Genomic DNA, 71,500 nt, shown 5'->3' on the forward strand with positions numbered 1-71,500 from the left:
CCCACTCTGGGCACTCTCAGGCTCCCGAGAAGGGGCCAACCACCTCAGGAGCGGCCTGAGATGCTGGCCAGAACCTCCAGGCATTCCTGGCTATGGGAACAGACTGTGCGACACGGCCTCTGACACAGCTGGAGCAGGAGGCTGGACTCAGGCTCAGATTTGGATCCCATGGTTTGATTTATTGCATCGGGTACTTGTTCCACACATGTTTTTCCTATGCCTGGGGATACCCCAGGCTGATTGTGGTTTTCTCTTTCTTTCTTCATGTATATTTGTGTGTGTGTATAGAGAAAGAAAGGGAGGGGGGGAAGAGGGAGAGAGAGAGAAAGGAAGGAAGGGAGGGATGAGAAAGAGAGAGAGAGTTCTGATTTTTGAGACAGTTAGTTGCAGGATCAAGGTTCTTACAGGCTGCTGAATAATTAAACAAGACTCTGGGATTTCACAAAGGTTTATTCCTTCCATGCAGGCACACATATGGCCAGCTTCAACCTCCATAGCCTGCAGCTGAGCCCCTACTATGTGCCAGGCACTTAATCCTTCGAAACCTCACAACTCCATACAGTAGGAGAGACTGCCCTTGTTTTAAGGACAAGGGAACCAAAGCTTAGAGGGATTACATGATTTGCCTCAGGGAGGCAAGTGGTTAGCAAGTGATGGAGTCTGGATCCAGATCCCAGCGTTTAATTCTAGCATTTGTTGCTGCCACACAAGCCCCTGTGCCCTCCCATCTTTAGTGAGAGCCTCCTTTGTACCAGGCACCAGGCTTTAGCAATGACTAACATGTGGTCTTCACCTTCTTAGAGCTGTGTTCATTTTTGTGTGGTGTCATTTGCCTTGTGGTCAGCTTTGCTAAAACTGATCAAACTCCAAGCTGTCTTCCAGGCCCACTCTTATGTTTTCTGTTGATTCTCTGACTTGAGCTTAGAGATCATATCAGCTGTTCCATGATCTCTTGTTTAGTGGAAGAAGAAACCAAGGTCCTGGGGGGTCAAGCAGCAAGCCCAAGGTCACCTAGCTAGTGGATAACTGAGCTGCAACTTGAATCCTTATCTCTTGTCTCTCAACTCAAGCTCTTTTCATCCTCCTGGGCTGCCATCATGCTACAAGCTGTCTTTCTCCGTGGAAACTTTTGGAACCACATCTCGTCATTTCAGCTGGAAGTAGCTTGGATGTAGGGAGCGGTCCTCCTCATTTCAGGCTGTGTTTGTATCTTTGTGATGCTCTCTTGCTTCCGGGGTGGAAACAGCTCACCAGGCCAAGAACCAGGAAATGCAGGTTCAGCTCATGAACCTCTTCCCTGATGCTGGCTTTCAGGTATCTTGTGTCCTCGTCCAAGCCACTCCTGGCACGGACACAGGGACAAACGTGGAAGGGGAGTTAGAAGTCACCCACCTTACAGGTGAGACACTGAGGCCAGAAGGGATAGAAGTGACTAAGCCAAGCATAGGCAGCAGGGTGTAGCTACAGTTTTGAGGGTCCTCCTGCCTTTTCCTGTGTGTCAGAAAGCAGAAGAAAGAGAACATGGATCCTCATGAAATAGGGAGGCAGATGCCAGCTCATTCGAGGAAGCGCATCCGCTAATGCTCAGTGTTGTCTGAATTGGGAGAAGATTGCCTTGAGAGTAGTGAGCTCCTGTGGTAGGAGTCAGCGAAATAGAGGCTGCCTGAGCTCCCCAAGGGCGGGTGGGGCAAAGATCAGATTGAAGGGGCTCAATGGCTTCCGTGCCTATCCCAAAGAGCCCATGACCTCAGGATCTAAGACTCCTGGCTTCCCATCTGGGAGAGTGGGAGAGCAGGAAAGGAGGAGGGTGGTGGGGCAGGGGAGTGGCTTTCACTGATAGAAAAGACCCAAAGAGCTCTTATTATTGGCCATCAGCCAAAGGTTTTGTAGGGTGTTGCCTGAAATGTAGGTCTGGGCCCCCAGAGGGGCTGTCTAACTAGATGAAAGGCCACAGCACTTAGAGGATGGTACGGAACCTCCTTCTGGGGAAACGAGCCCAGGAAATGGGTGGGGATTGTCCCAGACACTCAGCTGGAATTGATGGGGCAGATGAAAGCTCAGGAAATGGCCCATCACTCAGTTCTGGGCGGCAACTTGGACATCTTCATGGACCAAGGGCTGTAGACCTCCTCATCCTGGGGACCTTGGAGGGTGGGACCCAGGGAGGTCTCTTTTAGTATGCAAAGCAGATCTGGCCCTTCCTCTCAACAGCTGTGTCTGTGGGCAAGTTGCTTGGCACTCTGAGTAGGTTTTTGCATCCTGAGTGGGTTTTTGCATCCGTGTACCAAGGATAGTGACTCCTCCCTCCTGGGCTTGTAAGTACTCCGTGAGAGCAGGTATGTGATGTTCCTAATACAAAGCAGGGGGAGGAAGTAGTTTGGATCCCACATCTTGATTCACTGAGTGGGGTAGTTACCCTTCACAGTCTCCTCCTCAGCTTGGGGCCAGCCCACACTGAATGTGGTTTCCTCTTTTTGTGTGTCTGTGTGTGTGTGTGTATGCATGCATGTGTACATGCATGTGTGTGTACCTGTGTGCACATGGCAGTTACCTGCCTTTCATTGACCCTGAGGTTCATATCCACTTTGAGGAGCCCAAAGCTCTCTCTCAGACCTGTGCCATATGCCGAGATTTTCTAGGACCCAGCCAGACACCAGTATACCTGGGCAGACCACAGGGAGTGCTGATGGGGTGCATCTCTCATACTGGTAGGGATGGGGTGGGGGTAGTGCCCCTGGAAAATCAAATAATGATGCAAATTTCAGAAAATAAAATAAAATAAAATAATTAGAATTCTATTCATTTTAATTTTATCTCCCACAGATTGTCTGAAGTGTTTGATATCTGATGTTACCTCTATACGAGAACATAGGATAGGTCTGGGTCGGACCACAGTGAACCAGCTGGTCAGTTACTTTCTTTAACTGTCTCTAGATCTTCTCAAAGAGCTCCTTCACTTCCAGATTGGCTGCTGCCCGAAAAACTTGAGAGTCACTGAGAGCCACTGCTCCAGAGAAAGATTACTCTTCAGGAGCAGGGAAACCTGGGATCCGGGTGTGGCTCTCTACTAACCCACCTTTGACCAGCAGCCTCATCTCACTGGGCCTCAGTTTCCCAGTCATGTTTGGGGTACAACCACGCCTGCCCCCATCCTACCTGACAGGGCTGATACAGGCTCAAGAGTGTGATGGGTGTGGAAGAGCTTCCTGAAATGCCAGCTCGATATGTTCCGATGGGTTTTGCATGAGTGAATTCTACAATGGCAGGGCACACACTCCGTGCAAGTCTTATGCTAGGCTTGCGGACCCAGAGATAAGCGGGACCTAACCTTTGTCTCCAGGAGCTCGCAGTCTGTTCTTTTTTCTGGAAGCTGACTTCCATTCTGTGTGGCTTTTGTGCCCGGTCAGCATACACTGTACTCACCAGTGAAGTTCTGGTGGTGGCGTTCTCACCGCACTCTCCTCCCTTCCTCCCCTCATGCTCTCCCCTTCTCCCTGCCTGCAAGCTGCTTCTGTAGGAACATGAGTGGGACAGGCTTCCAGACACCGTCTCATCCAGATGGCAGTGGAGGCCACTGAGGCTCAGAGGAGTGAATGACTGACCAAGACCTGTTTACCTGCCTGTTTTGTTGGTTTTTAAAAACACCTTTCCAAGAGTTAATGTACACTGATTCTTAATATGTGGGACATATAATATAAAAATTTCATACTGAATAAATGATATTTATTAAGCCAAAAAAGGAAAAAGATGAGGTGTTTTGGCTATATTACTTGAAATACAAACATGCAGGTTTCATCACTGAAAAAAATAGTCTCAATTGTGTTTCTTCATGGAGAACATCAACTGAACCTGGAATTTCCTCACACCTTCTTTAGAAAGAAAACACAACAAAACAAAAACCCAGGAAGAAATTAACTAAAAGCTTTTTGGCCACTGAGACAGCAGGGACGGTACAGCAGGATGCTGAGGGGCACACTGACTAGCAGCAGGTCACACAGCCTTGGCTCACTTTTTGCAGGTCACCAACTTGCTAACTTGTGATTCTGTAAAAGGGGGAACCTGCAGCCTGCGGGAAGCCAGAGGGTATGTGCAATGCACCATGTCCTATGCATATACGCACAATACTGTATGTGCACATGTATATGTCACATGTACACAGGTACGGGGCCGCTGTTCCCAGGGCAGGATCAGGAAAGATACCTGATCCAGTGCCCAGCACAGCCATTTCTGAACCATATAGATATTATTCCATGAAAACACACAGAAGAGTCTTCTCTAACAGCTGAGACCCCTTTTTAGGATGATGATGATGGTGATTTTGTTTACCATTCACTGAGTGTCTGATACGTGACGCTGGAGACCGGGGCTGGCACTGTCAAGTGAGAGAGACAGATTATAAACATAATAAACAGTAGGATTCTGGTTCAAGATGACTGACTGGAGACATCAGACACCCACCCCCTCCAGAACGGAGAACCCACATTATGAGGAGACAATCACGCTGGGGACCCAGAGGGGCCCTGCCCTCCATGAGCCTCCAGGCTGGGAGACAGAGACAGGTCTCCCCTTCAAGGATAGTAATAATGGCAAATGTTTCCATCCCCCTTGCCCTGTGCAGGCATATGTACATGTACCTGTGGCAGTGCAGCAGCAGCAGAATTCATTTTTCTCCCAGCAATTGCAAAGCAGAGACCAGAGAAGCACAGCACTTGAGTGGCCCAGAGCAGTCCCTGTGTCGCTAAGGGACTCTGGCTGGGAGGAACAGCTGGCCTGGCCCTGGAATTTCACCGCTTGCTGAGGCTCAGCAATGGTCCTGGAGGGCCCTTCCCACACCCTCAGGAACCAGCACCTGGAGGGCGACTCCTTGTCTTCCTCAGCCTGTGCAGGCCAGAGCAGGACCGACTTGCCTGGGGCCTTCTTGCCCTTTGCTAAGGGAATACCTGGTCCTGGTCCCTGGCTTTCCTCAAAGACTCTCTCATCGAGTTCTTCCACAGAGGGCACTCACTGGAGACCTGTGGGCCTTATATGGGCTGTGGGCAAGTTTTATTTGACCAGAATTTTTTTCAATAATTTCAATAGCTGCCAGTATTGAAATGTTGGGTGTTTTCACGTTAAAAGCAAACAAACAATAAAATCCTGACCTTTCTTGGAAACTTGGGAAAGCTGACCACAGGAGGCCGGGTTCCTGCACCAGCACGTCTCTGGAGTGGTCGGTGGAAGCCTTGCTGCCCTTTAGCTGAGGGCACGTTTCCCGTGGGCCCTGCCCAGCCAGCCTCACACGTTTCATTACTTGCCTGGCCCTGTGGCATTTGTGTGTGTGACCCATGCCCAACTCTGTCTTTATTTTATAGGTGGGAAAACAGGAGCGGTTTAAAAGTTGTGAAAATTGGAGCTCTGAGAGCCTCCATCTTTTTTCTTTTCAAGCAGCTCCAGGCCCTGTTGGTCAAAAACAGCTGGACCCACAGGAGATGCTGGACCCCACCACATACCCACCATGGGATGCACCCCACCCCCTCAACCATGGCATTTTCTCAAATTAAAGATTCCAGGCAGGCTGGGGCTTATTTTCCACCCAGTGTCTAGGGCATATTTTCTCCTTCAAGTCATTACAAGTTCTACATCTCCAGCAACCCAGGGTCTTGAAGGCAAAGCCTGCTTTTCCCGACAGCCCCAGAGTGCTCAGACGCGAGGTTTCCTCTGTTCAGTTTCCATATGCCCCACTCTCGCCTTTGGTCTGGGTGCAGCTTGTCAACATTAAATAACCACCTCTTGCGGTTCTCTCATAACAATTCCTTAGATCTTGGAAGCCTGGCTGTGGAGCTCTGCATATGTATAGATCTAATTTTCACACAACAGGCTGCTTAGCAGATGGGGACCCAGACCAGCCTCCAACGTTTAGCTGAGAGCTAAGACGTGGGAAACTAGGTGGCTTTTAACCAGCCCCTATTGCTGCCAGCACTCAACCTTACAGAATTTTCATAGAGGGGAAAGAAACTCAACCCCCACCCCCAACAACAACAACAACAAAAAACGAACAACAACAGACACACACACACTCACACACACACACACACACAACCAACAAAACCACAATTTTCCTTGCTCCCCCAAACCAGATGGCAGATGGTATGGAACCAATAAAACACAGATTCAAACATTTGTTTATTTAACATTGAATGTAATATGGCTTTGTGGTCCCTTGCAAGGAAACACCAACCTTCCAACCAAAGAAATGACAGATTTCAGTCAAACCTCAGGGCAGCGTTTGGAGGAGCTACCCCTCAGGAGGCCCATGCAAAGAGGGGCCAGGGAGAATTAAACACTGGACTGGAAGCCTCTTGGCCTGGTTTCCTCTCTGGCTGAAAAGCTAGGTCTTCGGAAGTGCTGACTGACACTCCATTTCTGTTGCTTGCCTTTTGTTGATGTTCAGTTCCAAAGGCAGCCAGCCACATGAAGAATGTTTCTGCCTGCTTTCTGAAACAGCTGTGGAAGATGTGACTCTGGGCTGCCAATGCAAAAGAGCATGAGAAAAAGGCTTGAGCAGTTGAGAAAAGGCTCTTTCTTGGCGCCTTGGGTCTGTAATGTCAGAGAATGTGACTTTGCTATGCAATGTGGTTCCCCTTTTGCTTTGGCTTCCAAGACACACAGAGCTAAATTATATGTTCAGTTGAAATAACTATCTCTACTAGTTAAGATTCTTTTGGTTACAAGTGGCAGGAACCTGGCCCAAATTATTTTTTTAAAGAAGATAATTGATCAGGTCAAGTAAGTGCAGATGGCTTCAGAGATGGCTGGTTTCACCGTGGATTCAGTGTTACTAGGGCTTCCCTTTCTAGGTCTTAGACACACTGTCTCCACACGCCAGCCATGGTAGCCCCAAATCACCCCAAACTCACATCTGGGAAGATGTGAGCAGCCCCAGGAGAAGAACGAGTCTCTTCCACCAGCTCTGCCAGCAAAGTCGTGTTGGAGGAACCTGACTGGTCCTGCTTGGAGCATAGGCTCACCTTCAAACCAATCACAGTGACTGAGACTTGGTGTACTCAGCCTGGCCAAACCTGGGCCATGTGACTATCCCTATAGGTGCAAAGAGGGGCAAGACTAACTTGACCCTGAACACATGGAATATATTTCTTATAGAAAATATGAGGAGGAGGAAGGAGAACTATGCAAATAAATAAGCCTGGGATTCTGGCATAGCTTTTCCTTCTCCTGCCCTAATTCATATTTGTCTTCTAAAATGATTTTTAAACATGTATCTTTCGTGTAAGCAATTCCAAAATTATTAAAAATAAGAGTAATCCATGATGAATGAATGAATTAATGAATAAACAAGTGAAAGATTGAGTAGTCTCTAGAATGTGCTGCTTAGGGTGGTTCCTTTGTAAAATTGTACAATCATTATTCAGATTGCCAGAGCCAGAGGGAGCTGTAGAGCTCTACCTGTTCATAATACTTGGGTTATAGATGAGATCATGGAGGCCCAGAGTGGAGGTACATCACCCAAAGCCTGGTAAAAATCATCTGCACAGCCTGGAACCCAGAGCCCTGATATCAGGCCTGGGGCTCTTCCTGTCCCATATCTGTCTCTTGCCTCTCATCTTCCTAAGTCCTTCTCCCTGGGCTGGCTTCCACTTTCGGGCCCTTATTCTGGAGTCTTGCTATGAGTTGCCTGGCAAAAATTTCTTGCTAGTATATTAACTTATAAGAGTGAAACTGAATTTCCCAGGGCTGTTTGGGCCTTCTAGATCCCCCAAAATGCATCTTTAACAATGATCTCTGTATTGGTTTGTTAATTGTTAAGTAACAAATTACCACAAAGGTAGCAACTTAAAATAGCACATACAAATATCTTCTCTCAGTTTTCATGTGTTGGGTTACCAGACATAGCTTAGCTGAATCCTCTGTACAGTCTCACAAAGCTGCAATCAAAGTGTTTACTGATGCATTCTCATCAGGAGGCTCAACTGGGGAATTCCACTTCCAAGCTCACTCAAGTTGTTGGTTGAATTCATTTCATTTCCCTGTGGCTGTATGACTGAGGGCCCCAGCTTTTTGCTGGCTGTGGGCTGGAGGCTGCCTTCAAGTTAACCTCACAATTCCTTGCCACATGAGATTCCTCAACATGACTGCTTACCTCCTCAAGCTAGCAAGGAGAATCTCTCATCCAGAGAATCTCTCAACTCTGTCATCATGGAGTTTTATATAAAGCAACATAATCATGAGATTGACATCCTATTACCTTGCCATACAACGTAATCGAATCATGAGAGTGGCATCCATCACCTTTACCATATTCTGTTGGTTAAAAGCAAGTCACAGATTCTGCCAGGGGCGAGAATTATTAGGGTGAACTTAGGGTCTCCCTCCACAATCTCAGGTCTTGGTGACTCACCTGTAATGTACTCATAACTCTATAACAGGAAGCCCCTACTCCATGCCAGGCAGCACACTGGTCTTTACACATGGCTGAGTGGAAGTGATGGACCTACAGACAGATAATGGCCAGACAGTAAGGTCAAGGCTGAAGGCTGTGTGTTTGAAGGGTTTGTGCATCACAGAGGATACAGCCTCTTCTTAAACTGGGAAGGCAGGGAGTTAACACTGGCACAGGCTTGATGGGTGAATAGGAAATTGACAGGAAGACAAAAAGGGTGGCAGAGAAGGTCATGATGTGGAGGTAAAAGAGCGAGATGAGTCTGGGGAGCTGCAAGTAATCCAGTTTGATTGATGTTAAAAGCCCTTGGGTCATGGGGCAAAGCCAGATCACTGAGGGACCTAGAAGCCAGGTTTAGAAGTGTGTCTTCCTGCTGTGACCTGAGACAGCCACCGTGAGGTTATAATAGGGGAATTTGGGAAGTGGCATGATGGGCTTGGGCTCCAGGGAGTGAGAAGCTCCAAGTAGGACCCTGAGCAAGGCAGTGCCTATGGGGATGAGAACAGCCTGGCTTGTCTGTGCTAACAAGAAGTCCACTCTCCCCCTAAAATATTCCAGGGAAGGCAGACCTTCTGAGAGAAGTTTCAGGCAGCTGGGCTGTCAGAATGATGAGTTCTGCAGACCAGCAGCTGAATGAAAGAAGAAAAATGTCCCAACAAGCCCCGTTTCACTGCCCTTGACCTTGCAGTAGAGCTCTAAGTGCAAAATCTGTCATCTATTAATCTGCTAGAAGTTGACAAAAGGGACTTTGATCAGGGGTTGTTTTTTCTCCCCTTCTTAAGTTTCCTGATGACACATAATAGCCCATTTCAGCCGTAGGCCCGGAAGCACGGCCATCATTCTTTTGCTCACTTCAACCCCAGTGGCCTCCTCCCCTCTGTGGCTTTCCCCCATCCCCTGCCCTGATATTAATTGGCCTGTAAGTGGTTACATGTGTTTCTTTTTATGTGTCAGTTGGAACCCGTTATTTGAACTTCACAGCTATTTGGGAACACAGAAAGGATTCTCTGGGCCCGAGTTGGAAAATGGAACCATCTAGAACATGTCACATTTGCTTCTACCTCCTGTTTTTTTTTTTTTTTTTCTTCCTCTATGCCTTGAGGTCTTGATATCTCCCACCCTCACTCCTATTCTATCTCCACTCCTCTGAGTTAGGTCTACCCTAACTTTTTAGACCATGGACATTCACAGCCAGGAGGGACCTTAGGGAGCCTACAAACTTTTCTTCTACAATCTATAGCTTCTTGTTTTAAAGTTAGAGAAACTGAAGCCTAAGAGAGGAAAGCAATTTTTTTTTAATGAAAGTAACATCTGTTTCAGGTCTATTAGGTACAGGTTTCTTACATGTGTTCTCTCATTTTATCCTCAAAATAACTGAGTTAGGAATCACATTGCCATTTTTCAGATGATGAAATGGAGACTCCTGGAGACAAAGCAGAAAGGATGCTTGGGGCGGATTGCCTAGGATTATATTCCATCTCCAGCACTTACCAGCTGTGTGATCTTGGGCAAGTGGTTTACCTTCTCTGTGCTTCAAGTTGCTGGTCAGTAATGGGGCTAACAAAAGTGGCTACTTCAAAATGTTATTATGAGGATTAAATTAAATGATTTTTGGGTACCTAGAACAGTGTCTGGTACACAGAAAGCACTTGTTAAATGTTAGCTGCTGCTGCTCTGAGAGGCAGTGCAGTGCAGCACAGTGGTTTAGCACACTGCTTCTGGAATGAGATGTTCTTGGTTTGAATCTCAGCACACCAGTTACTAGCTATATGAACTTGGGTAAATTACTTATGTTCTCAGTGACTAGTCTCATCTACAAAATAGGAATATTCCTGATGATTGGTTCCTCAGTGAAATGGTTAGCTTCCCACATTATTACCTTGCAGTGAGTTCTGCCAACTGAAAAGCCCTTTTCAACCCTATGGAGCTTTTCATCAGATCTTTAGTGACCCATTTTAAACGTGAGTAGACTTCAAAAAATTACAAGTTACATCATCACAGAGATGAGAAGATATTGCATCTAAGAAAATAAAAATGAATGTAAAAAGAAAGAGTGGGGATCAAATGAGAATAAGACAGAGCTCTTGAAAATTAAAATTAATAGTCCAAAAAAAACCTTAAAAAATAACACATTTGATAGATGAGGAGAATGCTCAGAAAGTAAAACAAAAAGATAAACAGATTGGAAATAGGAAAGAAAGATAAGAAAATTGGAGGATCCATCAAGGATATCCAGCATCCAAAAAGTTAAACGTCCCAAAAAGAGAAAAATGGAGAAAACAAGGGGAAGAAAATATTCAAGGAAAAATACAAAAATAAAATTCCCACAACTGAAGCCATGAGCTTACTTATCGGAATCTACCACATGCTAAACACAGCAAATGACAAAAAGATCCACATCGAGGCAAATTATTAGGAAATTTCAGAATACCATAGATCAAGAAAAAATATCAAAAGCTTCCAGAAAAGAAAAACGAAAAGCAAATAAAAACAAAAACATATATAAAAGATCAGGGTACAGGATGGCGTTGGATTCCTCAACAGTGGCTCAGGAGGCTGACTGAGGCTGTAGAATTCTATACCCAGCCAAACTATTAATTGAGTGTGAGCTTCTCAGCAGCAACACTGAAAACTACAAGCAAAGAAGCAGTATCTTTAAAATTCTGAAGAAAAGTGACTTGTGAAATAGAATTTATGCCCAGCCAAATAGCAACCCACAAGAGCGCTAAAGAATTTTTTAAATGACAGTCCCCCCACATTTTCCTTGCATTCTCCTTGTCTCAGGATGCTGCTGGAGGGACTGTTCTGCTAAAATGAGGCGGTCAACCAAGAAAGAGGAAGACATAGAATCTGCAAAGCAGATGACCTGGTGGAGGAAAAACTGAAGGGATATTAGGATTGTGTGGAGAGATGCTAGGTTTGCAGCAGGGCCCAGGCACAGAGCACCATCTCTTCCTGTCAACAAGGCCCCACTGTACTGTCGCTGGTGCTGTGGATCCCCTGAAAGCAGACTGACTCTCATTCCAGCCCCATCTGTCTTCCCCAGCTACCTCACCCACTGCAGCTCCAAGGCCAGTCTCCTTGCACACCCTCCACAGGGCACATGGAGACTTCTGGAGTCCTCCATGCATCACAGGAATTGAGGAAGACTCTGGCATTCTGTCATCTGCTGTGTTGGTTTAAATGCCCCAGCCCAGTTGCCTCATCTTTTAAAAAGGATAATAATTAGCACCAATGTCACAAGGCCAATGTGAGAGTTTATATTTGCAAAGCACTTAGAATGACATCTGTCACATAGTAATGCAATATCGGTATTTGTTAAAATACATTATGTAATGATGTGAAGGTGAAATAGTAGTAGGCTAGAAATGTGTCACTTTAAACTTTAAAAGCTATGGCAAGTTCATCATCTCCCATTGGTCATGTATACCTAGACACTCCCAAATGGACCTTCCTAAAAGCACTTCAACTTGTGATGCCAGTGCAAGTCTGGCCACATTGATTCCTGCTGAACATAGGTTAGTGATTCCTCCTTGCTCTGTGGAAGAGGTCAGGGTTCTATTCTCAGGCCACTAGGATCTGCTCTGCTGTCCCCTCCAGAGTCACCTTGAACCAACCCTTCCTTCCCACTTGTCCTCCAGCTCTGGAAACTTTCTTCAGCATCCTTTCATAAACTGTGCTCCCTCTTGCTTCAAGACCTTCACCCAAGCTATTCCTTGTGTCTGCGTGGCTCCTCCTGCCACTATCTTCTCCTTCCTTTAGCCAGCTCCTGCTCACCCCTTGAATCTTGTCTGGGTTATCATTTTTTGCAAAGAAGTCTTCCCCAGACCCAAAAGAGATGATAAATCCCGTGATGCATTCTCATCCATGTTACGTTTAATTCTTACATTCAGCATGACCTGCAATTGTTTGGGTCATCCATCCATCCATCCATCCATCCAACAAATGCTTATTGAATGTCTATTGTATGCCAGGTACTTTTCTTGGCCTTAACCATATAGCAGTGAACCAAACAGACAGAACCCCCTTGCCCTGGTCTCTAGCAGTTATTTGATGTATATGTGTTACAAAGCAATCTCAAAACAGATATACCCAATTTGGGGCCCAGCTCTATCACTTCTGTTTCATAAACAATAGAATTTCTTTTCTCGTGTCCACTCTGTGCTGGGCTCCTGCAGTACAGACATAAAAGAGATAATTACCACACGTTTGTCTTTGAGAAAGTTACTTAATGCCTCTGATCCTAATTTCCTATATGAAAATTTTCTCTGCCACCTTTGAGGGGCCATGAGGATTAAATTACTGGACAGTTCTCTCTGTTCATGTAAAAGGGCTGTCGCATATGCAGTTGAACAGCAGAAGCCTCTTAAACAACCTGAGATCAACCATCAAAAACACAAGAGCAAGACTCCTAAGCAGTTCTTTGCTTACCACTATATTCCTAGTGTCTAACAGGTACCTGGAGGAAAGCAGTCTTTAATATATTATTTGTTAAGAAATAAGCCAATGAAATACTGCTACCTTCCCTAGAAAGATGATGGATTGAAGGCACAATCCTACTCCTATGAAACTCATGAAGATCTCCTCGAGCAATGGCAGGAAACAGAGCTGCTGACTAGCAGTTTCGCGGGAGGTTAAAAGAAGAGAAGCCCCACCCAGGCGGAAGGTCGCTGCGGTTTCTTTGGTGAATGATCCGTGCCCCAGCTCTCCCATTTAGACCCTAGTTAATCTGGCTACCCTTGTAACCAGGCCAGCCCTCTAGAATAACAGAGCCTGAAGTGAGGAGGTGGGAGGAACATTCATGAGTGGGTAACCCTGTGACTAATCCAGAGAAACAGTTTCAAGACTGGTGGTTCACCCCAGCCTTGTTTGTGTCTAATTTCCCCAGGGGCAAATCAGCCCCTTCATTTCACTCTGAGGTTTAGGGTTTCCCCTAGAGCTCTTGGTGAGACTCAGCCAGGATGTTTTGCATAAGTGTGGGAAGTCTTGGAGGTGGAAGTAGGAAATGGGGTGGAGAGTAAAGGTGAGACTGGATGGGGGGCACTCTGTCCATCCCCACTTCTGAAAAGCTTTGGCATAATTCAAATCAATTGTTTCTTCCCAGGCTATTTTGCAGAAGAATTAACACCAAAGGAGACAGAAGAATTGAGCCTTTTAAAACAAGTTTTTGTTTTTTTTTCCAGGAGAAAGGTGGGGAGAAAAATAAGAGCTGGAAAACACATGGCCCTAAACAGGTGAGAAGTAATAGGCCCTATCTTTTGTATCTGGGCCAGCCATAATTCTTGACAAATAGTGTGCATTTCACAAATGTTCATCAGTGAGTTGAAAGAACATGGGCTCTCAAAGCAGATCCACCTGGTTTGGGGCCTGGCTCTATCACTTCTGTTTCATAAACGGTGGCCTTTTTTTCCATGTGTCCACTCTGTGCTGGGCTCCTGCAGTACAGACACGAAGGAGGTAATTACTGCACATTTGTCTCTGAGAAAGTCACTCAAGGCCTCTGATCCTCATTTTTCCTATATGAAAATCTTCTCTGCCTCCCTTAAAGGGCCATGAGGATTACGCTGGACAGTGCTCTGTCCGTGACAAAGGGCTGTGGCATCTGCGTGCAGTTAAACAGCAGAAGCCCTCTTGAGCAACCTGCAATGGACCAGCTTGCTAGATTAATGTAGACTCTCCACACTACTCAGCTAGCACTGTGCCCATGCCTGGGATACACTAAACCCTTGAAGCTAGCAGCTCCAACTGAAGCTTCTCTCCAGTTTTCCTGGGCACATATGTTTCCATTGGTTGAGCTGTGTGTGCTTACTGAGGGCTATTTGTATTTCTTCTCAACCTGTACCTGTTACTCTGATTAAATAATGCAATCCATCATTTCATAATGCAATGAAATATGAGTGCAAAAACGTAGAGTTGTTTCTTTGCAAGCTAAAGTGAGTGCTTTGGAGAGAATCAATGCATGCTATAACGGAACAACCTCCTGGTGAATTCAGTGTAAGTGCGATAACTATAAAGGTTAGAGGAAAAAACAACAAAATAGAGTCTTTGGCATTCAGTTTTATATTCTCTTTCACTTTAAAGAAACAGAGACTACATATTGTTGGTGCTACCTCGTGGGCGTGATTTATCTGGGGAAGAATTCCAAACAGCCAACCCAGAGAATCCCCCATTTTCTATGACTGTCTTGGGAAAGTGGGTCTGACAAAGCTGAATCTCATCAGATTCAAGAGGGGGTGTTCGGTGGCTTTAATGCTTCTCCGTAAAGTGGATGGGAGAGTGTCAGGGCTAACTCAAGCCACAAAGGGTTCTGAGAACCTCAGAGCTGGGAAGGGCTTCATGTTCACTGGGCCCAGGCATCCCCTGGGGTGGGCACCTCCACCGCAGTCCCACTGCCAGGTGGCTGCCCAGGCTCCTGACTGATGCCCCAGTGACTCAACACCACTGAGACCTGGTTCGGTTTGAGTCGTATTCTGGTAAGCGTGCCTGACTCACTCTGCTCTCCCTTCTCTGTGCTCCTTGATGTACCCTCCTTTACCCCCAGGTGAAAAAGCTCCATTAACTTTGTCACAGCAGGTCCAGAAAGAAGCTAACACTGTAATATGAATTAGCTTAATATATTCTCAAGGTACCTATTTTCCCAGCAGGACAAGGCCTGCTTATCCTTTCAGATAATTCTTCATTCTTTCCTAGGGCCTTCCCATCTCTCCTAGCCCCAAGATCCAGGTCCTTCATCCAAAAGACCTACCCTAGGCCCCATTTCTGCACATTTCCGGCAAGATTCTGCCTGATCACTGCCTCAAGTTGATAGGACAAAATATTGTACCTGGGATCAATAAAAATTCTAATTCTAGCACTTTTTTTTTTTTTTTTTGAGACGGAGTTTTGCTCTTGTTGCCCAGGTTGGAGTGCGATGGCGTGATCTCGGCTCACTGCAACCTCCGCCTCCTGGGTTCAAGTGATTCTCCTGCCTCAGCCTCCCAAGTAGCTGGGATTATAGGCAGCTGCCAACATGCCTAGCTAATTTTTGTATTTTCAGTAGAGATGGGGTTTCACCATGTTGGTCAGGCTGGTCTCGAACTCCTGACCTCAGGTGATCTGCCTGCCTTGGCCTCCCAAAGTGCTGAGATTACAGACATGAGCCACTGTTCCCGGTCTAATTCTAGCACTTTCTAACTCTTAGACCTTGGCTTACATAATTAATGTTTCTAAAAGCTGTGATTTTTTTCATTTGCATAATGGAAATTGAAATAGCTCATTGTGATGGTTCTTCATTCAACATGTTTTTAAAGTCCCTACGAGGTGCTCAAGCACTCTGCTGCTGTGATACTGTGGGTACATGACTGGGAAAGCCAGAGGCCATCTGATACAGCCACAGGAATGAAGCTTTGCTGGTTGATAGATGGGATAATGCAGGGGTTGGCAAACTTTTTCTGTAAAGCGCCAGATAGTAAATATTTTAGGCTTTATTCTGCCATAGTAGTGCAAAAGCAGCCATAAACAATATATAAACAAATGGGTGTGGCTCTGTGCCAATAAAACTTCACAAAAAACAAGCAGCAGGCTTTGGCTTGTAGGAAGTAGTTTGCCTACTGCTGGGCTAAAGGTTAATGTTTGTGGATTGAGGGTCAGTTCCAGATCACTCCAAGAAGGTGGCTTCAGATGATGAACATGTGGACTTAGGCTGGCATGCTGGGAGTTCTTCAGGAGGGCCTCCAAATGCATCATTCCTCTTGCTTATGCAGAGCTGGACGGGTTAGATCTCAAGCTGGCTTAATTAACTTTCCAGGCCTTCTTCCTTAATGGCAAAGTACAAATTCAGTAGCATTCAGTGGCCCCTTATAACAGACACAGTAAGTATGACAAAGATACAACCCAGCCTACACTACTGGGATGACAGGGAAAAGTCATCCCAGCAGGGTTTAACTAGTGGTTTCCCAAACTTGAACACTCATTGAATCACTCAGGATGCTTGTTAAAAATACAGATTCCTGGACCCCTACTTTAGAATGATTATTTCAAGCTATAGAGATGACCTGGGGATTCTGGACCATTAGCATGTGGACCAGATGATTTTAAAGGAGGGAAACTCAGAGTTAGGCCCCTTTTAGCTGTGACATACAGTGGTTATCAAAAGAGTAAAGGAAGCCTGTCTGCCCTTGCTGGGCTGTGGTGGGACAGAGAATGGTGGTGGTGGGGATCGTTATCTTGTCTGCAAAGACGTGGCAGGATGTGGTTGACCTGAACTTCCTGTGAATCAAGGAACCAGAGAACAGGGGGGAGAGATTCACAGCCCGGCAGTAGGCTCAGCCCACATGCCTAGAGTGTGCTCAGTGGGTACTGGGAAATGAGAGCCTGGCCCCACCTCTTCTCCGTGACCTTGGGCAGGTCACTTCACCTCTCAGAGTGTCAGTTTCCTCATGGATACAAAGGAGATGATGATAGGTCATTTTCAAGGACACCATGAAGAATAAATAAGGTATCATTTATAAAACCTCTGTCTCCTTGATTAGTGGTAGAAAATTCTCTTTCAGTGGAATCAGTGTCCACCTCAAAACATCCAAGGGCCAAGAGTTAGGAGACCTCCTTCATGGGCGGGGTTTTACCAATGACTCAATGCTCCATCTTGGAGTAAGTGAGATCATGTTGCTGGGCCTCACTTCACTTGACTGTAGAATGGGACGTTATGCACCTGCGGTTCCCTGTTTCCTTTTCAAGGATTCTCTTGAAGGTTGGATGAGACTATGGAATGAGAAGTGTCCTGGTGCTGTCAAGGGATATGGCAAAAAAAATGTGCAAGACCATTCTTGTCAGGTGCGGGGAGAGATGTTGCTGACTTTAATAATGTACTTCTTTCCATTTGTTATTTTTACAACAAAGGAAGAAATAAAACAGGACCTCTGAAAGATTCCTTGTCATATATAGCTTTCTCCTATTGAGTTATTTTCATCTGAGTTTATCAATCAATTGAGAAACAGTCACTGGATATCAACGGTGTACCCAGCCCTGTGCTATGTGTAAGATAAGGAGGTTCAGAGGTATGCCGCTAGGTCCCTAACCATGAGAGACCCACAGTCCAGCTTAGGAGATAACAAATATGTGTTATCCAGGTATGTTAACACATGGGAAGTGAAATAGAAGTGCAGTGATGATGCTGATGATGCTGACAGTAATGATGGAAAGGATGAAGATGATGTTAATTATTCTTCATATACACCACAATTGTACAGTTTACAAAGCATGTTTAGGACGATTATCTTATCTGATATTCAAGTCTAGAAAAACCCTGATTTTACTGATGAACAAACTGAGGGTAATAACTTCTCAGAGATCAGATAGGAAGAAAGTAGCTTAGTTGGACTCCAGCTTCTTTCTTTTGGCCCCAAGAGTGCCATTATCCTCAAGACATCATAACTTTCTTCCTTTAAATTGCAACAGAACATTGCAAAATGCACATTATCGTCAGATAGTAACATGAGTAAATTAGCACATGGGAAGTGAATGTTACAAGATCTCAAAGAGCAGGCAGGTCAGGAGACTGTTGACTGCAGTGAACAGAAGAGGCTCAGTGGAGAAAGCTGTAACTGAGTTTAGCCTTGGAAGGCTGCATGGTATTTTTGAGAGGTGGAGATGGGGAGAGGGGTGACATTCTTGGCAACTGGAAATGTATAGGTAAGAAAGGAAGTGAGAAAGTTCAGGGTGTGGCAGGAAATAGCCAGACCCCAGTCTGACCACAGTGGGTTCCATATAGTGGATCTGCTGGGGAAGAGTTGGGGATGTTCTCTTCCAAAGGGCTGGAGTGGTACTCTTTACTTTAGCGTAGGTGGGATATGGCCACCATTTTCTCTTTGATATCCTTATCCCCCTCAATCCCGAGTCCATCCATAATCAAATGAAGCAGTAATCAAATCAAATAACAGTCTGTAGTCCTAGCCCAAAGACAGAGTCTGCCACTTCCGACTTTTTTCTTTAAAAAAAAAAAAAAATGTCAGAATGCTGCTGAAACAGGAACAGCATTGAGGCAACAGCAGCTCTGACTCACAAACAGCACATCAAAGCAGCAACGATAAGAAACTGGCAGTAATTGTGCGTGTGAGCAGTGTTTTCCTGATGCTCTTTGAGGCTTGGGGGCCCCTCTGGGCAGCCTGATTGTGGAAAGAAGCATGTGGTTTTCAAAAATTGGGTGACTCACCACACAGGCAGTGTTCAGAAACAAAAACAAAGTCCTGTCTGCTTTGGTTCTCAGAGCCCAGGGCTTTGGGTCACTGCACATTTCAGGACATCAGTGAGCTGAGATTCATCTATTCATTCATCCAACCATCCATACATTTGACCATCCATTTATGCATCCATCCATCCATCCATCCATCCATCCATCCATCCATCCATGCATCTGTCCGTCCACCCACCCATCCAGGCATGCATGCATGCAGGCATCCATCCATCCATCCATCCATCCATCCATCCATCCATCCATCCATCCGTCCGTCCATTCATCCATTCATCCTTCTATCTATGTATGCATCTTTCCATTCATCCATGCATCTATCCACCCATCCGTCCAACCATTCATCTATTTGTTCCACAGATACTATGAGCACATATTTGGTATAGGCCCTGTGCTAGGCACAGAAGATGTAGTGGTGACCAAGATAGACTCTGAACTCAGTCCCTACCTTCATGGGTCTTATAGTCTATTGACAGAGAGAAGTATTGACCAAATAATTACATTGGCAATTAAATCACTACTGTGAAAAGCGCTGTGAAGGGAAATACTGAGGTGTGTAATAGGAGAAAGTGACCTAGTCTGGGAAGATGGTCAATGAAAGCAGGAACTTACGCTAAAAGATAGATAAGATTGATAACTCTACAATCAGCCTTTCAGCACCACCTCCTCCACCATTAGGGATAATAAAGAGGTAAAATTCAACATTTTTCAATCTCTCTGTCTTCATACAAACACCATGAGGAGTTAATGACACAATCATGCTTTTTTTGAGTCTCAGAGACCTGGGTTCAAATCCCATATTCTGAACTTACTACTGCTGTGACTTTGAATAAATTACTTAACCTTTCTGATTCTCAGTGTCTTCCACCATAAAGTGAGGATAATTATAATGGCCTTCAAAAGATAGTTTAGAATATAGGTTGAAATAATTTCTGTCAACTTCCTAGCCTATAGTAGATCCTTAATAACTGTGGCCAGGTTCTTAATCTGCTGTCACTGGTACGCAATTGTATGCATATCTCATGTGAGTTTGTTCTCCAGGGATGATCAGAGCACCATGCCTATTGTCTGAAGTGGCCGGCTGAGTTCTAGAACATAGCCATCTTTAATGCGAGTCTGAATTAGATGATCTCTAAAGTTCCTTACTATCCCAGCTTCTAGAATCCCAAAAATTCTTCATGAAAAAAAGCAAAACCATAGGCCAGGAGTAAGATGCCATGGAATCTCTTTTGCCCCTCTGAGCCTCAGTTTCCCTGTATCTCCAATGGTAGAGTTGGAACTAAGAGTATTTGTGGTCTGACAGTCTGGGATTTTGTGATCTGCAGGAGGCAAGAGGTCCTCGGCAGAGCTGGTGCCTGATCAAATCACGACATCCATAGAGTTTTACTTCTGCCCCTGTCCTTCCCCTGCTCTTTCTGCCAGCTGGCTCCAGGTGCCAGGGCTCTCACCTGCCCAGGTTCCTTCAGACAGAGCATGAAACAGCATCAACCAACAGCTTAGTTTATTCACACTGTGATCCATGAGCCTTAATATGTTTTCCCCCTTCAGAAAAATATACCTTTGGAAAGATGAACCTGGAGAGGATAATGCTTGACTCTCCTAGGTCTATCAATAATGGAGGAACTCCAGGCCTTGTAGGAGAAATGTACGGCTTCATCTCATTTCACACTCAAGGGGGAGCTCTTTATTCTGTGTATGGTCAGGATGTCCTTGCTGGGGATGGGAGCAGATCGGGAGGGAGGGGCTTGAGGTTGGAGCGGACAGGTGTTGAAGGATATCCTTCCTTGTGAAGCTCTTTTGGATGAGAGAGAGAGCAGTGCTGGTTGAGGTTCATGTCTCTCTGTTTCATGGTCTGGCTCCCAGGGACCAGCCAGTGTGGACCAGGACCCGGGGCATCTTGTCCTACATTTCCTCTCAGCCTGAGCCCTCCACAAGAGTTCTCTGGACAAGCCTTGCTTATGAGTGCCCCTGAGAGCTTCCTTTGGTGTGGCCAATGTCCCTTCTACAACCTTATTAGAGCGATGCATGGAGCAGAGTTAAATAAACAGAAATCTCTTAAGCATTTGACTACAGACTCAACTTCCCTTGTCAAATAGCCTGGGCTTTATCATTTTGGTTATTTTGGGAGTGAGGTGGGGTGGGTAGTCTTTCTTGTTTTTAGGAAATGGTATATAGAAGGCATATACAGAAGTGGTATGCAAATTCCACATCCCCTGCCCATGCAGAGGTTAGAAATTGAGCCCATCACTACTAATATTAATTTCCTATAGCCCCAGGCTTATGAGAGATTTTTTAGGAAAATGAGAAGAGAAGCCATGGACCACAATCCCGAGGAGATACATCAGGGAGTTGGAAGAACACATTAGTTGTCCCTAAGTTTGATGGGGCCCAGCCGGGCTGTCCATTCTGCTGAAGTGGCATGGCTTTTCCTGATTTCTCTCACCTGATAATTAGTTGTGACTGGTTAAGCAGCTGGTTAGGACAACTTCAGCCTTTAGCTCTTTGAGATATCCAAGGATAATATTATTTCTAATGTTCTCCTTCTTCCTACTGGCATTAGGTGATAGTGAGGTAACTTGGTTATCTGTTGCTAGTTAGGAATCAGAGCAAGAATTTAGGAAGGAAGTATATGTGCCTTCAAAGCAGCATCAGCATCTTTTGTAGATCTTCCCAACTTGAAATCTAATAAGCTCCAAATCTCGAACTGTTTCCCATTTATAATTTTTTTTTCTCAATAGCTGGCTTTGGAGGCTGGAGTCAGGCTGGGGTTAGCTACGGAGCAGTTGGAGAGAGAAGGCTCTGAAGCAAACTAGAGGGGAAAACATGCCAGGTGGTCAGTACCAGAGTGAGGAGGGAGAGCTGCCAAGACCTGGGAGATGGCTCCAGCAGGCAGTGAGCTGAGGCAGAGCTGGAGGCAGATTGGGCACAGCCCAGAGTGTCTGAGGGGGCACCAGTACCAGGGAAGGGGATTTTTGGGCTCCGGACTCTGCCCAGCCCTCCTGCCCATATTCTTCCCTGGTGCCCCTGGGGCTTCTCCCACTTTCATTCCATTGCTGCTTGTAAGAAGACAGATGTTGATGATCTTCATGTCTCTGGGGCTGTCAGTTCCCCTGGCCTAAGCCAGCTGTTCCATTGCAGAGCCGAGGCCCCAAAGGGTCTTTTACCCGCCATTCTCGCTGATTTGTTTAAAGTGTCCTTCTTATTAATTTTTAAAACTGTTGTAAAAGTTTTGAGGCCTGGCATGGTGACTCATGCCTGTAATCCCAGCACTTTGCAAGGCCAAGGTGGGAAGATCGCTTGAAGCCAGGAGTTCGAGACCAGCTCCACCATGAGTCAGAGACCAGCCTGGCCAGGAGTCAGAGACATAGAGAGACCCCCGTCTCTACAAAAAAATGTAAGAACTTAACCAGGCGTGGTGGTGCACACCTGTAGTCCCAGCTACTTGGGAGGCTGAGGCGGAAGGATCAGTTGAACCCAGGAGTTTGAGGTTGTAGTGAGCTATGATTGCACCGCTGCACTCCAGCCTGGGTGACAAAGCAAGACTCTATCTCTCAATAAATAAACAAATAAAAGAAAAAATAAAACGAAAGTTTTAATTTATTTTTTGAGTCACATGTGTTGAACTTATTTATTCAGTGAAATTTAACCTTTCAGAGTGTACAATGCATTCAGTTTTGACAATGTGTAGTATCCTATAACCACTTATAACAGAGAACATTTACAGGATCCCCCAAAGTTCTCTCCTGTCCCTTTAGAGCCAGCCCCCTCCCCAGCTCTCTAGTTCCTGCCACCACTAATGTGATCGTTGTCACTATCATTTTGCCTTACCTAGAATATCTTGTAAATGAAATCATTCAGTATGCAGCCTTTGAGTCTGGCTTCTTTCACTTAGCATAATGCTTTTGAGGCTCATCCATGTTGCCTGGGAAAGAATAAGACATCCAGTCAATCCCACTTCAAAATCATGAAATGGCAGAGTGGTGGTGCCCTGAATTAAAGGATGCTGGTCAAATAACACCTACCTGCTATAAGAACATTCTAGACTACAATGCTATGAATGATAGAATAAAGGGTTGTTTCCAGTTTTCAAGTGTAGGGTTGGGTATGATTAACTTCTTTGTTAATCCCTTAAGATTTAGGGATAACTTCATAGAAATAGGTCTTCCCTCAATCTAATTTTTAGTCTTTTGGTTTTGTTATTTATTTATTTAGAGACAGGGTCTCACTTTGTCTCCAGGCTGGAATGTAGTGGCACAATCTCCACTCACTGCAGCCTTGAACTCCATGGCCCAAGGGATCCTCCCATCTCAGCGTCCCCAAGTAGCTGGGACTATAGGCATGCACCACCATGCCTGGCTAATTTTCGTATTTTTTGTAGAGAGGGGGATTTCACCATGTTACCCAGGTTGATCTTGAACTCCTGAGTTCAAGCAATCCTCTCAGCTTGACCTCCCAAAGTGCTGGGATTACAGGCATGACCCACCGTGCCCGGCCCTGGTTTTGTTTTAATTCAACAAGTAATACAAATTTATTTAGAATAATTAGAAAGGGAAAAATCACCAATAACTCCATTATCCCAAGATATCACCACTATTGACATTTTTGAGTTCTAGGTTTTTCTTTTTCTGTTTGTATACATGTGTTTGTATGTTTTATATACATATATATGTGTGTGTGTTTATATACGTATTTCTTTCAGCTTTTTTACTGTGGTAATATACACATAACATTCTGACCATTGTTAAGCGTACCATTCAGTGGTATTAAATACATTGATGCTGTTGTGCAGCCATCACCATCATCTATCTCCAGAACTCTTTTCATCTTGCAAAACTGAAACTCTGTATCCATTAAACATTACCTCCCCGCAGCACCTGAAAACCACCATTCTACTTTCTGTCTCTATGATTTTGACTACCCTAAGTACGTCCTATAAGTGAAATGATGTAGTATTGGTATTTTAGTGAGTGGCTTATTTCACTTAGCATTATTTCCTTGAGGTTCATCCATTTGTTGCATGTATCAGACTTTCCTTGTTTAAAGGCTGAATATTATTTCATTGTATGTATACACCACATTCTCTTTACCCATTCATCTGTTGATGGACACCTGGATTGCTTCCACCTCTTGGCTACTGTGAGTAATGCTGCTATAAACTTGTGTGTACAGATATTTCTTCAAGATCTGGCTTTCAATTCTTTTGAGTCTATACCCAGAGGGGAATTGTTGGATCATGTGGCATTTCTATTTTTAATTTTTGAAGAGGCACCATATTATTTTACACAGAGGCTGTACCATTTTGCATTCCCACCAACAGTGCACAACTGTTCCAATTTCTCCACATCCTCACCAACACTTGTTATTTTCTGTTGTGTGTTTTGTTTTTATAATAGCACTCCTAATGGGTGCGAGGTGATATCTCATTGTGGTTTTGACTTGTATTTCTGTAATGGCTAGTGATGTCGAACTAATGGCTTATTGGCTATTCATATGTCTTCTTTGGAGAAATGTCTTGTTGAGTCCTTTGCCCATTTTTGAATCAGGTTCTTTGTTTTTGTTGCTGAGTTTTAGGAATTCTCTATGTATTCTAGATATTAATCCCTTATCAGATATGTGATTTGCTTAGAGTTTCTCTCATTCCAGGGGTTGCCTTTTTACTCTGTTGATAGTGTCCTTTGATGCCCAAAAGGTTTTAATTTTTATGACGCCCAAATTAACTATTTTTTCTTTTGTAGCTTGTGCCTTTGGTGTCATATCCAAGAAAGCATTGCCAAATCTAATGTCACAAAACTTTTGCCCCATGTTTTCTTCTAAGAGCTTTATAGTTTTTGATCTGTGATATATTTTGAGTTAATTTTGTATCTAATTGGGTAAGGGGCTAACTTTTGTATATAATATGGGTAAGGGGCTAACTTTATTGTCCTGCATGTGGGTATTCAGTTTTCCCAGCACCCTTTGCTGGGAAAGGGTGAATGAAAGAACTCACATTGAATGGCTTTGGAACCCTTGTTGAAAATCATTTGTGAGGATTTATCCCCAGGTTCTCTATTCTAATTCATTGGTCGGTGTGTTTGTGTTTATGCCAGTAACACACTGTTTTGATTACTGTAGCTTTGTAGTAAGTTTAGAAATCAGGAAGTGTGGGTCCTTCAACTTTGTTTTTTTGAAATATTGTTTTTATGCCAGTAACACACTGTTTTGATTGCTGCAGTTTTGTAGTAAATTGTGAAATCAGGAAAGGCGAGTTCTTCAACTTCGTTCTTCTTTTCCAAGATTGTTTTGGCTTTTCAGATTCCATATGAATGTTGAGGTAGATCTTTCTATTTCTGCAAAAAATGTTGGGATTTTAATAATGTATTAGTTCGTTTAGGCTACTGTAACAAAATATAGACTGGGTAGCTTATAAACCACAGAGATTTATTTCCCACAGTTCTGGAGGCTGGGAAGTCCAAGATCATATTCAGTGTCTGATGAGGGCTCACTTTTTGGTTCATAGGTGGCACCTTCTCCCTGTGTTCTCACATGATGGATGGGACAAAGCAGCTGTCTGGAGCCTGCTTTTTAAGGGTACTACTGCCAGTCATGAGGGCTCAGCCTAATCATGACCTAATCACCTTCAAAGTTTCCACCTCCTAATATTATCACATTGGTGATTAGGTTTCAATGTATGAAGTTTGGTGAGACACAAACATTCAGACCATAGTAGATAGGTATTGCATTGAATCTGTAGATCAGTTTGGAGTATTGATGTCTTAACAATACTGTCTTACAATCTTACAATGATATGTCATACATATCACAAATATGATATGTCTTTCCATTTATTTATGTCATCTTTAATTTCCTTCAGCAATGTTTTATAGTTTTCTTTGTACAAGTCTTTCACCTGCTTGGTTAATTCCTAAGTATTTTATTCTTTTTGATGCTATTGTAAATGGAATTGTTTTCTTAATTTCCTTTTCAGATTGTTCATTGTTATTATATAGAAATGCACCTGATTTGTGTGTGTTGACTGTATCCTGCTACTTTGCTAAATTAATTTATTTGTTTTGAAAAGGGTTTTTGGGTGCAATATTTAGGGTTTTCTATATATAAGATCTGCAAACAGATCATTTTACTTCTTTTCCAATTTGGATGCCTTTTATTCCTTTTTCTTGCCTAATACTCTGGCTAGGACTTCCAACACTATGTTAAATAGAAGTGGTGTGAGTGGGCATACTTACCTTGTTCCTTATCCTAGAGGAAAAGCTTTCACCATTGAGTATGTTTGCTATGGATTTTTCATATAGGGCTTTGATTATTTTGAGGTAGTTTACCTCTGTTTCTAGTTTTCAGAGTGTTTTATCATAAAAGGGTGTTGAATTTTGTCAAATGCTTTCTCTGCATCAATTGAGATAATCACGTGTTTTTCCTTGTCATTCTGTTAATGTGGTGTTTTACAGCAATTGATATCTATATGTGGACCATCCTTGCATTACAAGAATGAATCCCACTTGGTCATAATATAAAATCCATATTAGCTACCAAATTTAGTTTGCTAGTATTTTGTTGATGAGTTTTTAAATCAATGCTCATAAGAAATATTGGTCTTATGAACATTTACTTAAAATATATAGTTTTCTTTTCTTGCAGTAACTTTGGCTTTTGTATCAGGGTAATGCTGACCTCATAGGCAGAGAGGAACTGTCCCTTCCTCTTCCATTTTTCAAAAAACTTTGAGAATAATTGGTGTTATGTCTTCTTTCAATGTTTGGCAGAAATCACTAGTGAAGCCATCAAGTCCAAGGATTTTTTTTTTGTTGAATTCTATTATAATTTTTATTACTGGCTCAATCTCCTTAATAGTTATAAGTCTATTGAGATTTTCTATTTCTTTGTGCTCCAATATTGGTAGGTTTTGTATTTGTAAGAATTTGTCAATTTCACCTAGGTTATCTGATTTGTTTGTGTATAATTGTTCATAAAAATCTCTTATAATCTCCTTTAATTCTGTAGAATCAGTAGTAATGTTCCCACTTATGTTTCTGATTTTAATAACTGAATCCCTTTCTCTCTTTTTTTAGTCAATTTAACTAAAGATTTATCAATTTTGTTGATATTATAAAGAACCAACTTTTGGTTTTGTTTATTTTCTCTATTGTTTTTCTACTTTATTTACCTCTGTTCTGATTTCTATTTTCTTCCTTCTGCTAGTTTTGGGTTTAGTTTGTTCTTTTTCTAGTTTCTTAAGTTAAATGGGGGAGGGGCATCCACCATTGCTGAGGCTTGAGTAGGTAAACAAAGTGGCTGGGAAGCTCTAACTGGGTGGAGCCCACCACAGCTCAATGAGGCCCGCCTGCCTCTGTAGACTCCACCTCTGGGGGCAGGGCGTAGCTGAACAAAAGGCAGCGGAAACTTCTGCAGACTTAAGCTGTCCCTGTCTGACAGCTCTGAAGAGAGCAGTGGTTCTCCCAGCACGGTGTTTGAGCTCTAAGAACGGACAGACTGCCTCCTCAAGTGGGTCACTGACCCCCACGTAGCCTAACTGGGAGACACCTCCCAGTAGGGGCCAACTGACACCTCATAGAGCCAGGTGCCCCTATGAGATGAAGCTTCCAGAGGAAGGATTGGGCAGCAATATTTACTGTTCTGCAATATCTGCTGTTCTGCAGCCTCTGCTGGTGATACCCAGGCAAACAGGGTCTGGAGTGGACCTCCAGCAAACTCCAACAGACCTGCAGCTGAGGGACCTGACTGTTAGAACGAAAACTAACAAACAGAAAGGAATAGCATCAACATCAACAAAAAGGACATCTACACCAAAACCCCATCTGTAGGTCACCATCAGAGGCCAAAGGTAGATAAAACCACAACAATGGGGAGAAACCAGAGCAGAAAAGCTGAAAATTCTAAAATGCAGAGCACCTCTTCTCCTCTAAAGGATTGCAGCTCCTCGCCAGCAACAGTACAAAGCTGGATGGAGAATGATTTTGAGGAGTTGACAGAAGTACGTATCAGAAGGTCAGTAATAACAAACTTCTCCGAGCTAAAGGAGGATGTTCAAACCCATCGCAAGGAAACTAAAAACCTTGAAAAAAGATTAGATGAATGGCTAACTAGAATAAACAGTGTAGAGAAGACCATAAAGGAGCTGATGGAGCTGAAAACCATGGCACAAGAACTACGTGACGCATGCACAAGCTTCAGTAGCTGATTCAATCAAGTGGAAGAAAGGGTATCAGTGATTGAAGATCAAATTAATGAAATGAAGTGAGAAGAGAAGTTTAGAGAAAAAAGAGTAAAAAGAAATGAACAAAGCCTCCAAGAATATGGGACTATGTGAAAATACCAAATCTACATTTGATTGGTGTATCTGAAAGTGATGGGGAGAAGGGAACCAAACTGGAAAACACTCTTCAGGATATTATCCAGGAGAACTTCCCCAACCTAGCAAGGCAGGCCAACATTCAAATTCAGGAAATACAGAGAACACCACAAAGATACTCCTTGAGAAGAGCAACCCCAAGATACATAATTGTCAGGTTTACCAAGGTTGAAATGAAGGAAAAAATGTTAAGGGCAGCCAAAGAGAAAGGTTGGGTTAACCGCAAAGGGAAGCCCATCAGACTAACAGTGGAGCTCTTGGCAGAAACTCTACAAGCCAGAAAAGAGTGAGGGCCAATATTCAACATTCTTAAAGAAGAGAATTTTCAACCCAGAATTTCATATCCAGCCAAACTAAGCTTTGTAAGTGAAGGAGAAATAAAATCCTTTACAGACAAGCAAATGCTGAGAGATTTTGTCACCACCAAGCCTCCCTTACAAGAGCTCCTGAAGGAAGCACTAAACATGGAAAGGAACAACCAGTACCAGCCACTGCAAAAACATGCCAAATTGTAAAGACTGTCGATGTAGGAAGAAACTGCATCAACTAATGGGTAAAATAACCAGCTAACATCATAATGACAGGATCAAATTCACACATAACAATATTAACCTTAAATGTAAGTGGACTAAATGCCCCAATTAAAAGACACAGACTGGCAAATGAGATAAAGAGTCAAGACCCATCAGTGTGCTGTATTCAGGAGACCCATCTCATGTGCAGAAACACACATAGGCTCAAAATTAAGAGATGGAGGAAGATCTGCTACGCAAATGGAAAGCAAAATAAATAAATAAATAAATAAAAATAAAAATAAAAAAATAAAAAAAGCAGGGGTTGCAATCCTGGTCTCTGATAAAACAGACTTTAAACCAGCAAAGATCAAAAGAGACAAAGACGGCCACTACATAATGGTAAAGGGATCAATTCAACAAGAAGAGCTAACTATCCTAAATATATATGCACCCAATACAGGAGCACCCAGATTCATAAAGCAAGCCCTTAGAGACCTACAATGAGACTTAGACTCCCACACAATAATAATGGGAGATTTTAACACCCCACTGTCAATATTAGACAGATCAATGAGACAGAAGGTTAACAAGGGTATCCAGGACTTGAACTCAGCTCTGCACCAAGCAGACCTAATAGACATCTGTAGAACTCTCCACCCCAAATCAACAGAATATACACTCTTCTCAGCACCACATCACACTTATTCCAAAATTGACCACATAGTTGGAAGTAAAGCACTCCTCAGCAAACGTAAAAGAACCGAAATCACAACAAACTGTCTCTCAGACCACAGTGCAATCAAAGTAGAACTCACGATTAAGAAACTCACGCAAAACCGCACAACTACATGGAAACTGAACAACCTGCTCCTGAATGACTACTGGGTAAAACGAAATGAAGGCAGAAATAAAGATCTTCTTTGAAACCAATGAGAGCAAAGACACAACATACCAGAATCTCTGGGACACATTTAAAGCAGTGTGTAGAGGCAAATTTATAGCACTAAATGCCCACAAGAGAAAGCAGGAAAGATCTAAAATTGATACCCTAACATCACAATGAAAAGAACTAGAGAATCAAGAGCAAACAAATTCAAAACCTAGCAGAAGGCAAGAAGTAACTAAGATCAGAACAGAACTGTAGGAGATAGAGACACAAAAAACCCTTAAAAAAATCAATGAATCTAGGAGCTGGTTTTTTGAAAAGATCAACAAAATAGATAATCTGCTAGCAAGACTAATAAAGAAGAAAAGAGGGAAGAATAAAATAGACGCAATAAAAATTGATAAAGGGAATATCACCACCAATCCCACAGAAATACAAACTACCATCAGAGAATACTATAAACACCTCTATCCAAATAAACCAGAAAACCTAGAAGAAATGGATAAATTCCTAGACACATACACCCTCCCAAGACTAAACCGGGAAGACGTTGAATCCTTGAGTGGACCAATAACAGGCTCTGAAATTAAGGCAATGATTAATAGCCTACCACCCAAAAAAAGTCCAGGACCAGACAGAGTCACAGCTGAATTCTATCCAAGGTACAAAGAGGAGCTGGTTCCCTTCCTTCTGAAACTATTCCAGTCAATAGAAAAAGAGGGAATCCTCCCTAACTCATTTAATGAGGCCAGCATCATCCTGATACCAAAGCCTGGCAGAGACACAACAAAAAAAGAGAATTTTAGACCAATATCCCTGATGAACATTTGATGCGAAAATCCTCAATAAAATACTGGCAAACTGAATCCACCATCACATCAAAAAGCTTATCCACCACGATCAAGTTGGCTTCATCCCTGGGATGCAAGGCTGGTTCAACATACGCACATCAATAAACGTAATCCATCACATAAACAGAACCAAAAACAAAAACCACGTGATTATCTCAATAGATGCAGAAAAGGCCTTTGACAAAATTCAACAGCCTTTCATGCTAAAAACTCTCAATAAATTAGGCATTGATGGAATGTATCTCAAAATAATCAGAGCTATTTATGACAAACCCACAGCCAGTATCATACTGAATGGGCAAAAACTGGAAGCATTCCCTTTGAAAACTGGCACAAGACAGGGATGCCCTCTCTCACCACTCCTATTCAACATAGTGTTGGAAGTTCTGGCCAGGTCAATCAGGCAAGAGAAAGAAATAAAGGGTATTCAATTAGGAAAAGAGGAAGTCAAATTGTCCCTGTTTGCAGATGACATGATTGTATATCTAGAAAACCCCATTGTCTCAACCCAAAATCTCCTTAAGCTGATAAGCAACTTCAGCAAAGTCTCAGGATACAAAATCAATGTGTAAAAATCACAAGCATTCCTATACACCAATAACAGACAAACAGAGAGCCAAATCATGAGTGAACTCCCATTCACAATTGCTTCAAAGACAATAAAATACCTAGGAATCCAACTTACAAGGGATGTGAGGGACCTCTTCAAGGAGAACTACAAACCACTGCTCAACGAAATAAAAGAGGACACAAACAAATGGAAGAACATTCCATGCTCATGGATAGGAAGAATCAATATGGTTAAAATGGCCATACCGCCCAAGGTAATTTATAGATTCAGTGTCATCCCCATCACGCTACCAATGACTTTTTCCATAGAATTGGAAAAAACTACTTTAAAGTTCATATGGAACCAAAAAAGAGCATACATAGCCAAGACAATCCTAAGCAAAAAGACCAAAGCTGGAGGCATCACGCTACCTGACTTCAAGCTATACTACAAGGCTACAGTAACCAAAACAGCATGGTACTGGTATGAAAACAGAGATACAGACCAATGGAACAGAACAGAGCCCTCAGAAATAACACCACACATCTACAAGCATCTGATCTTTGACAAACCTGACTAAAACAAGAAATGGATTCCCTATTTAATAAATGGTGCTGGGAAAACTGGCTAGCCATATGTAGAAAGCCGAAAGTGGATCCCTTCCTTACACCTTACACAAAAATTAATTCAAGATGGATTAAAGACTTAAATGTTAGACCTAAAACCATAAAAACCCTAGAAGAAAACCTAGGCAATACCATTCAGGACATAGGCATGGGCAAGGACTTCATGACTAAAACACCAAAAACAATGGCAACAAAAGCCAAAATAGACAAATGGGATCTAATTAAACTAAAGAGCTTCCACACAGCAAAAGAAACTGCCATCAGCATGAACAGGCAACCTACAGAATGGGAGAAAATTTTTGCAATCTACCCATCTGACAAAGGGCTAATATCCAGAATCTACAAAGAACTTAAACAAATTTACAAGAAAAAATCAAACAACCCCATCAACAAGTGGGCAAAGGATATGAACAGACGCTTTTCAAAAGAAGACATTTATGTGGCCAACAGACACATGAAAAAATGCTCATCATCACTTGTCATCAGAGAAATGCAAATCAAAACCACAATGAGATACCATCTCACACCAGTTAGAATGGCGATCATTAAAAAGTCAGGAAACAACAGGTACTGGAGAGGATGAGGAGAAATAGGAACATTTTTACACTGTTGGTGGGAGTGTAAACTTGTTCAACCATTGTGGAAGACAGTGTGACGATTCCTCAAGGATCTAGGACTAGAAATACCATTTGACCCAGCCATCCTATTACTGGGTATATACCCAAAGGGTTATAAATCATGCTACTATAAAGACACATGCACACATATGTTTATTATTGCAGCACTATTCACAATAGCAAGGACTTGGAACCAACCCAAATGTCCATCAATGATAGACTGGATTAAGAAAATGTGGCACATATACACCATGGAATACTATGCAGCCATAAAAAAGGATGAGTTCATGGATGAAGCTGGAAACCATCATTCTGAGCAAACTATCACAAGGACAGAAAACCAAACACTGCATGTTCATAGGTGGGAACTGAACAATGAGAACACTTGGACACAGGGCAGGGAACATCACACACCGGGGCCTGTCGTGGGGTGGAGGGATGGGGAAGGGATAGCATTAGGAGAAATACCTAATGTAAATGACAAGTTAATAGGTGCAGCAAACCAACATGGCACATGTATACATACATAACAAACCTGCACGTTGTGCACATGTACCCTATAATTTGAAGTATGATAAAAATAAAAAAATAAAAATAAAGAACCAACTTTTGGTTTTGTTTATTTTCCTATTATTTTTCTATTTTATTTATCTCTCTTCTGATTTCTATTTTCTTCCTTCTGCTAGTTTTGAATTTAGTATGTTCCTTTTCTAGTTTCTTAAGTTGTAAAGTTAAGTTGTTAATTTGAGATCTTTTGTGTTTTTAATATAAGCCGTTATAGCCATACATTTCCCCCTTAGCATTACCTTTGCTTCTCATAACTTTTGGTATGTTGTGTTTTTGTTTTCATTTGTCTTTAAATATTTTCCAGTTTCCATCGTGATTTCATTTGTGATCTATTGGTTGTTTAAGAGTGTGTCGTTTAATTTTCACAAATTTGTGAATTTCCCACTTTTCCTTTTGTTATTGATTTCTAACTTCATATCATTGTGGTTAGAGAAGATACTTTATATCTTTTAAAATCTATTGACAGTTTGTGGCCTAATATGTGATCTATCCTGAAAAATATCCCATGTGCACTCGAGAGAAATATGCATTTTGTTATTGTTTGGGTAGAGTGTTCTAAGTATGTCTGGTAGATTTTGGTTTATGTTTTGTTCAAGTCCTCTGTTTTTTTTATTTGTCTTCTGCCTCATTCTACTCATTATTGAGAGCGGGGTATTGAAGTCTCCAACAATTATTGTCGAACTGTCTATTTTCCCTTTAATTCTGTTAATTTTTGCTTCATATATTTTGATGGCCTGATATAATGATATAACATTATGTGCATAATTGTTATATCTTCTTGCTGTATTGAATCTTTTTTTTTTTGAGGCGGAGTCTCGCTTTGTCGCCCAGGCTGGAGTGCAGTGGCACTATCTCGGCTCACTGCAAGCTCTGCCTCCTGGGTTCACGCCATTCTCCTGCCTAAGCCTCCTGAGTAGCTGGGACTACAGGCATCCGCCACCATGCCCGGCTAATTTTTTGCATTTTTAATAGAGATGGGGTTTCACCGTGTTAGCCAGGATGGTCTCGATCTCCTCACCTCATGATCCGCCAGCCTTGGCCTCCCAAAGTGCTGGGATTACAGGCATAAGCCACCGCACCCGGCCCCACTGTATTGAATCTTTTTATTAATATGTGTCTGTCTCTGATAAACTTTTTTGAATTCAAGTCTATTTTGTCTAATATTAGTATAACCTCCTCTGTTCTCTTTTGATTTCTGTTTGAGTTACTTTTCTTTTTCTATCCTTTTGCTTTCAATCTATTTGTGTCTGGATCTAAAATCAGTCTCTTATAGACAGCATATTCTTGGAGAATATTTTCTATTCTGCCAATATCTGTATTTTCATTAGTGAGTTTAGTCTATTTACATTTAAAGTAATTATTGATAAGGAGGGGCTTACTTTGGTCATTCTACTATTTTCTAATGCCTTGTTGTGTTTTTTCAGCCCTTATTTTTTGTGTTACTATCTTCTTTTGTGTTTAGATGATTTTTGATGTGAAATGTTTTAATTCACTTTTCTTCTTTGGGGCGTACATTCTATACCTCATTTTTGTGGTTACCACAGGGATTATACTTAACATCCTAAAGTTATAACATTTTAACTTGAATTTATTGGACCTTAACTTCCATAAAACACAAAACATTGTTTCTGTACAGCTCTGTCCCCACCCTTTTCAGTTATTGATATCATGTAGTTATAATTTTATACATTGCATATCCTGAAACATAATCTAGTAATTATTTTTTAATGCACAATTTCTTAAATTATATAAAAAACAAGATGCAGTATTATAAACCAAAATTACAGTTTTTGGCTTTTAGACTAACACTTAAAAAAAATTTTATTGGTCTCTTAAATCATGTAGAAAACAAAAAGTGGAGATACAGACTGTTGTTACAATAATACTAGCTTTTCTAATTGCCAGGGTATTTACCTTTACTGAGATCTTTATTTCTTTATATAGCTGTCGGTTATTGTCTACTGTCTAGTGTCTTTTCATTTAAAGCTGCAGGACATTTTTGGCTTTTTAGCATTTCTTGCAGAGCAGGTTTAGTAGTAACAGATTTCCTCAGCTTTTGTTTAATTTGGAATGTTTTAATGTTTCCCTTACTTTCGAAGGACAGTTTTGCTAGATACAGGATTATTGGTTGACAATCTTTTTTCTTCTAGAACTTTGAATATAAGTCCACTTTCCTCTGGCCTCCAAAGTCTCTGATGAGAAATCCAGTGTTTATCTTGAGGATCTCTTGTATGTGACGAGTTGCTACTCTCTGGTTGCATTCAAAACTTTTTCTTTGTCTTCATCTTTTGTCAGTTTGATTATGATGCATCTCGGTGTGGGTCTCTGAGTTCATCCTACTTGGAGTTTGTTAAGCTTCTTGGATGTTTATATTCATGACTTTCATCAAACTTGGGATGTTTTTGGACATTATTTCTTCATATAATCTATCTTCCCTTTTCTCTCTTCCTCTGGACTGCATCAGTGTGTATGCTGATCTGCTTGATGGTGTCTCACAGGAACCTTAGACTATGTTCACTTTTCTTCAATTTTTTTTCCCTTCTATTTCAGTTGTGCTATGTCCAAGTTTACTAATTATTTCTTCTGCCACTCAAATATCTCTTTGAATCACCTAGTAAATTTTTTATTTCAGTTATTGCACTTTTCAGTTCTAGAATTTCTTTTTGGTGTCTTTATAAATTTTTCTTTCTCTTTATTAATATTTCCATTTTGTTCATACACTATTTTCTCCACTTTCTGCATATCTTCCTTTAGTTATTTGGACATCTTTAAGAAAGTTTTAAAATAAGTTTCTATTTAGTAGGTCTGCTATCTGGTCTGGCCTTTCTCAGTGACAGTTTCTGTTAATTTACTTTTCCCTTTAAATTGGCTACACTTTCTTATTTCTCTGTATGCTTTGTGATTTTGTCATTGTTGAAAATTGGACATTTTAATTCAATAATGTAATAACTGTAGAAATCAAATTTTCCCCCTTTCCCAGTTTTTTCTGGTTTTCTGTTTTTTATTTTTTCATTGTTGTAGGCTATCTCCGTGCTGAGGATTGGCCTGGGGTGTAAACTTAAAGTCTTCTTATTTTCTGAGCTACAACTTTCTCTGTGTATGTGCAGTTACTTTCCACTTTCCCCCTTTAATGCAGTTGCTTTAGATGTCCTAGTCTTTACTATCTGGCTCCCAAAAAGGAGGAAGATAATTAAAAGGGGAGAAATGCACCAGCCCTTTAATTACTCTGGAAATTGCTTCAGCCTGGGTTGGAGGGGCTTGCAGCAACAAGGGGAGGTGCAACAATAATGGCTGCATGCCTCTGTGTCTGCACCTCCATGATCAGAAGCATCAGTCAATGATCAGAGCACAGATCCCCATATTTGGAAGACAAGGTCCTTTTTGCTCATGCTGGTTTCAATAAGCTATGATCAAGCAGCTTCAGGGACATGTGCACAACTGACTGCCATTGGGATTAGGATGGGGACTGGGTAGTTGCTTCGGAGGTAAGACCTGAAATTGACCAAAATTAACTGCAATTTACCATCTAAGCCTTCCCCTGGAAGTTGCAAGGCTTCAATAGACTCCAGAGTTTCAAAAGAGTTGTATCAGACAAATTCTGGCAGTTCAATTGTTATCTAGATGAGGAAAAAGATTCCTGGTTCTTCCTACTCTGTCACTTTTCCAGAATTCTATATATATATATATATCTAAAAACAGGATTATATACACTGTTTTTAACTTCTTTCAATCTAATCAAGTCAACAGTTGTTCATGTCTACAATTCTTTATGACTGAGTGATTTTTCATTGTATGACCACACAGTGATTTATTGAACTAGTTCCCTATTATTGGACATTTTAGCTTATTTCTAGTTTTTCACCACTATATACCACACACAGAGTTATACATATCTTTGCTCACTTGTCTGATTATTTCACTAGGAAAGAGGAAGTTAAGATTTTGAGGTGTAATTGGAATATTTAGGGGACAGAAAGTACATTAGGGAGGTAGAACTTTCTAGATATCAAGAACAGCTTGAGCAAAGACCTACAGGGGTACAAGTGCATCTCACATTCAGAAACTGTGCAACTGCAAAAATATCCATGCTTTGCTTTCTTTCAAAGTGTCTCCTGACCACTCCAGCCCTCAGTGAAATATCCATACTCTCAGATGTCCTGGGCCATGCTGTTCAGGGCTCTTCCTCATTGGCCAACGGACTTCCCCACAATCCTAGGCTACACCCTATGCAACTGGCAACACACAGACCAATTCTTCTAGGAACCGAGGTGGCCATAAAAGGCTGGGACATATTTTAAGGACATTCACTTTATGTCTTAAAATAGTGCCCAGTCAAAAGGAAAAATTCCATGTGTGTCTAATTCACTTGTGCAAGAAAACAAAATGGCGGGAGGGTGTCCCCACCCCCCTCCCCCGCCCTGCAACTGCATGTCTTTCTTTTTAACTTAAGAAGGGCTATTTGATGTCCCAGAAACACTTTGAGGCTTTTTATTGCCCTTGTAAACTTAACAATAAGAGTCTAAGAGGTAGAAGTTGTTGGCAGTTCTGGGTGAAAAACCCAAGAACAAAGAAAAAAAATTCTGGTTAGATGGAGGCTGAGAATCTCAGAATTTTGGAAGTGCTTCAGGCCGGGGTTCCAGTTTCAGGTTTTCTGGGAGGGGACACGTGGCAAAGTAGAGGTCTCTGTGCTGTGACATAGAGAGTGCCATACCAACATGTGTTTCCCCATGATGCTAGAAACTCCCCATTGTAACCGTAGGTGAAGATCAATAAAAGGTCTCCTATCCCTTCCCCCTGCTGGTACATGGAACTGTGCTAGGACACACAGGAAACTACACCAGTGGTTCTCAGCCAGGAGTGATTTTGCCCCGTAGGAGACATTTGGCAAAGTCTAGAGGCATTTTTGGTTGTCACAACTGGAGGAGGTGGTGCTCATGGCATCTAAGTGGGTCGAGGCCAGGGATGCCGCTAGGCATCCTACAGTGCACAGGACAATCTCCAACAAAGAAATATCCAGCCCCAAATGTCAGCAGTGCCGAGGTTGAGAATTTGGAATATCTCCAAGAGCATACGTTTTACTCCATGGTAAATAATTTAAAACAGCATTTGAAATTAAAATAAGTACATCTATTAAGGTGCAGTGAGGCAGAATAGGAATTTTTCTTCCCTTTCAAACCCTACTATCTCTCCACCAGCAACCCTTCACCCCCCTGCCCCACCATACCCTCTTTCCCCGCAAACTCATATTCCTTCTTTCTGGAGGTTAAGACTCATTAAAACCTCATTCTGAGTCTAGCAGAGCTGACATCAGGAAGGAGGCCATTTGTAATATGTCTCATGGCAGGCCTAAGGGCTCGCTGGAGGTGAGCCAGGAGGCTCTTCCTAGAAAGGCCGAGAAACAGAATGGCTGAGCCAGGTTGAAGGCCAGGAAGAGGGGAGCACTGCCTGTTTGAGTGTGTGGGGGCGATGTGGTCCAAGAGAGGTGAAGGAGTGAACAGGGAGGGTATCTTTGATGAGCTGGCAGCAGGTGGGCTCGAGGGGAGAATCAGGGAAGCCCAAGGTCCCTGTGGGAGCAGCTGAATGGGCCGACCACAGAGCTGATGTGCTCCTGATCTTCCAGCCCTCGTATCACAGTCCATACTCGAGGGGAATGCTGCAGGCCGGCAGTGAGAGACTTGAGCCCAATTAAAGGACAATGTGCTCTGCCCATCATTTGAGAGTCCATGTGTTATTGTCCTGTTAATAGAAGACTTTTTTCAAAAGAACAGGGAATAACCATCTTACCCTTCTGATGTTAAGAGTATAATAAGCGGTTATCATGGAATACCAAGTTACTATGAATTTTAAAGAAAAAAAAAACCCACAAGCGATTTTAAATAAATGTCAAGCTGTGGATTTGGCCCCAAGCCCCCGGGGAGCAGGAAGTGACTCTTCTATGTCCTCAGGGGAAGTTGTGGAGGTCGGAGGTGCCTGGGTAAGTCACAGGGTTTGGGTCAGATGTTGGCTCTCCCGAGGTGGGGAGTGGCAGCAGGGCAGGAGACGATGGGCTGTTAGTAGCCAGTCTCTTCCTGGGCTGGATCTGGTAAAATGAATTAGTCAAGTGGTTACCATTTCCCTGGAGGAAATCAGAGCCAGGACCAAAAGGGTCTTTTTTCATAAAAATGTAAATAAGCAAGGAGGTGTGGCCCTCCCATCCTCTCTGTTACATGCACTGAGACGTGGGACAGCCTTTCCCGGAGACCACCTCCTTCTTCCCAGGCTCAGCGCAGCTTCTTCCCAGGCTCTCCCATAGAGGAATTTCTCCCACAGAGCACTGTCCCCAAAACTGTGTGCTTCCAAGTGGCTGTGTCAAGCTCTGCTTCTTTCAGGGAATCTGACCTCATACAGGCCCTGAAGGGGCAGGTTTGGGACCATGCAGGTGTCTCAGGGGCACTGAGTGTGTGAGGGGATGGAGCTGACAGGAGAAGAAGAAAACTGACTGGGGGTTGCAGGGAAGAGGAGAGAGCCCCTGCATCTTCATGGTCCTAACTCTTTTAGGGCTTGGGGAGCTGGAACATCACACCGGCTGCTCATATGGAACCCCAAAAGGATGGGCTTGAGTTCTGATCCTGCCCCGGTGACTCACAAATAATCCACACTTTCTCTCTAGACCCCAGCTTTCACATTTTACAAACCAGGACACATAACTGCTGCAGGACTGGGATTATTTGGGAGAGTTATCCTGACAGGGCCAGTTCCCCCATACCGACCTCAGGGACAGCTTCAAGGTAGACTCTGTGGGCTCCCAGCCATTTTGCCTGGGACAGTGGTCTCCCTGCATTGGAGAGCCAGGGGTGAGTCTGGTAAAATGAATGGAGAGGCTGTGTGTCAGGGAAGAGCAAGCCCTGTGGGTTACTGATATGGTATATAAGGAACGGAAGTGAGGGGGAAGACAAGGAAATCTAACTCGGTAGATGAAAGTGAGAGTGGTAATACAGAGGTTCTGGTTAAAAAAAATACAGATCTGCACTGCTGGAATGCTAAGAATTATTCCATAAGTAACCTGGGAAAGCTGTGGACATGAGAGGGAGATGGGAACACAGAGAATCAGCCAGGCCAAGTGGGATGAAAGGGGCAACTCAGAGAGTAACCCTTCCTACCGTTCCCCAGCTGGTTACTTTGATGCCTGGGGACTTTGATGCCTTAAGTTGGTCTGCCTTGCCAGGCTCCACTCTCTGCTCTCAACCTCTCCTTGCTATTCTATTGAACTCTCCTAGTTAAATACACTCTTATGCTGCACCCCCTGCTCAAGAGCCATCAGTGGCTCCCTATGACTCTTCTCATCACTTTCAAATACTTCTCTGTGGCTTTCTAGCCCAATTGTTAATTCAACAAGTATGTATCCATTTTTAATTACATATTGAAATTGAAAATCTATTACACCAAGCTGAACATGATTAAATAATGGTGCAAAAGTATGAACAATGCATAGTGAATCTAACTCAGACCCTCAAATCCTCCATCTGCAGGGACATCAGAAATATGCTTTACATATCAAATGATATGTGTAAATATTTTTCTTACAAAAATAGGGCATTATATACTTTGCTCTTCCCCTTGATTTTATCACTTATAAATATATCTTTGAGATTACTCCTTGTTAGTACAGTGTTCCATTGTATGAGTGCACCATGGTTTATTTAATCAGACCCCAGCTAAATACTTGGCTTTAAGTCTTTTGTCAAGATAAGCAATACCACTACAGACACCCTTGTACATGCCCCTTTTGCACGTGGGCAATGCACAGTTATATCTGGAGGACAAACTAGAAGCAGAGCGGCTGGATCAAAGGGCACCTGTGTTCTATCACCTGACTGATAGAACAAATCCCCCTGCAGGGCGGGGCAGAACCTCCTCCCTCTACTCTAGTCACCCCGTGTCCTCATCAAACGTTGTGATCTTTGCCAGCCTACTGAATGAAAAATAGCTCTTGTTTTATTTTGCATTTCTTTGATTTTGATGGAGGCTGGGTATTTTTTCATCTGTTTCAAAGTCACCTGTATTCCTTTTTCTGTGAACGGACTGCTTTCAAGCCCTTCGGCCATTTCTCTATGAAGTATGGAACAAATATTTATTGATATCCAGTTACATGCCAGATAAGTCAGAGATGATCCCTGCCCACCCTCCATAATTGGACTTCATTCTCCCTTATTAACCGTTAGCCGTTACCTGCCCTCCCCAAAGCGTGACTCTAATCAGGTCCCTTGGGAGTTTCACAGACTCGCTTGGCCATCTGGAGTCAACAAGGCAAAGGCATTCGTGTGTGTGTGTGAACACGAGAGATGAGAATATCTCCCTTTTGTATTATCATCCTTCAATATCTACTATAACTAATTACGAAAGTAATGCATCTTCTTGGTAGAATGTATAGATGCTATAGAACAGTATAAATGAGAAAAATTTTTAAATCCCATGTGATTCCAGTCACACTGCAATAAACATCTCTGAGCCACTTCCTTCAATGTTGTTCTCTGCATATTTGTGTCCTTTTATAAAACTGGCATCATACTATACATACAGTTTGGTTTTTAAAATCTTTTTTGACTTAATACTATGTCATTGTAAATTCTAAAATTATTCAAAAGCCTCTTTTTATTTTTCTATTCTTATATTTTTAAAATTTTTAAAATTTCCATAGGTTATTTGGGGAACAGATGGTGTTTAGTTATGTGAGTAGACATGAGTAGGTTCCTTTTTTTGTTTGTTTGTTTTTTTGAGATGGAGTCTCACTTTGTCACCCAGGCTGGAGTGCAGTGGCGCGATCTCGACTCACTGCAACCTCTGCCTCCCGGGTTCAAGTGATTCTCCTGCCCCAGCCTTCCGAGTAGCTGGGACTACAGGCGTCCGCCAGCACGCCCGGCTAATTTTTTGTATTTTTAGTAGAGATGGGGTTTCATCGTGTTAGCCAGGATGGTCTCAATCTCCTGACCTCGTGATCTGCCCGCTTCAGCCTCTCAAAGTGCTGGGATTACAGGTGTGAGCCACCTCGCCCGGCATGCCCGGCTAATCTTTTGTATTTTTTTCAGTAGAGATGGGGTTTCACCGTATTAACCAGGATGGTCTCGACTCCTGACCTCGTGATCCACCTGCCTCGGCCTCCCAAAGCGCTGGGATTACAGGCGTGAGCCACCATGCCTGGCCACATGAGTAGGTTATTAGTGGTGATTTGTGAAATTTTGGTGCAGCCATCACCCCAGCAGTATATACTGCACCCTATTTGTAGTCTTTCATCCCTCACCCTCTTCCTACTCTTTCCCCCTGAGTTCCCAAAGTCCATCATGTCATTCTTATGCCTTTGCTTCCTCATAGCTTAGCTCCCACTTATAAGTGAGAACATACGATGCAAAAACCTCATTTTTATTGGCCAACAAATTCTTTCACAGGTATGTTCCAAAATTTATTTAATCAACCCCTTTGTTCCTGTATCTTGTTTATTCTCTCCCTTCCCTCTCTCATTCCTCCTTTCCTTCCACTTCCTACACAAATACATGCTTATATCTCCATTTCCTTCATGTGGATTTCTAGGAAGGTATTTAACAGATCAAAGGGTGTAACATTTTTATGGCTGTTGATTTGTTGGCTTGGCTAGTTCAAAACATATTCCACCTCCTCTTAGGATGTCTAGATATTAGACAGCTAACAACTGAGACCTCCCTCCAGCATGGATTCTAGATATGATTTAGGCTCCGCTAATGAGATGAACTTTTGCAAGTGTGAGTCAAAGCTAGTGATTCAGGGGAATGGCAGGGGGGTGGGGCCCCCATTTTGCTAGCACAGATCAGAACTGAGGGGCATGGCTCTGGAGCCAAGAGTTATGGTGATCATTCGTATTCTGGAACTTTGTGATCAAGGCAGAGGCAGCAGTTCTGTTGGCAGCCAGGCCGGCATTGTGTTTTTGGAACTCATTCCTGGAAGCCCAGCCTAGGATGCATTACTTCTACCTCCCAATGAGTCTGCAAGCTATCTAGTCTCCTAATAAATCTCTTTCTGCTAAAAGTAGCTGAGTGTATTCTGTTGTGTACAACTAAGATCACTGAAGTCCCTGTTTGTCAAAATGTCCTCCAGGAAGGTTGGACCAATGTAGAGTTCCACTAAGTGTGAGAAGATGAGAAGCTGAGAGCATTTCAGGGGAAGCTGATACTCTCTTCCAGGGATGGGTAGTGTATTAGTCAGTGTTCTCCAGAGGGACAGAACTCATAGGATGTGTGTGTGTGTGTGTGTGTGTGTGTGTGTGTATGTATACACACACAGATATATATATACACACACGCTCACACACATATATAAACATGGGAGTTTCTTAAGTATTAACTTTCACGATCACAGGGTCCCACAATAGGCTGTCTGCAAGCTTGAAGAGCAAGGAGAGCCAGTGCCAGTCTCAAAACTAAAGAACTTGGAGTCCAATGTTCGAGGGCAGGAAGCACCCAGCATGGGAGAAAGATGTAGGCTGGGAGGCTAGGCCAGTCTCATCTCTCTCATGTTTTTCTGCCTGCTTTATATTCGCTGGAAGTTGATTAGATCATGCCCACCAAATTTAGGGGGGATCTGCCTTCCCCACCACTGACTCAAATGTTAATCTCTTTTGGCAATACCCACACAGACACACCCAGGATTCATACTTTCTATCCGTCAATCCAGTCAAGTTGACACTCAGTATTAACCATCATAGGCAGTCAGGGGTTTTCTTAAAAAAGTGACATTAGAACTGTGATCCTGGCCTAGGTGGTCAGTGTGGGTGCTTGGTTTTTGAGCACTTACCGTGTGCCAAACCCTTTACATACATCAATCTTATCACCCTTGCTACCACTCTATGAGAGATGCAATATTATCCTCATTTCACAGAAGCCAAAACTGGGCTCAGAGAGGTCATTTGACTTGCTCAAGGGCACAGAGCTAATTCACAGAGAAGCTGGGACACCAATTCAAGTTAGATGGATCCCAAAGTCGACGCTAGCCTCGTGGCCGTGGACTACCTTGGCTAATGGCCAATGGATCTACCTCCCATCCTCAGGGTTTATTTGGCTTTCCGCAGGCACTGGCGACTGCCCCTGGCTGCCTCTCTGAATTCATGTCACATCACAACAGCTTGCCTGGCACTTGTTTCCTCAGTTGCTGTTTCCTGGAGCTCCTTCCATCAGGGTGGGTCTTTCTGACCTGCAAGTCCCCTCCATACCTCATAAGCCTTGGGCAGATGCTCAGTGAGTATCCACAGTATGGACGAAAAATGATTCAACAGCTTCCTGCACCCAAACCAGGTCAGACCATCGGGGCTTGAGGAGTATTACAGAGTGGCAGGAGTAATAATAGCTAACATTCTCCAGGCACCCCCAGTGTGTCCAGCCACTATACTGAACACTTCACATAGGTGCTCTCATTCACTCCTCCAAACGACCCTGAGAGATAGGATTGAGGTTTCTGTTTCACAAGTTCAGAGAAGTCAGATAATTTGGCCAGGGTCACACAGCTGGTAAATGCTGAAGTCCAGACACAACCCAGCTCTGTTTGACTCTAGAGCCCAGAGTTAAACATGTGATCATGGGAAAAATGGCAAGTGTGCAGTTGAGAAGGCTCTGGACACTGCCTCAACTCAAAGTTACTCAAGCTTAACATCCCCTGCAAGGGGTGAATGGATGGGCCCCCAGTAGACTGCCCTGAGAAGGACTTGGCACCCTGTCTGTGATTTTCCTGCCCAAAGTGCATGACTTGAATTTAATCATGAAGAAACAGCATCAGACATGGCCCAAGTGAGGGACACTCTACAAAACAGCTGGTCTGCAGTCTTCACAAATGTCAAGGTCATGAAAGACAAAGAAAGATGCAGGAACTCTTCCAGAGTAAAGAGACATGGTGACCAGATGCCAGGCCTGGTCCTGGAAGGGATGGTGGACCAGAAAGGACTCGAGAGGGACAATTGACAAAACGTGAAGGTCACCTGTACACTAGCTCATGTCTTTGTTAAGTCTCCTGAGTTTGTGGATGTGGTTGTATGAGAAAATATCCTTGTTTTTAGGAAATACATGCTGAAGCCATTCAGGTTAAAGGGAATAATCATGATAACAGCAATCATGATGGGTATAAATAGATAGAGATAAGGCAAAAGTGGCAAAATGTTAAATTGGTGAATCTAGGTGAGAAGTATATGAGAGTTTGTTGTCCTATTCTTGTAGTATGTACTTAGGTTGAAAAAATTCAAAATAAAATTTGGAAAAAAAAAACCCTGATCTTTCCTGGAACCAATGTTTTAAGCTACAGGGAAGAGAGTAAGAATGGAGATTCCTACTTACTGGGAACCTGCTATGTGCTGGGCACATACTTAAATATTTAGATGTCTACAGGGCCCCTAAGAAGTAGTGTTGCTTGTGGCCATTTTATAGATGAGGAAACTGATGCTCAGGGACGTGAAGTAACAAGCTTAGGGCACACAGCAGGTAGTGGCCCAGCAGACCTTCATGCCAGAGGCTACCTGATCCCACAATCTCTCCCCTACCTCTGGGTAGAGGAGTAGTGCGGGAAGGATGTTGGGGGGATGATGACCTTGACTTCTGGTCCCAGGCTGGCCACCATGGGCAGTAAAGGACAGAGACCACAGCCAGTGCACACCACTCTGGGGAGATGCCCGGTCCTTCCATACATGTAGCTCCAGGGAGCAGCCCTCTTGTAACCAAGGCTTACTCTGAAAGCAGCTGCCATGTGAAGGAAGGAGCAGTGTCCCCAACCTGGTAGGAGCTCAGAGCAAGTTGCTCAAACTCTCTGGGAGAGACAAAGGCTGGCAACTGGGTCTGCATCTCGGCCCACCTGCCAGGAGGTTGTTGGGGAGGGGGAGAGTTGAAATGTCTGGGTGGTTGCCAAAGAGCCTACTAGGGGACAATTTCTGTTCCCCCACTGCTCTTGGGACCGAGCCCCTCTGTCCTGTCGGGGGGCTCTCCATTCTTCAGGGGCCTTGGGTCCCAGTACTGGGTGCTGCAGGCCCCTGTCGGGGAGCTCAGCCTTCTGAGCTGCATATACCTGCCTGGCGCCCCTCATCATCACCTGCCTGGGTGGGGTGGGGCCATGCAGGTGCCTTTCATAGCAGGCTCTTTGCACGTGGATCACTGACAGGCAAATAGCAGCACTATGCATGGGAGGTGGAAGGTCCTCTTCCTACCCTCAAATTTTCCACCCCTGCCTGTCATAGTGCCTGAAAGGCCTCCATTGGTACCAGGTCTTTTTTTTATTTTTATTTAATTTATTAAGTTTATTAATCTGTACTCAATTTCTTAAAGGCTTTTTTATTTCCTTTTAAGACAGGGTCTCACTCTGACACCCAGGCTAGAGTGCAGTGGAATGATCGCAGCTCACTGCAGCCTCGGCCTCCCAGGCTCGAGTGATCCTCCCACCTCAGCCTTCCAAATAGCTAGGACCACAGGCACACACCACCACACTCAGCTAATTTTATTATTTTTTCTAGAGACTGGGTCTCCCTATGTTCCCAGGCTGGTTTTGAACTCCTGAACTCAGGCGATCCTCCCACCTCAGCCTCCCAAAGTGCTAGGATTATAGGCATGAAACATCGCACCCAGCCTTGGTACCAGGTCTTTTAGTTAAGGCAATGAAGGCTTCTGCTGAGATGAAATACACTGCCCAAGGTGGGGAGGATTCATGGGAGAAGGGCTCCCCAAAGCCTCCTCCTCCCTGTCATCCTCAGCTTCTTTGTCTGTAAAATACAGAGAATCATAACTCACTGGGCTTCTAGGTAGAATTTGACCTTGGTGAATTCCTCTTTCCATCTGCAAAGGGAGGCGGGTTGGATTCACACAGGTTTCTTATGCATTAGAATTGCCTGGGGAGCTTTGAAACTATCACTGCCCAAGCTCCAGCCCAGATCCCTTGAGTGAGATTTTTCTAGGAGTGGGACCCCACATCAAGATGTTTTTGTAAATTGCCAGGTGATTCTAATTTGAAGTCAGACTTGAGCGTTGTGGGAAAATGATTTCTTACATCTCTGAATAAGGACATTTCATGAACCTGCGTGTAGTAAGCCTGCGACAGTTTGGCCCCAATTTATGGTACCCCACTAACTTCCCTGGAATTGGGAAGCCTAGGGAGGAATGGCTTGGTAGGGGTGTGGGAGGCTGGAGCTCCTTGGAAGTACTAGAGAGATGTGTTCAGAGCTCAGGGCGGGGCAGATTCAAGGATGAGGGGCCTGAGGAGCTCACGGACTGTCAGATAGGCAGTCAGGATGGGCTTGGTCCAAGGTCAGGGGTGTTTGCATAGTTCAACGATGTAGAGTTGAACTTTGTATAGTTCAATGTGCCTGGCACATAGTAGAAGCGCAAAAAAACATCTGTTGAAGAAAAGGATGAAGACCCAGGCCCGATATCAATCAGAGGACGATGCACCCTTCAGATGCTCCCTTTTATGGTTGAAGCCCGCTATTTCCCACTGAGGCATCAACTAGTAAAATGACATATTTTATCATCTTAACAATCCTTCAAAGCAAGTATTACTGTCCCCATTTCACAGATGTGCGGACTGAGGCTCAGGAAGTTTAGGTAACTTGCTCAAGGTGGCATGGTTCTGAGAAAGCAGAGCTGAGTTTCACAACCAGGTCTGGGGACCCCAAAGCCCGCCCTAGTGCCTTGGTCCCGCCCTCAGACCATGTCAGGGTAGGAGGGTCCTTGGAGACCAGCGCATGCCTCCTCTCGTTTGGGCACAGAGGGAGCTTAGCTTTGCAAGGTGGCATTGGGACGTACCCAAAGCCCACTGCCAGGGAGTGGCCCAGCCAGGACCACCAGAAAGTCTTTGGACTTCTAGCCCAGTGCTTCCTTGGGAGGCTTTTATTGGGAGGTAGAAGATACTGCACTGATGTTGGGATTTTGGTCCAGGTAGGGCCAGCCTGGGCTCAGCTGTGAATTAGATGAGAGTGTTTTTGGTCATGCACTCCTGCCACTTCTACTTTCCCACATCCTCCTTTTCCCTCAGAGCTCTCACCACCACCACCCCTGATCCCACGCACATCCTGCCTTCATGGTGCATCTGAATCAAAGACCCCTACTATGATGACCAGTGCTCCAACAATCTCTTCCCAAGCTACTGGGGAGAAGCGTCCGCTAAATGAATTCACAGAAAAAAAGCCAACAACTACAACATTATGTAGCAACCTCTATTTAACCAACAGCTCCAGAAGATTGTGGCACCTTACCCTCACAGAATAAAGCCCTGATAGCAGAACTTCGAACACCAGTAGGTTCCTGGAGACAAATGCTGGGATGGAGTCAATGGAGGGGAGATGTGCACTGCAGTCTGAAAAATCATAATATTGTAAAACCTCAAGCCGCCCGTGGCAATCTCTTTCTCCAAACTTAGGTTGGAATGAGCTTAAAGCATTTCCACAGTGGTCACCTGGCTTGGTTACCTCTACTGTCAGGGAGCTCACTACCTCACGAGGCAGTCCATTCTGTCTTGCCAAGCTGCTCACAGCTTCATTGTGTAATAGCTAGCATCGCCTGTTATTTCCCAGTACTCTACTGGTCTATCTGAGGGTGGCTGGCTGGGGTTGACTGTGCTCCAGCTGCAACAGGTGTGCATGTCTCCCTGTGACAGCACAGAGTCAGCCAGGCATCCTTACGCCGGAGCGCAAATATTTGTCGCCTCTCCATGGTGGCGGCAGTCGGCCTACCTTATTTTTCCACGTTGGAAGGATCCTATTATAGCAGGTCTTGTCTCGAGTTACATGTCAGAGTTCTCTGACATCAGGTTGTATTTAAAGGCTCAGCGCCGGGACTGTCCCCTGCCACACCCCACCAGCCTTGGCTGGCTTTATGTCCCCATTGGTTTCTTTTGGTCTCAATTGAGTGTTATGCACCATGAACGGTGGTGACACAGGTCTGTGACCTGGCCCTGCCCTGCAGTGGTACACAGCACTGTTTGGGAGAATATACCTGCAGCAGAGACACCAAACCAAGCAAGAACAAGTGAAGGTCATATAAAGCAACTCTGTAACTATCTTTTCATGGTGTTCAGCACACTCTATACTGGGGCCAATAAAGTTAAATCAAACAGAATTCAGTGCATCAAGATTTGGTATAGGCAATAGGTTCTGGGCTGGGTGGTGTGGCATGGAAGGGCAGATATCATGGGTTTTAAAGAGCAGTTAGAAGTAGTTATGCAAAGAGAAGTAGTTCAGCTGCTGTAACTGAAAGGCCAAAACAACAATGTCTTAAACACAACAGAAGTGTATTGCTCCCCCGATAACAGTATTAATTTAAGCAGTCCAGGGCTCCTACGGCAGTTTCATGGTTTTGGAGACCCAGGCCCCATCCACCTTGTTGCTCTGCCATTCTCAATCAACAACCTTCACCATACGGTTCAAAACGGCTGCTCTAGAGCCTGCCATCTCATCACTATTCTAACCTACAGGAAGAGGAAAAGTAGAAATTGAAGAAAAGTCATTCCCATTCAGGACAGGCTGACCCAGAACTGGTACGTGTGACTTCCAAACATATCTCATTGATAGAACTTCTTCTTGCAGCCACTTCTACCTCCACAAGGAGTCTGGGAAATGCAGTCTTAAGTTCTATCACTGAGGGGCATGCATGGGGAGAGTGCATTATCAGGGGTAACCAGCCAACTTTGCCACAGGGAGGAGCCAATCCCAGGCATCCAGAAGACTGGAATGAACTTGGCTTGGGCATGTGGGGATGAGGATCTGAGTCTGCAAGGAACTCGTATAGGGCATCTCAGAGGAAAACCCTAATGGAGAAGTGGTGGACTCAGGGTCTTAATTACTAGGCAGGGCTCCAGAGATGATAAGGGGACCTTGCTGAGCATGGAAGTGAACTCACAGAATTCTGCGCCTGAGCTTTGGTTTATAAATAGACCTGCTTCTGGTAGGTTGAAGTCTTTAAAATTGTACTCTCTTCTAAATTAGCCTGGGGGAGAGAGGTCAACAGGGGTTTGCAGCTTTAAAAAACCTTGTTAGTCCTTTTGCAACTCAGAGAGTTCTTTGGTCAAAGAAAGAGTTACTTGTCCATTGATCTTTTTTGTAAATCCCACATCTGGTACACCTTTTTGGGTACAAGATTATACACCTGTGTGATGACTTTTACTGCTGGGAAGGATCTGCTGGGGATATTTGTTATCTCATTTTATCCTTACATCAATGTTATGAGATCAGCGTATGATCCCTGTTTGAAAGACACAGAAACTGAGGCTTAGGGATTTGTCCAAGGTCACCCAACCCCTTTTGCAGTGAAGCTAAGCCTTTTGTCTCTTTCCACTGCAACTCTCAAGAAGCAATTGGCTATCTGTGGCAACATGTCCAAAAATATGGAACGGTAGAACACTAGACCTTCACATGGACCTATGAGAGAAAGAAACAAATCTGTGGTCAAATAAGACTGGGAAATGAGGCATGTTTATCTAACTCCTCTCGGAGATTCACAGAGCACAGGAGAATACTGATGGTTCTGATGAATCCTGCAGGCTTTAAGTCATTGTTGGTTTAAATCATTGTTTAAATGTCTCTCTCTGACAAGGTTCCTCCAGCTGAAAAGGGTAAGAGGTTGACGGCTAGGTGACTCCAGGTAAAGTCTTGGATTGTCTGACCAAGTTGCTTATCATCTCTGTTGGGGTTTTGGGGAAAGGATAAACAGCATTTTGGTACTTCTCCCACTTAGTTCAGAACAAATTGGGAGATTGCTGGAGGGGTCATTCAGATGAAGATCAAAATATCAGCACCTCTGACACGTGCTACTCAGACAGGGATGCTCGGGTCCCTGGGAGGATGGACTCAGCACATCTTCTGAGTCAGCTTGGCTTAGCCTTTTCCTCCCTGACGCAGAGCCAACAGGCTGATTGCAGGCCCACCCTCAGAGGCTGGGCCCAGGGCACCTCTCAGCAGGCAAGCAGATCCCCTGGGGGAAACTCAGAGCGGCAGAACTCCTTCACCCAAACTCACCATTCAGGTAAGTTGCTGCTTCTCCCAACATGCTCCCACCCCTGGTTTCCTTACTTGGCACATAGAATTAATGAAACCCATTCTTTCTGTCTACAAAGGTTGTTAGCGGGGTGCCACAAAAGGCAATGGGGAAATACACTGAAAAATATAAACTGTTAAATTACTTTATTCAGGTATCAGTTCTCATACTCTTCTTATAAGGCTGATAGTTATGTTAAATGATTGATTCATTGATTCATTCATTCATTCAACGAAGATCTCATTTGTGAAGCACAACCTAGGTGCTGGTAGACAAAGAACAGCACTTCTGCTCAAGGAGAAAGAAAACGTTGAACTCCTATAGCCCAAGCTCCTGTCTGCAGACGAGGAAGCAAAGTTCAAAACAATCAGGGCCTCCCCCGGCGGCTGGGTTGGCTGGGGCGACAGAGCCACCACTCACCCCCAACTATGTCATGCTCCGTCCCACCTCTGTGCCTTTGCTCACTCTGCCTGACACCTCAAAGGCCCTCTCCACGTCTCTCCCTCCACCCAAATTCTGCCTATTCTTAGAGACTAGCTCCAGACCCGTTTCCCTGATGAGCCATTATATATTTTGGTCCCCCTTTGCTCGGAACTCACTGAGCCCTTACTATCTGCTGTGCTCATCTTAGCACTTGATTTTCTCCAATGGTTTTATGGGGCTATGTGTCATCTCCTCACTTACTGCCCTCTGCCCTGTCTTGGGTGCAGGAGGGGTCAGGGAGGGCTGTTTGCTGATGGCCTGCTGATGGATTTAGCCAGCCAGGGAAGGTGGCAGGCTGACGAGGATCTCATTTTCCCCTCTCGCTGACATGTTCCTAATTCGGCCTTATGAGATTTTTCTGAGATGTCAGCTGTGCTGTTTGGAGCTGGGCTGCAAAAGGCAGTATGTCCAGTGGCAAGGGGAATGGCACGTGGGAAGGGCTTGGCAGAGGGCAGGGGTGTCTGCCGCCTTTCCCAGCCTCCAGCAGGGTCTCGGAATGTTCTGGCCCACTTTGGAGTCTTAAAAGGACATGTTGGGATAAAAAAAACACTTACAGAGATTTTTGGAATGTGGGCCACAGAGAGAACATAATAGAAGGCCAAGGCTAAGGTCCTCCAAGGAGAATCACACGAGACCTGAGGGGGCCTGGGGCCGGGTGCGTGAGGACACATTCTCATGGGATGCCATCTCATAATGAGTGCCAACAGGACAGCTGGCCCCAAAGTGGCATTCCCCAGAAATGACTGCACTGCACTGGGTTTTGTCTCTGTGGCCTGTGACAGACCACTACCCTGTGCCTCAGTTTTCTTGTCTGTAAAAAGGGACAATTGGACTTCATCAGAGGCCACACATTAGTCTCAGGTGCTTTCTTTTTAAATTTGAATTCTTTCTATATTTAAAATGGGAATGTTTTACATTATCATTGTATTTTCTGGCTGTTCTTAAAAAAAAAAAACAAAAACGAATGTCCAGAAATCCTGCGCCTGCTCAGCAATCATCTGTGTGGCAGTCATCCCCCAAGTCCTGGCTTTCCTTTCCCTTGATGTGACCTTGTGTTCCCCTTGGGCATTCAGGCTTGTCCCCAACCCTTGCCCTGGCCACACACTTCCTGGGGTTCCTTCCAGCGTGGGCATCTGTGGTTAGGAGTGGACAGTGGGACGGGAGCTCACTGGGACAAGCAGTGCCTAAGGGCCCGGGCCCTAGGTGCTTAGCACGGCGCCTTCACTACCCACTGAGTGACCCTGGGGAGCCACCTCCCCCGTGCTTTCATTTTCCTCATCTATTAAAAGAGGGAGGTGGTTGAAACCATCAATAAGATCCTTTCAAGCTCTCACTTTTGATTCAGGCAAAAATGCCATTTGCCTGAATGAAATGGAACTGTGATTTCAATGCTGTGGAATGTGGCCGTCCCAGCCCTTGAAAACTTCATGACAGAGAGTGAGAGAGAGAGGAAGGAAAAGAAGGAAAGGGGACCCTAGCTAGTAGTGAGGTCTGAGCAAGTATGTGGCTCAGGCCGACCTGCTGAGACTGCTGGTGGGGTTGAAAGAAGCAACCCAGTCTCCTGGAATTCCTTCCAGGTCAAGGTCTTGGAATGCCTCCAACCCCACCCTTTCCAGAAGCCCAGGGCTCTAGGTTAAAGCTGAGGGTGTACAAATCAAACATTCACAGGGGTGGAGGCACAGCCAAATTTTTGGTGTACTCCGTGCCAATGGAGACTTCCTAATAAGTAGCCAGACTGAGGGAGAGTGTTTGGTCATCACGTGAGCAGGAGGGGCCTGCCCTGGGTGTCAGGAGACTCTGCGGTCACTCCAGCTCTTTCCTAATTGCTATTATTTTATTTATTTGGACTTCAATATTATTGACACCTCAATATTATAAAATAAATATTATTTTATTTATTTGGACCTTATTTATTTCTCATTTGTCAAACGAGCTTGAAGCAAACAAGTAATCGAGTCAACCTGTTCTATCTGACTCCTAAGAGGAAAAACAGGAGAGAACAGAAGCCAAATTCTTGGAAAGAAATGAATGTCCCACCAGGTGGCTTGTGGCGTTTCTTGGGAGAGTCCTCTCTGTGGTTTCTGTATCACATTTTCTCCGGGACAGTCTCACTGGCTCAGTACCATTGGGGGCCTGCCTGGTTCAGCCCCAGCAGACAGAGGGCTCCTTACTAAGCCTTCCAATCAGAGGGGCGCCCGCAAGCAGACAGAGACCTGAAGAAATACACACCACTCAGGGACTCAGCACAACCCACACACTGCTAGCTCTGTGGTCTCCTTAACCTGTACAGCATCCTCCCTGCCTCGGGTACTGAAGAAGGTGGGCAAGATGTCCCCTAGCTGCTGGGGAGGACCCCCAGAATCTTGACAGGCCTTGGGAATAGAGCCCTCTTCTGCAGGCAGTCCTTGGGAAGCTGGACACAGTGAGCTACAGAAGAAGTTTAAAGATCTGTTAGAGGCACAGATGTATCTAAATTCACAGGCAGTACTGTGAAGAGGCCTAGAAGGATGCTGGATTTAGGGGCCTGGCTTTGAAGTCCTGTCCTGATGACAGGGTACTGGTGGCCCATGATTTCATTTTCCTGAAGCCCCAGTTTCTGTACCTGTGTAATGGGGAAACACGCCTGCTGGCCCCCGCACAGCATCGTTGTGAGAAGAGATGGAAGAAGGTAGCTTTCAGGCTGGTTGGATAACTGCTGCCAATGGGAGCATGGAGTTGAGCAGCTGAACTTTTTTTTTTTTTTTTTTCAGACGGTGCCTGTCAGTCTCATTCTTGTTGCCCAGGCTGGAGTGCAATGGTGCAATATCGGCTCACCACAACCTCCGCCTCCCAGGTTTAAGCGATTCTCCTGCCTCAGCCTCCCGAGTAGCTAGGATTACAGGCATGTGCCACCACGCCCAGCTAATTTTTTTTTTTTTTTTTTTTTTTTAGTTGAGATGGGGTTTCTCCAGGTTGGTCAGGCTGGTCTCAAACTCCCGACCTCAGGTGATCAGCCCGCCTCGGCCTCCCAAAGTGCTGGGATTACAGGCGTGAGCCACTGCGTGCCCGGCAGCAGATGAACTTTCAATCGGAGCAATGGTATGATGGAAATGCCTGGGTAGAAAGGGGCTGAGAATGGGGGAGGGAAAGAGAATTGGCTGGATGGAGCCCCTGCCCCATCTCTGTCCCAAGGAGGCTATCAGTAGGGGAAGTAAGAGCCAGGGCTCTGGGCTCTGGAACCAGGCTGGCCTAAGTTTACATCCAAGGTCCCGAGAAGCTACGTGGCCCCAGGCAAGCTGTTGTACCTCTTTCAGCTTTTATTGCCTCTCTGTAAAATGGGGACAATATTCAGACCTCACAGAGTAGTTTGCAAGCTTAACGTGAAAAGGGATAACATATATAAAATGTCTAGTGCAGAGTCAGCACATCATACATGTAGCTGCTGGTATTTTCAACAACGTTTTGCTGTGGCTCACTTCTTCCAAGCAGGTAGTTCTAGGCAGCCCCCAGCCTGAGGATGGGTCCTGGCCCACAGGGAGGATGTGAAATGCTTCCTGGCTGAGGCAAGAATGACTTCAGCATCGGGTTCTGCCCGTGGCTGGAGCTCTGTGCTGCTGCCCTGATGGCTTCCTTGGTGTTGGGGTATCTGTCCTGCCTTGACCCCTGGCCCTGGCATCCCTCATTCCTGACCTAACCTATTCCTTCTTGACTCCTGGGCCTTGCCTCAACCATCCCCTTTTCAGCCTGCCTTGGTGGTGAGTGAGAGGAACTTGGGATCCAAGGCCCTCAATACCCTAGCCTTGAAGGAATCCGTGGAGGCTTACCGGTCTGTATGAAGCCAGTCTAGGGCTCCCCGAGGTGGTGCCTGTCCTATATCCCCTAATTTCCACCCTACAGGCAGAAATGAACTCACAGCTGATTTCTTCCCACCTGAAATTGCTCCTGCAGGCAACCCTAACAGGATCACTTTGAATCCCTGTGAGCTGCTCCTATAGCATCATGACCAAGGGCACAGGTCAGCTCTGAAGCCAGACTGCCTGAGTTTAAAATCCCAAGCCCATGACAATCTAGCTGTGTAACCTTAGGTCAGTGATGAAATTTTTGTGCATCTCATTTTCCCCACCTATAAAGATTTACCACATAGAATTCTCATGTGAATTAAATGAGATAATACAGTTCTTGGCACATAGTACATGCTCAATATATTCATCGTTATTTTCACTCCATTCCTCTGCAAATATCCACCTTAGATTTATGTCCAAATCCCTTCCCACCATCCCATGTTGGTGCTTCTTGGAGGGCGTGGTGCTCCCATGAACTCTCAGTCCTTAGGCCTGAATTTGAAATGTCTGGAGACTGACCTGGAGAGAAAACGAAGGGTCTGAATAATTGAATGGGAGGGATCCACGAAGGCCAGAGAGTGCGCTGGGGCAGCTTGTCTCCTTCTCAACTGCATTCACTCACCTGGATTGAGAAAGCAGAGATGCTGCCAGCTTGGGTAGAATAAGACCTCATCCTAAGGTCCCTCCCTTTGGATACACCACTCTTTCTCTCTGCAAGAAAAGAGAGAGAAAAAAGGTGAATTAAGCACACATCTGAGCCAGGTATGAGCAAGAGGCTGTTTCCGGGACCCCTTCTCCCTCTGACAAGCATCTAAGTTTCTGAGTAAGGAATTGCCCCAAAGACCCCTTTCATGTGCTTAATCCCCTTCCTAACTCAGACCCCGTGTAACCAGAGATACATGTTCATGCATCACCTCTGTCCTCAAGTTTATATCAGTGGCTGCTTCTATCTGGTGAGAAGGTAGAGGGGAGGGGTGGCCTTCTTGTGAGGCTCCATGCCTCACAAGTGCGGCAGTGTGGAGAGGCTGAGCAGGCTCGGCAGGCCAGCAGCACCCTGGGATGGCAGGCCTGGCAGGGCTGGTGCCATGGCAGCTGGCTTCAGGCCCACATCTCCAGTGAAGGCCTCAGAAAGCTTCTGAGCCCACATGAGGTGACTGGACTGGCTGCAAGGAGCTGTGTGAGTAGGAATTGGCCAGGAAAAGTGAACCCCCATTGGGCAAATTCTGGTCCCAGGCCTGGCTGGATCTTGCTGTGGGTGAAAACTGACTCTCTGAGTCTGGGCTGCAGAGAGAGAAAGAGAGATCAGTGAGATGGAGCTTCCCCAAAGGCGTGCATGGCTTCATCACAGCAAATCCTCAGGACGCCCAGGGAGCGCTCACTTCCCTACAGCCTTGTTGACACAGAACATGACATCCTCCTTCTCTTCCTCCCTTTTCATCTTTGCCAAGGCCATATCATTGTTGTTTTACTTTGCGCTTGTTTGGTTTTTCCTGCAGTTGTAAGTATTTTTTCCAGGTTTCTTGGCCACTCCTGTGACTTCTGTGAATTGCTTGCTCATCGAGACTGACCTTTCTGTGCTTGTTTTTGCTTTCTCTTCCCTGGATGAAGTAGTTCCTGGCTGAATGATGACTAAGAATTGGGTGAGAATGTGAGCATCTTACCTTCCAATGAGGTTCCTAAGATGGAAGGAAATGGGCCAGTCAGCCTGAAATTCTGGGAGTACATGAGTCCCTACTCCCTACAGGAAGAGGGGAGGGATAGTTTTCCTTTGAGAGTTTTATTGGGAGATTGAATAACCACTACAAACAAGTATCATTGGCTGAGCCAAATGATTCTGGTGGTTTTTCTGATGCCTAGATTCCACGAAAGATGGGGAATTTGGAGGCCCAACTCAGATACGGCTCAGCTTCTAGACCTGAGCTCGGACCTGCCCTAGAATTAGGGTAGGGAGACTCAGAGTCAGGGAGGCAGAGGAAAAGCAGACTCTCTCTGCTCCTGGAGCAACTGTGACGACCCCTCCACCTGGAGCCTGGCACGCCCCCATCCCAGCTCCAGGCACAGCTGTGGCCCCCTGCACATTTGCTGTCCGTTTACCTTTCCCTTGAAGTTTTCCTGTTTCAGAAACGTGGACCACCACAGCTAGAGAGGTCCTTAAAGGTCTCCCGTAGTCAGGACAGGAGCTGAGCAAAAAGAGAAAAAGTGAGAACTAAGATGAGCTCACATCCATATGAGCACATTAATGCACTTGTGTGAAAAGTTAAATATATGCATGCAGTATATCTAAAAACAAAGTGATTATTATTTTTCTACAAAATATTTCCTTCCTCCAAATTGTCCTACTAGACCTGTTTGTTAAAGAATGGTGATGTGGTGTTGGAGACTCCATGTGTGCATCCTCCCGAAATTAATATGCTGAAATCCTTATCGCACTGTGATGGTAGTGGGAGGCAGGGCCGTTGGGAGATAATTAGGTCATGAGGGCGGGACCCTCAAGAATGGGATTCATGCCCTTGTAAAGGGACCTCAGAGGGCTCTCTAGTTCTCTTTCTGCCATGTGACTGCAGCAGTCTGCAACCTGGAAGAGAGCTGCCATGCCAGAACCCTGCCATGCTAGCAACCTGATCTTGGACATCGGGCCTCCAGCACTGTCCGAAATAAATGTCTGCTGTTTTTATAAGCCACCTATTCTATGGCACTTTGTTACAGCAGCCCAGACTAAGACATAGGGGATGGGAATCTTTTCATCCACCCCTATTTTGCAGAAGGGGAAACTGAGGCCCTGAGCAGGTACACAATTGCCACACACAGCAAGTGGCATTTGATCCTGAATTTTCTGCCTTTGAATTCAGGTCCATTTCTATGATATCTGGCTCCAGTAATTGTACAGCCTGGAGCTGCTTCTTGCCTATAGGAAATATTCTTCAGGATTGAATAAAATAAGTCAGAAAACAGGCTATGTTAGCAAATGCACAGTCAAAGGGGTATTTCCATTTCACTCTGACCTCCTTCAATAGGTCACCATTTTCAACCTGCTGGAAAATTGTCCTTTTTTCCTTTACTTTATGTATTTATATGTATGTGTATATATATATATACATATATATATATATACACATACATATACACACACATATGTGGGTGTGCATGCACATGCACATTTTGTATATGGTATAAATATGAAATTGTATATTTGTATAAAAAGTGTATACATGAAATTATATACACACACACACACACAGATGAAACTTTGGGAATTTCTTTTCAAGCCTTGTATGCAATCACTGCAAAGCTGACACACATCACAGGGAGTAGAGTCAGGCAGAGAGAGAGGGGTTTAAGGGTGTTCCCAGAGCTGGTGTCAGAGTGAAGACTTAAGTACAGTTCTGGAATCTTCCCTTCTCACTGAGATGCCTCAAAAGACTTTTTTTTTTTTTTCCTTAGAAACAGAATGCTAGCTTTCTGACAGGACTACCCACCCGTTCCAGCATATTCTCCCTCAGGTTCTCTCTTTCCACTCTCAAGGTGCTTAGAATCTTCCCAATCTTGATCACTGGACACAGCTTTATCCTTTCAAGGTGCTTTTCCCCTGGATGTCTCATTGGGATGTCACAGTGTTCCTGGGGGCTGGGGACAGGCCCGGGGATGCCACTTCCACAGGGGCTGATACCCTGAGATGTCAGGAACGCTGACAGTCACCTAGCATGTCAAGGTCAGAACTTTAAGACTTCTGACTCCAAAATCAGTGCTCTCTGCCCCTCTCCAGCAGGTGTGTGGGTGGGCGTGGGAGGTGGCTGGGGAGGTGGTGCTGAACTGCAGCACTCAGCAAGCTTCCTTGGAAGGACCATGCAAGGCCGAGCTCCGGGTGATGCCCAGGCGGGGGAGGGATGGGGAATGTGCGGAAGCCCAAGCTCCCCAGCCACTGCAGACAAGCTGGGCGGCCCCTCCAGTAGCGGCCATCCTCCACCCCTCCCTAACTCTGTGGACACATCTGCTGGCTGAACCCAACCTCATCAGAACTGTGGGGGTTTCCGGGGTGATAAATCTTTATTTTCCAGGGTTGTCCTGAATGTGCTACTCTGCTGAACAAAACCATTTCTTCATGGGGTGTTTCTCTTAATTGGCTGGTGGTGCTGCCTGCCCTTGGCAAAATCAGGAGGACAGTTGTCTTTGCAGCCTGCTCACTCCCTTTGGCCCGAGAAGCCCACCCAGTGTCCTCACAGTGCCCCATTTCCCCCACTCCTGGTACCTTGTATCAGGCTTTAGGACCCCCACCCCGGCCAATGCAGCCACTCTCAACATCTCACTACATCTCCAAGAAGTTGCAGATAAAGATAAAATTCACAACAAAACCAAAAACTGAGCCTTGCAGGTACCAAGTGCCAGATTCAGATGGATGTCTTGGAACAGATAGCAGTCCCAAGGCAGGTGAAGCTGGACTGAGAAAAACGTAGTCACAATTCAGCTCACAAGAGTTCTCCGACTCTCTTCATACACTGAGGACCGCTGTGTCTCCGGATACATCCCCCATGTCCTTTTCACCATCATGCCACTCTCTTTCTTTTTGATTATCCTTGCCAGAGATTTCTCTATTTCACCAGTCTGCTCAAGAAATAAGTTCCAGCATTTGTATCTCAACTCTTCTTCCTGTCTCTCATCTTTTTTCTCATAATTGTCACTTCTTTCTCCTTTCCCTTTGTATCCCAAGAGAGGTGGCCAATTTTTTCTCTACCTTGCTGATTTGTTTTTCTGGGTCATCAAGTCTATTTTTTATTACTTACTTCCAAAGTGGTTTTTAATTTAAATATTAAGATTTTAGTTACTTTGTAATTCTCCCATTTCTCACCTATCTCCCTTTTTATATTACCTTGTTGCTTCATTTTGAAATGAAATATATATTATCTCCCTAAAACTTTCTGCTCCTTTTTCAAGTGAATGGTGTATCCTCTTCTACTGAGCTCCCTGGCAAGATGGGCACATGTTCTTCTCAGGTCTGCAGCTCGGGGCAGGTGTGAGGGCTCCCAATCAGCCTCTGGCTCCTGGTTTGTCTGGGCTGTGCTGTCTTGGGAGCCTTAACCACCGCCTGAGCCTCTGGCACTAAGCTGCTGTGGGGTGAGGGTGTCTTCCCAGCATGCTCTGGTTGTCATGGCTTCTCCCTTTGCCCCAGCTCCAGCCGGCTGGTGAAAAGGACACTTCCCACAATGCATTGCCTACCTGCCCCTGCCTTTCCATCTTCTGTAATCTGTAGTTTCTGACTTGGTTGTAGACAGATGGTGCAAAGGACAAGGGATGCTGTGATGGAGAGAGGTAATAAGATTTCCGCTTCAAAGGACAACTCTTAAGAGGCAGAGAGGAGTGGCTGGGCTTGTTTCTGGTGGATCAGACACACAGACAGCCCAGATGGGAGCATAGATGTGAAGCCCCTTCTTGTCTTTTCCAAGTAGGCCTCTGATGGAGGGTTTCTGATGGAGGTAGGCAGGTGAGATTGCTGGGTATTTGCCCCTTTGTCTACATTCCTGACATCCTTGTGAGAAGTTATCTTTTTTTCTAGGCAAGAACTTTAATGAATTGTTACCGACAACATAAAAAAAACAGTATAATATATACAAAATCATCATTTGATGTCAGGAGAAAATTCATCATGTCGGCAGCAGAACATGTCTGCCGACCTCCAAGTGGCTGGCATAGTACATCCACTCTGTGACAGGCCCACTGGGACTGTGGTGAACATGCCTGTACCTCAGTACAAAGTCCCCTTTTACTGAGAAATGTACAGAAGGAGAGATGAAGAAAATGTACCCAAAAGGAAGAGGGAGAGGTTGGGTGCCCTGTGCCCCGAGCTCAGAACTTCAGGGGGATGACCTGCCAGTACTTGGGCTGCTTTTGGTCACAGTGCTTGTCAAAGCTCAGCTGCACCGCAGCCTCCATGGCCTGGATCTTGGCGCTGTCCCCATACAATCGCTTCATCTCGGCCTGGGACGCTGCTCTCTAGGCCTCTCAGTTGGGGCCTCTACCAACCAGCGGGTGTTGCAGTACAGGTCAGGTCGTGGTCAGCCTTCACATAGCTTTCCAGGTGCTCTGCATCCAGCTGCTGTCACCACCGTCCTTCTCTGTGCCTCTACCGAGGCACTCTGCAGAGTACTGGCGGAGCTCTTTGGTGATTTCCATATTGCTCAGGTCACATTCTACCTCTGCATCTAACTTGATCTCCATCTCTTCCTCTTTGGACAAATCTTGGTCTTCTCTTGTGGATGCCTGGATTCTACTGCTGTCATGTGGCTGCTGCCCAGACCCTCTGAAATGTAAAGAACTGCACGGGGAGTCCTGCCAGGTCACATGATGGCCATAGAAGGACTAAGGATACGCAGCCTGGTTATCGTAACAGCTTTGGGGAGGAAGTGCAGGAGGGAAGTACCAAGGAAGACTGCAACAGGATTCCCCGGCCTTCCTGTAGGCATTGTGGTGGCTTTGCATCGAAGCCATTGCTTGATGATAATGTTGCCAGTATCTTGCATATATCGGATGAGAATACCAAGGCCTGGTAGCTTTCAATGTTCATGCCTTCACCGCTGCCGTCTCTGATTGTGAAAGTCCAAGTGGGTGCCGAAACTCATGGGCTCTCAGCTTGCATATCCTGAGCGGTGGCCAAGCAGGGGCCTAGTTTTCCTTCCTTAGTGAGAAGTTTTAAAGATTCCCTGGTCACTCATTGTTTTGAGCTAGATGTCTTGTGAATTAGTAGTTGGCACACACTTATTGCTTACCCCTCCCTCACATTCATTTCTTCATCGCCTAACAACAGCTCCTGATTGGACTTGGGGTCAAGCCCTCTCTTAGCCCAGGTGGCTTGGGTGGGGGTTCTTGAGGTAGAGCACATGACCCTGACCTAAGCCAATCATCACTTCTCATTTCCCAGGTCACAGCAATTAGTTCAGGGGTGGGCATGTTACCAGAGGCTAGTACAATCAGAATGAAGTCAGGACTTTTGTGGAAAGCAGGCTCAAGTCTCCCTGCTAGACTTGAACCCTCAGGCTTGTGAAATGAGCCTTGGGTGTTACCTTGAGTTTGAGAATAAAGCTGAGGACTGGAGAGAGGTCATATATTGGAGACAGCACAGAGCTCCTGATCCAGCCTTGCCTGAAGCTGGCCCTACCCTTTGATCTTTTAGTAATAGGAACTAATAAATTTTCTTTTAGGTTTAAACACATTTGGGTCAGATTATAAGTTAACTGAAGTAGAATGAGTCCTCACTGATACAAGTATGATCAGCAAAAGAAAAAGACCAAATATAATAAGGAAGACATATTCCTTGATATTTATAGTTTGGAAGGCAAAAAGGTTAAAGGGGACCATTCTCATATCCCCATGGAATCCATGGAGTCACAGTCAAGCACTCCTGGAGGGATCTGGGTGCCGGCATCTCCAGCCAGCCCTGTGATAGAGATCTGAGGAGTTCCCCTTAGAGCTTCTCAAGGAAATCCTTGATGCAATAAGCCGCACACTTAGGGAAGCTGTTCTCTCCAGACAGGGTACAACTTGAGAAATGGTTTCAAAATGTTTTGACATGTTCCTGAATGGCAGGTCTATGGGAGAACAGAACGGGGGCTGTGGTATGTTTGAGGCTTTCTGTGACCTAGGGGTAGGTGTCAGGAAAGCTTCCAAACTCTCCCTAGAGGCCAAGCCAGGGCTGCCTGAGAGGCTGGACAGTGGGCACTCAGGCCCCACTGGGCAGGGACACCAGTGTGTCATGCTTGTTGTCACACTTGGCTTATTTGCTCTTCTCCACCAGGAATTCTGTGGGGCAGGGGATTGCACACTGCACACATCACAGCTGCTCATCCAGGGTTCAGGGAGCACAGGTGTTGTGGCACTTGCTTCATCTTGAGTGGCACGGAGCACAGAGCAGCCCCTGTGGAGTGTGGAAACACCAAACCCTGAGTCACCACTGACTGTTGCCCTGGGCATAGAACCCCAGGTGAAGGCACTTAACACTGGTTATCCCTGTGCATCCAGGAAGCTGAATGGCGGCCAAAGAAAAAAGTTACAATGCAGTCAGGCTGGACCAGAGAATTCCTGCATGTGCAAGTTTGTGCGTGTGTATGTTTTGGAAGTCAAGCCAGATGTCGTCTTTCCTCATGTGACATTTGGTATCTTTTTTCCACAGCAGTGTTCCATTATGTTCTAGTTCTTGAAAGAGGCAGTGAGGCAACAAGTGTACGACGAAATTGATTTGGGAAATGATTTATGTGTATTATAGTCTTCTCTTAGAGGATCACAAAGTATATTAGCATATTAAAGGCTCTGAGAAGTCCTGTAATAAAGGAGCCTGGTTGATTGAATGATTGTGGAACTCATTGTGGGTGGATCATTCGCATACTGGATGGAATGGGGTGCCAGGCTGACTGTGCAGAGGGTGATTAGTCCCTGAAATGTAGATAGGGGCCACCTAGAGAATGGTGGAGCGTCGGACATGGATGGGTGAACTGACCAACTGGGCTATGCATTTCAGCCCCAAAGCACTTAAAGCATAAGGTAGATTGTAAGATCCTGGAGTTCACCTGCCTTAAACACCTCCTTTCATAGGAGAAGGACACCAAGGTCGTTAGAGAAGAACTGAGTTACTCATGATCACCAGTCAGAGCTCTTGGCTGCACCACATAGATGCCGATGTTGGATACCTAGGGAGAATGAGATTTGATGGAAGGATATGGAGAAGGCCACTGAACCCACTGGAAGACTGGAGAACCAGGTCCAGAAAACAAGCAGAAGCCAAGGGAAAGTGGGCTGCTGAGAGCATAGCCAGATCATGCCACGAAATCTGATTAGCCCACTTCAGCTACGGCCCATGATGCATCAGAAATGGACCCATGGCTCTCTGTGTTCTTCCCAGTGGGTACAGGTGATTGGCTGAGCACAGACTGCGTTCCCCTCCCTGGCTGTTAGGGTCTGGGAGAACAGGTGGGAGGCTTTTGTGGCTTCTGCAGCAGAAGCCCGGAGCCCATCTCTCCCAACGACTCACACAGGAAGGAAGCCCCCATCTGGTTGGGGGCAGAATGAGGTTACAAAGCCCATCTCCTGTCTTGCAGTTCAGATTATGCAGCCAAGGGTACTCTTTTACATAAGTGTTTAAAATCTTGATTTAATCAGCAACATAGACCTTGCAGCGTTCCTGCTTCCATGATAGAAGGATATGAACTATTTGAAACATTCGCAACTACTGCTCTCCTTGGGGATTCCTACCCTCCTTCCATTCTTTACTCACTGGCCTCATGGTAGAGTAACTAGAGCAGAAATGCAGAGCGAGAGAGAAACAAATATGCAGCTTTCGAAACCCATGGCAGAGACAATAGTTTGAGAGTCTCAAAATCTTGCCTTTCGAGAATCCGAGTCCTGACACACAGAAATCAGGAGGACTAGTGTATGGTTTGTTAAGCTACTTTTTCCCACCTACCCAGTCTACATTAATGACTCCCTGAGCAAAGAAAAAAAAAAGTCCTTAGAAGGAAAGAGAATTAAATGCTGGCATGAATCTCTGGGAATGGTCCTGCCTACACGTTCCACGCTCTCAAACTCTGAAGTTGAGGGGACGATAGAATCTCCAATAATTTAGGGGATCAGAGAGAAGAGAGACAGGTGCCCCCACTCCGTGGGGAGGCAGGAAGCTCCATAGAGAAGTCCCAGCATTCAGTGTCGTGAAGGACCAATAGATAGGCAGGAAGCAACCTCCGGGGGGTTCAGGACGCATCACAAGCCCTCATCCCCCCGGTGTTGTGTAGCGAACAACAGAATGTTTCTGAGTGTATCTGATGGTCCTGAGAGCCAGAAAACCTGGAGGGCCTTGAGCCTGGGATGGTAGGATGTAAGAGCAGGTGCAGGTGTGGACCAAGGGCAGGAATGAGGATTCCCCACCAGTCCACAAGGGGTGGCCGCCACCAAGGACCAGCTGGGCAATGGCCAGTCCAGTGGCGCCCAGGGTGGACAGCTGACGGCAGAGAGCCAGGCCTGCTTCCCCAGATGCACTGATGTGATGTTTTCCCCACCTCAACTGAATCCATCCTCTGGGAGAAGGTGAGAAGGGGAAAGCCTTGAATTGACTTGAATGGCGGTCCTGCTAAAAGTGGAATAGCGGATCAAAGGAGAAATTAGATTTTTCTTTTTAAAAAAAAAAAAAAAATCTGAATGTGTGGCCTGTGACATTCATTCTGATATAATGTAAACTGTAGTTTATGCATAGAGTTAAAACTAGTCCACAATATTTTCTTTAGAAAGGTTGCAAGCACCTGTCTCCTAGAATTATTATCAAACACCATTTGACTTTGATTTTCCTTACCCACATCCCAGGTCAAAGTTAAAATGATTGGCAGCATGTTGGCAGTGACTTCCCGTAAAATAGGGCTGGCACTGCTGGTTGCCTTTGGGCCCAAGCCCAGCAGCCACTGAGTGCCCAGGAGCAGCCCCTGTTCCTCCTGAGGCTAGGCCTCCTGGGTTGCACCCTCGATGAGTCACGCTTGTTCCTGGCTTGGTGATCGTAAACACTGGAGGAGATGATGCAGATGACAGTCTTTTGAAAATCTTAAATTTCTGCCTGTGTCTGTGGGACTTCGGTCAAGCCTCCCCTTGGGGCTCAGTTTCCTCATCTGTAAAATGAGGTCACCTTTGCTGCCCTACTGACAGTGGTGGCAGCTTTCATGCATCCAGTGTCTACCACATTTGAGCACTTTCCACTTCCAATCAGATCTTACTTCGTCTCCATGACAGCCCTGCTGGGGAGGTGCAGTCAGCCTCGGTTTACAGATGTGGAAACAGCTTCAAAAGAAGAAACCTGCCAAAGCTCAGACACATAATTAATTCATCAACTCTAAGACTCAGTAGATTGTAAGACACACAATTATTTTACAAACAACAAAAATAGGAAAAAGGGGCCAGGCGCGGTGGCTCACGCCTGTAATCCCAGCACTTTGGGAGGCCAAGGCGGGTGGATCACGAGGTCAGGAGATTGAGACCATCCTGGCTAACACGGTGAAACCCCATCTCTACTAAAAATGCAAAAAATTAGCCGGGTGTGGAGGCAGGCGCCTGTAGTCCCAGCTACTCAGGAGGCTGAGCTAGGAGAATGGTGTGAATCTGGGAGACGGAGCTTGCAGTGAGCTGAGATCGCGGCACTGCGCTCCAGCCTGGGCAACAGACAGAGACGCCATCTCAAAAAAAAAAAAAAAAGAAAAAAGAAAAAGAACTGCCAATTATAACAGCAAGGTGTCACTGATTGCAAGACACATTCCGATTTCAGAGCCGTTAAAATGCATACAAAGGTGGGGCTTAGAATTTTTGGACTACTGAGTGGAACTGATGGTGAAGGTGGGTGTGATTCCAGGGCTGAGGGATTCCAAAGTTTGAGTTCTTTGTGTTGGGTCAAGTGGCCACCCAGAGAGCTGATGCATGCTGATGTGAGACTCCTACAAGCCATGAGACAAAACAGACTTATAAACATGTAACGTGTTGTGTTGACACAAGGAACCAAGCAGTGATGAGGAATGTGCCAATGGCTGAGATGGAGCAACCCACTTGCTGAGTCTTGCAAAAGCAACCTCCCTAGATGAACTTTCAGTGGATTCTGGGTGGAATTCTGTCACAGCACAGAAAACGGACTTCTTGCCATGGCGCTTTATGCAATCCCATCTTAGGAGCCAACTTGTCAAAGAATTGCTTGGCTTAACTCAGATCCAATTCACCTACAGAGAATCAACTCCAAAACAAGCATCCCAGGTTTGTTGCAGAGCTGATGAGCCTTCCGGTTGGTGAGAAGGGCCAGGAAAAAAATCCAAGAGACAACCTGGGATCCCCAATGGTTCTGCCTTGCCCAAGTCTGATGCTGCTGGAGGCTCCTGTGCCTGTCCCTTATCTGTCCCCTCTCTTTGGGTGGAGCAGGACCTGGCTTCCCTGGGGCTACTGTCTTGAATAGAGCATAACAAGCACGCACAGACCCTGTCCTGGAACCTGCCATTGCTGTGAGATTCCCCTCCCCAAATCAGATCTGCCCTCAGATGGAGCCTGAGTAGACACAGTCATTTAGACCTTTAGTTCCTCCTCACCAGGTGCCCACAACTGGTTTACCACCTCTGAGTCTGGCTGATCCTTTCCTGGCTCCCTCATCTCCTCTACCAACCTCTCAGATGCTACCATCTGATGTAAGTTTCCATTACTGTTGCTGGCTGGGGCACACTAAGCATCACCAGCTCTAGCATCTTAGGAACTTTATTTCATCAGGGCTTCCCAACACTCTCTGAAGCAGGTGTTACTTTTATTTTTATTTATTTATTTTTTTTGAGACAGAGTCTTGCACTGTCGTCCAGGCTGGAGTGCAGTGGTACGATCCTGGCTCACCGCAACCTCCACCTCCCAGGTTCAAGCGATTCTCCTGTCTCAGCCTCCTGAGTAGATGGGATTACAGGGGCCCACCACCACACCCAGCTAATTTTTTGTATTTTTAGTAGAGTCGGCATTTCACTATGTTGGCCAGGCCGGTATCGAATGCCTGACCTCATGATTCACCCACCTCGGACTCCCAAAGTGCTGGGATTACAGGCCAGCTGAAGGGTGAGCCACCGCACCCAGCTGAAGCAGGTATTACTATCCTCATTTTAAAGGTAGAAAACCTGAGGTTCAGAGAGGCCAATCACATGTTCAAACGACACAGCCAGCAAGTGAGAGAGCCTTCACTAAGTCGTTATAGAGTGCTTAGAACAGTGGCTGGAACAGCATGAACACTCAGTAAATACTTGTTAGATGACAGAAGGAAAAACTGCCTTATGGTGATAGTGCTGAGAATTTCATCACGAACTAGTTATTATTTAATTTTATTCAACCGAGCACCTGCTTTTGAGCCCAGGGTAGACCTACAAAGGATATAGGTTCTAGGCAACCCAGGTTGTAACACACACACACACACACACACACACACACACACACACACACACACACCCCTCCTTTAATGACCCGCCTGCAATTGATATACTGCTAAGTAGCATTTCTTGTACTGGGGAGATTCTATTTCCACACCAGCAGCAAATATGACCTTTGTGTCAGCTGCCAGCTGCTTATAATTCTGACAGATGCAAGCACATTTCTGGGAAGCTGTAGCCACTCAGGACCTTGCAGATCAACAGGCAACACTGGCGGCTTTGGTAAGATTGATCGGCCGGTGAGAATCCCATTTACAGCCCTAACGGAGCCTTGGTTTACCACGGCCTGGGCACTAATGACTTAGACAGCTCTGATCTAAATCTGTCAGCCAGGGCTGGTGGCGATATTAAAGAACACTCTATTTATATGAAGCAGCAATTAGAGGAATGCTCGCCAATGGGCCACCTCTTCCAAGTAAATCCCCAGCCTTCCAAATGGTGTCATGCTCACGGTTATTTTAATCCGCTTGGAATTTCAGGGATATTAATGTGACGGGCCATCGCAGAGGATTAGCCAGGTTTATTTCTGCTGACATTTCAGAGAGCACACTCAGGTTCCCAAGCCATGCCCCCACGCCTCCCTGGCGCATCACTGGGGGAGGCAATTGAGGGAGGGAGAAGCAGCTGCAATGAGGGTGAACCTGTCTCCCTTCAGCCCTGCCTCCCATCTCACCCTTCCTTCCCCTGCCTCCTCTGCCTTTCCTCCCCACTTCCCTCCAGGCCCCTTCAGTCTCTTCTCCCTCCCTGTTCTAACTTTTTCTTCTTGTTCTCTCCAGGAAACAAGCTCTTGTATGGGGTTGCCAGATAAAATACAGGATGCCAGCTTAAATGTGAATTTCAGATAAACAAGGAAGAATTCTTTTTTTTAGTGTAAGTACCATGCATTTATGTTGGGACATACTTAGACACTAAAAAGTTCCTTTGTTGTTTACCTGAAATTCACATTTAATTGAGCATCTTCTATTTTTATTTGCTAAATCTGGCAACCCTACATAGGAAGAGTGAGTATAAAGTAGAGAGGCCACTGCTGGATAAAAAAAGTGTCCCACCTTGGTCTGCCAGTTAAATTTGTCCTCTGTCATTGTCACCTTGAGAGATTCCCCAGGCCCTGTGCATTCTGTTACTCAGCCCCTTACTTTCTGATTATTTTTTTCCCACTATATTGTGAGTCTCTTGAGGGCAAGGACCAAAGCTTAGTTTTCTTTAGCTCTGACATCTGGGGTCAGAGAATAAATATTTATTGAATGAATGGATGAATAAAAGAATGGTTTACTCCAAAAAATGATTCTGTCATTTCTTAAAGGGTTTTTGGAATTTTTTTTAATCCAGTGATAAACCCCATTGGAAGAACAGCCCTTTCATCCTAGTTATAAATGTTGCCTCTGCTAGCTTTCAGGAAAGGTCTGAGAGGGGACTGGGTGGCCCTCTGGAGATATGCTGGCTGTTAACAGCTGCTATGAACATATTTGAATATTGTAGCTGCAAGTATGGCTGCACTGTTGCATACAGCAACTGAATATTAGTTCTGGAAACAGGTAAAATTATTATCACCCTGTCTGACAGGTAAGCAAACTGAGACCCAGACAGACTAAGAAGTTTGCCTCTGGACACACAGCTAACAAGCAGCAGTGCCAGGTTTGAATCCAGGCAGGCTGGCTTGAGAATCCAGGCCGTATTTCCTCTCCCAATGATCACTACCTTTATTAAGTATTTAACATACCCGTGCTGCCAGGCACTGTCCTAAGCACTTTCTTTATATGCATGCAATCCTCACAACAATTCTATGAAATACATACTCTCATTATTCCCACTTTACCAATGAAGAAATTGAGCCAACCTGAGGCTTAGTTACTTGCCCAGGGTCATGCAGCTGGCAGGGAGAGGGGTCCGGATTGAACCCCTGGCTGCAGAGTTTGTGCCCCAACCCTCACTGGCATGCGGCAACGAGGTCAGGACCCTCATTCCCAGTTCCACAGAGCTTATATTGTGGGATTACAGGACCTGGCCCCTTGTTCATTCACCCAGCCGGTACCTAGAAAGCACTTGGGCCTTGTAAGGCTCTGACTGTGACAGATACTATGAGGGACAGAAAGGTGGATGGATCCCAGTTCCTACCTTCAAGTCACTTAGCAGAGGAGGGAAGATCTGCACCCCATCCATTCTCAAGTGCCAGCTTCATATGCTGTCTCCAGAAAGTGTCATCTCCACCTCTTTGCTCCTCTACACTCCCGGCCCCAGCCTGGTCAGGAACCAGGTTGGCTCTTATATATACTATTACAATAGGCTCCTAACAGTGTCCTGGTCTCTCCAATCCATCTTCCACCTCCTATCCCCCAAATCAGGCCATGGTAACCTCCCCTGCTCAGAATCCTTCAACACTGCCCTAATGCGTTTTGACAACTTTCAAACGCGCCTTTTACTAGTATGTCATCTCCATGTGCCCTGCCTCCTCATGCCCACAGCATGGAAAACAGATGTGAGTGGGGCTGTGCCAGTTGCAAATGAGGGGGTGCCCTGAACGCTGCGGCCCGGCTCCTCATCCTACAGCCCCGCCCCTCACCCTGCAGTTCCGCCTCTTTCCCCGCAGCCCCGCCTCTTTCGCCGCAGCCCCGCCCCCACCCTACAGCGCCGCCTTTTTCTCTGCAGCCCCGCCCCCACCCTACATCCCCGCCTCTTTCCCTGCAGCCCGGCGCCTCGCCCTGGCTTCCTCCCTCTTTCCCTGCAGCTTACCTGGCCATTGTATGGAAACCCGGCGTTCCAGGAAGCAGGGTCACAGCCAATGGCCTGGACAGTCAGGACTGTACTCCATAGCCCGGCCTCACTGCTATTTGTAGTTTGGTTCTAAACTGCAGGATCCCTCAATTTACTCTGCAAAGTCCTGTACTCCAGCCCCAAATTACTTCACGTCCCCCGTGTTAGCTTAAGAGTTTCCAGCAGTGGGGTCTGGGTTTGTACTTCTCAAGAGCCCAGCTCTCCCCTTAGGCTGGTGGTATCACCTGGCACCCTACAGAGGACGCTGCCAAGGCTGGAGACAGCGCTCAAGAGGCCGGCTGGGAGGCAAGAGTCCGGGGAGGAAGGTGGAAGCCAGGGACGAGAGCAGTGACTTTGGGGTGTCAGGGAGGGCCAACATCAGAGGCAGATAAAACTGGCATGCTGGATATGAGGCACAATGAAGATGAAGTCCCAAGACAGGGTACAGGCAGGGGTGGGCAGTGCTACAAACTGAACTATGGAAAAAACAAAAACAAAAAAAAACAACACTCTCAACAACCTTGAGAAGGGGAATAGTTTGAGTTCTGTCCACCACAAAATCTATTTACCTGCTTCTGGGTAACTTTGAGGGTAAGAATTTGATTTCAACACCTTCCTCTGGCAGACCATTTTGGTCACAGCCCAGGGGCCATGCCTGGGTGTCCTCTGTTATCTGCAAAATATGGGGGGCCTCAAGGACACCCCTCCCCCAGGAATCGTGTCCCCCTGGAGATGGGGAGCATGCAGGGAGGATGACTGGGGAGGCTCAGGGCTCTAGTACTCATCCCGGACTCTGAGCAGTGGAATGAATTCCAGCCCTCCTGCCCTCCTCTAACCACATGATTTGCGGTTGGG

The 71,500-nt window shown here is 45.1% G+C and overlaps 1 long non-coding RNA gene and 1 pseudogene across 1 annotated transcript, besides 5 other annotated features; one reads left to right on the top strand and one right to left on the bottom strand.

Moving 5' to 3' along the window:
* Positions 1 to 9,413: 9,413 nt before the first annotated feature.
* On the top strand, positions 9,414 to 43,978 carry LOC107984788 (uncharacterized). Its single transcript, XR_001751592.3, has 3 exons — positions 9,414 to 9,981; positions 13,621 to 13,671; positions 43,713 to 43,978. It is a non-coding gene; the product is annotated as an uncharacterized LOC107984788 (long non-coding RNA).
* Positions 18,398 to 18,467: an enhancer, noted in NCBI's record as "active region_9663". NCBI's record gives its function as "activates an Ori minimal core promoter by ATAC-STARR-seq in GM12878 lymphoblastoid cells {active_cell/tissue: GM12878}" and the evidence as "EXISTENCE:reporter gene assay evidence [ECO:0000049][PMID:35858748]".
* Positions 51,760 to 52,262: an enhancer, noted in NCBI's record as "H3K27ac-H3K4me1 hESC enhancer chr15:70086634-70087136 (GRCh37/hg19 assembly coordinates)". NCBI's record gives its function as "activates a minimal SCP1, AML or CMV promoter by ChIP-STARR-seq in naive H9 embryonic stem cells {active_cell/tissue: H9 hESC(naive)}" and the evidence as "EXISTENCE:reporter gene assay evidence [ECO:0000049][PMID:30033119]".
* Positions 55,904 to 57,103: an enhancer, noted in NCBI's record as "CDK7 strongly-dependent group 2 enhancer chr15:70090778-70091977 (GRCh37/hg19 assembly coordinates)". NCBI's record gives its function as "activates an origin of replication core promoter dependent on BRD2, BRD4, P300/CBP, MED14 and CDK7 cofactors, with strong dependence on CDK7, by STARR-seq in HCT116 cells {active_cell/tissue: HCT116}" and the evidence as "EXISTENCE:reporter gene assay evidence [ECO:0000049][PMID:35650434]".
* On the bottom strand, positions 60,485 to 61,607 carry GEMIN8P1 (gem nuclear organelle associated protein 8 pseudogene 1; annotated as a pseudogene).
* Positions 62,447 to 62,643: a silencer, noted in NCBI's record as "fragment chr15:70097321-70097517 (GRCh37/hg19 assembly coordinates)". NCBI's record gives its function as "represses an EF-1alpha promoter that drives an FKBP-Casp9 reporter gene in an ReSE screen in K562 erythroleukemia cells {active_cell/tissue: K562}" and the evidence as "EXISTENCE:reporter gene assay evidence [ECO:0000049][PMID:32094911]".
* Positions 71,236 to 71,500: part of an enhancer, noted in NCBI's record as "H3K4me1 hESC enhancer chr15:70106110-70106935 (GRCh37/hg19 assembly coordinates)", that runs on past the window's edge. NCBI's record gives its function as "activates a minimal SCP1, AML or CMV promoter by ChIP-STARR-seq in primed H9 embryonic stem cells {active_cell/tissue: H9 hESC(primed)}" and the evidence as "EXISTENCE:reporter gene assay evidence [ECO:0000049][PMID:30033119]".

Source organism: Homo sapiens, chromosome 15 (assembly GCF_000001405.40).
Source record: "Homo sapiens chromosome 15, GRCh38.p14 Primary Assembly".
Lineage (NCBI taxonomy): Eukaryota > Metazoa > Chordata > Mammalia > Primates > Hominidae > Homo > Homo sapiens.